Genomic DNA, 68,537 nt, shown 5'->3' with positions numbered 1-68,537 from the left:
ATCTCGTGTTTAGGGTGCAGGCTTTCTACTGGGAGGTGGCAGCTCGTGTGGTAACATCTGAACCGGAGTTCAGTGCCCTTCGCCGTTTGGCGGACGAGTGCCCCTGCTGCCTGGGTGTCCCCCCGGAAGCCCAGGGCAGAGGGCCCGGGCGGCCTGGACGCACAGCCGCCAGCGGCCTGGTCCTTGTCTGACGCCGGGGCTGGTGCCGGCGAAGAGGAGGCCCTCGAGACCGGGCACGGTTGCCGTTTCGGGGGCCGGTGGCCAAGCGCCCAGCCCCAGGGCTGCCGGGGCCTTGCGCTTTGTGACCCCTGCCCTCACCTCAGGCAGCGCGGGTGGCTGTCCCCGGACCTGCCCGTCCATACAGCCCCTGCCTCCCGGAGAGCCTCTGGTGTCCGGCGTGGCATGGGGTGCGGCGTCCGGCTCTGGTCGATGCCCTGCCACCGCGTGAGGCGGTCGTCAGCCCGCCCGGGGACAGCAGCGTCCCCGGCCTCAGACCAGGAGAGCGCAGAGGGCGGCCACAGGTGCGCGCGCGAAGCGTCCTGAGGCCGTCACTGCGGGGAAGGGAGGAGGCAGCGCTGGGACACGCCGCGCCAGAGGCTGAGGGTGTTCTGCCTGCTGTGCCCCCAAGACGGTGCCACCGGCCAGCAGGGAGGGCCCAGGTGGGCGCGGACGGCCAGCGGGCCCGTCCGAGCTGGTCCGTGGGGGACTCGTGTGCGCTGGTGGTGGCAGCGTCCCCGTGTCTGGGGGGAGGACAGCTGTGCTTGGACGGGGCGGCGGGCACCGTCAGGGCCCCCTGGGTTCGGGGAGCTCCGAGCACGCTCCGTGCGGGGCCCGCGGGGCAGCCCCAGCCGCGGGCAGGCACTGTGCTGGGACAGGGGACCCGGCAGGGATGCTGTGCACAGGGCCCAGGGGCCGATGGCTCCGGTGACGGGACCTTAGGAAGCTGGCGTGCGTGGGGACATGGGTGTGTGTGGGGACGGGGCACGGTGCTCCCCTCCCTCTGTGGCATGTCTCTGCGCCAGTGGGTTTGGGGTTAGAATGGGCACATGCATGTGCACGTGGGCACACGCCCAGCCGCCCGTCTCTGGAATCTCGGGGATGAGCAAATGCGCCACCGGGCCGCTTACCCCCCGCCCGTGGTTCTGAGGGTCGCGGTTTGGGGCACCTCAGAGTGAGGGACCGCAGTGGGGCTGTGCAGGACAGCTGTCCTGGCTTCCGTCAGTCACCTGTCCTGGCTTCCGTCAGTCACCTGTCCTGGCTGTTGAGACTGTCGTAGCAGCTCATCCGGGGATGGAGAGGGAGACTTCCTCTGGAGCCGCTGTGTTTGCCTTCCCAGGACCTGGTGAATTCGGGCAGGGGCGGGGGGTGACGCTGCCACCCGTGACGGGCTCTTCTGTCCCCTGCCGATGTCTGCGCTCACGGGGGCCCGTCTAGCATGTCATCGGGGGGTCAGGAAGCGGGGTCTTCGTGGGACAGGCTTGCGTTGAGGTGTGCCGTGTGGGCTGCACGGTGTGTTCACGAGAAAGGGGTCCTTCCCCCAAAGAGGCATTCACGCCGTCCTATCCAGGGGCCTCTACTCGAGTTGCGTTCTTGGACCCGATGGTCCCTGCCCGTGGCTGTCACGGCCCCAGAGGACCCGGGAGCAGGCCTCCCAGGCTGCTGACCTGCCGGCCCTGCCTGCTGAGGTGAGCGCAGGACCCCGGGCCCAAACAGGTGCCCCAGGAGCAGTTGCCGGAGCCTGCCCGTGGTCCCTGGTCCTAGGAAGCCGTTCGCAGCGACGGGGCGACTGCAGCCTCCGCTCTGTGGCCCTGGGACAGGGCTGTGCTCACTCAGGCACACACTCTGCCCCCACACGGTCCCGGCGGGGAGGACGGTGTCAGAGTTCAAGGGGAAAACGTGCCTCCTTGTGTTTCATGTTTACTTTTTACCAGAAGCTGTTGCTGGGGGAGATGCTTCTGTGAAGAGGGGAAAAAAAAATCCTTCTTTATTTCTGCAAGATCATTTTGGGTATGGCGTTTTTCTTACCTTCCGTGGCTGAATAACACAAAAACTTGATCGTGGGGAGTTAAAGTGGAATTTTGCTTGCTGGTCCCCTTTTGTCCCTTTCAAGGAAAGCAGAGAATGGCCTTTCATCTTCGAAAGTCAGGACTTGCAGCGTGTGTCATTCAGGGCACCGGAAAATGTATTTTTAGAGAACAGGCTGGACAAATCCCATGGCATGTGACATCATGTTTGTGTTGAGAGCCGCTCTTTGTAAACACGCCCCGATAGAGCCCTGCCTTGAAGAGGCTGGACGGCCAGCCCCTTGCGAAGGCGCCGCCTGCTCTGCAGATGAACTAGGTCACGTCACTGTGGTCACCGGCCGTCATGGGCGGGGGAGTGTAAACTGGCTAAAGGGTGCGCACGCTGTACAGGGAAACATTTGGGGAAGGTTTGTATCCTCTTAGCCTTTGATCCTTTTAAAATCTTGCTGGGCGTTTGGACAGCGGCACACAGAACCTTCCACACCATCTCGCGTGGGGTGCCTTGCAGCTGTTCCGTGAAAATAGACGCAGTTCGGGGCGTCTTTACAGAAAGTGCGTGTCAGCGGTTGGTTGGAACTCAGCGAAAGCGCTGACGTGTTCGTGTCCCCGTGTGCCCTCTTGATGCGGGGGCTGGGGCCGAGTTCCGCGCTGAACATGGCGCCCGGGAAGGAGGTGTTGAACCGGACGCTGTCCGCCGCTCCGCCGCGATTACCTCCCTGTGTTCTCGCTTTCCTGTGGTGGCGGGGGCTCCTGGGCTCTTTCAGGAGAGGCAGAGAAGAGGGGATAAGGTTAGATAGGTGTTAATCGCAGGCGGTTTTCTCACACTGGGAGAGATGGGTTGGTTTTGCATCGGAGGCTGGGGGAGGGGTTGGCGTGTGCGCCGGGCGGGGGGCAACACTGCCTTTCGCTGGCAGTTTACGTGGAGTGACAGACAGCTCCCTCACAGAAACAGGTATCAGTGACAGTATGCTTTGCAGTCAAATAGTGGACGTTTCATGAGAGTTTGTCCTGTAATCAAGGAGTTTCACATGGCAAGAAAATGTAGTGGGTTTCTCCGGATACGGTTGATTATTTTCGCTGCTGCTGATTTGAAACTTTAAAAAAAAATTTACTAGATACCGAATGGGTGGTCGTTTCTGAACTCTGGGTTCCGGGTCAGTAACAAAACCTATAAGCCACTTTCCAATGGGATTTTTTTCCCCTTCATAGTTTATCTGAGCCTTCTGGTCTTTCATGGCTGTTTTAAAAAATAGAAATTTACGAGTCTTCGTTTTCTCTGGTGTCCCCTACTTGTTCGGCGTTTCTGAGTTACTGAGAAAGGCTTCCGTCATCCTGGGGTGGAATGTGGAAGAGTCCCAACCAGGGACTCACAGCCTGGGTGGCGCGTGCGCCGAGCGTGGTGACCTGTTCTGTGGTCGGTGTGCAAGCTGGGCAGCCCCTCGGGGTTGTTGTTCGGCTGTTTTTTCTTTTCTGGTTTTGTGAGGTTTACTTTTTTTAAGGACAACTAGATTGGTAAAGTTACTAGTTAGCGTAAGACTTGGGAAACAGTAGGAAGAAAGGTAACGCGAAGGCATTACTTTTGGAGAGCCGAAGAAAAACAAAAGGACGCTTCTCTTGGTAGAAAAATTCTCTCCTTATTTCCCCATGGACGTCTCTTTATTAAAGCCTCTCTCTTTCCATAACTTTGGGTTTTTCAGGACGTTATTAATGACGGGGGAGGCACGTCCCCACATCCTGGGCTGTCTGGACGCGATCGGCGGTGGGCTGTGCCCCCATCGGCTCTTTTTGTCTCCCTGGAAGCTCCGGTGTGACTGCCCAACTTCGCATTTTGATAGAAGGGCATGGGGACGGCTGCTCTGTTCCTGTTGATTTATTAGCTCGTATTTTCCTTTGGACGTCCATCGGTCTGCCTGCCCCGCTGTCCGCAAACGTCCGCCCTCCCGTACCTGCTCTCTGGGGGTGGAGACGGGGCCGCTCTTTACCTGACCCAGACATTTCTTTGGGTTCTTGACAGGTTGTCAACAGCTCCATCCGAGGTCACCTGCTTGCCGGACACCTCAGGTGGCCCGGGTGCTCGTGCCGGCGGCGAGCGCCGAGGCAGGGCGGCCGTCACGGGGGCGCAGAGCCCGAGCCCGCTCGCCAGGAGATCGGGGAGTTTGTCGGTCACGCCTGATGAGGGGCAGCAGTCACACAGCTGTGGGTGGGGGCTCAGGCGCCCCGCCCCCTGCCCCGGCCGACGGTTCACGTGAGACTCACATGTAAGATGTTTTCGGCAGAAACGCGGGGGCTGCGGGGGAGGGGCCGTCAGAGGGAGTGGGTTTGTGTCCTTTTCTCCTGGGTGGGGGAGGAGGGGGCCTCTTGCGCAGGCCGCCGGCTCTGGCCGCCCAGATTCATTTCGCCTGGTCGGAGTGGAAATGCAGTGGCTCGTAATGGATTATTGATCGGCTTGGGCGCGGCGGCCGCGGGGCCTTGTCATCAGGACCCTGGCTCTCGGAGCGGTGAAAGCGTCACTTCATGGAGCCACGGGACCGGCCTGGGGACTGTAAGCCTGGAATTGTTAATCTGGGGCAGAGCGGCCTGCGGGGAGAGGAACTCCTTATTGTTGCTCTGGAATTCTCCCCATTTGTTCCAAGAATGGGCTTTTTGTCTCCACAGTTGATTAGCTTGGGCAGGATGTTAATGATGTATTTCAATGCGGGGCTCATAATACTACAGTGTAACCAGCAAAGCCTGGCTCGTTGTCTGCAGGGGACAGACGCCCAGTATGCCCGGCACACTGGGCCCCGCAGCCACTGGGCGGCCCCAGCCACGGCCCCTCCGAAAGGCGCCGCCCCCAGCCGGAGACCTCGCTGTCTTTCTCTGCGACCAGCTTTTTGGAGCCGTAGGCCCCGTGGCCTGTCCTCTGCGGGCGGTGGCGCACCTGCTGCCTCCCAGGTCCTCCTCTCACCAGCGCTCGCAGGGAGGCGGCCCGTGGACCGCAGGCCGCCGCCCAGGCTCGGACCCTGCTCCCTCTGCCCACGGTCCCCGGACGGTGACCCGCGCGGGCCTCGAGGGAACCAAAGCGATCCCTTAGTGCCTTGCGCTGGTTACCTGATGAGCCGGATCTAAGGAAGATGGCAGCCGGAGTGTTTGAAAACAGCCTGCGCCTCAGGTTTTGGTTTCCTAAGCTGCAGAGCGTGAGCCGGAGGCGGGACGGGCCCCGGACCGGCCCCGGACCTGCCCCGGACGTGCCCGCGGCCCCTCCCAGCCTCCCCCGCGCCTGCGAGTGCACCAGCGTCGCTTTCAAAACCCCTGCAGAGTTGCTGAGTTATGGAAACCACTCTAAATGTTAGAGGGTATTTGAAAATCAGCTTCCTGATTCCCTTTTCAGGGTAACATTTTTTACAGTATATTTTACTGATTATGCCATTACAGTTGTCCCAGTTTTTCCTCCCCTTTATGCCCGCCCCCCCAGCAGTCCCTCCCCTAGTTCATGCCCATGGGTCATGCATGTAAGTCCTTTGGCTTCTCCATTTCCTCGACTATTCTTAACCTCCCCCTGCCTATTTTGTACCGACCGATGATGCTGCCTATTCCCGGCGCCTTCCCCCGTTTCCCCCCTCCGCCTCCCTGCTGATAACGCCCATGTGACCTCCATTTCTGTGATTCTGTTCCCGCCCTAGTTGTTGGCTTAGTTTGTTTTCTGCTTTTTAGGTTCAGCTGTTGACAGCGGTGAGTTTGTCATCATTTCACCCCTCACAGTTTGTGGTCTTCGTTTGATGGAGGTGGCTTTGATCGCTTCGGGGGGGTCGGTACACAGCCGGCTGCCTTCTGCTGTGTGGGTTTCATTCCCAGAGCAGAAGGCGGCAGCATTTTCTGTGGGTTCAGAAGTCCACTCACTGTTTACAAATGTAGAATATTTTACCTTTTCCTCGACAACACCGTATTCACTGGTCGGGAAATGGTGGTTTTTAAAATACAGAAGAAACTCCCAAGAGCAGGACGGCTTTTTGCCGTTGCAATCGACGGGAGGGACCTTCGGCCCGGGCTCGCAGGGCTGGGCTGGTGATGGTCACACGCGCCCACACAGCTGCATGGCGCGCGGCGGCCTCCTCGGCGTCCTGGGCGAGCGGGGAGACATCAGCGCTGTCCCCTAAGATCTGCGTTTCCTTTCAACAGCCCACAGCGTTCAGATGCTTTCCTGTCCTTGAGTTTGGCACATCAGCATTAAGGACGGGAACCTTCCCAGCTGCATCGCTTGGAGACCCTGAGCTTCTTGGGGGTCTGGGGAGGGGAGGGGAGGGGAGGGGGGAGAGAGGGAGGGGAGGGGGAGGGGGAGGGGAGGAGGAGGGGGCCTGCCTGCCTGCCTGCCTCCCTCCCTCCCCCCAGAGTAGCTCTGTTTTTGTTTCCAGGGTTGCAAGTGGAAGGCATTTTTCCTTTTTTTCACTTTTTGTGTGTGTGTGAAAAACTTTTAAAAAACCCTAAAAATAGAAAGAGTAACTGATAACACCCCCCCCCCCCCCCCCCGCCCCAGCATGCAGGTCCAGCAGCTTCCTCTTCTCTTTTTGCGAACCCCCCCTGGAGCGCTGCATCCGGGCCCTGTCCCCGCGAGGCCGCCCCCCGGGCTTGGCAGCCCGACAGACAGAGGCGCAGGACCCCCGGCGCTGCGTGCTGCCCACGGCCCGGGGAGCGCGTTCCCGCGCAGGCCTAGAGCTCGGCCGCGCTGGGCATCGGCGCCGGAGCGCAGCTGCCGGGAGCCTTGGCCGTGCGTGCGCGGCCCCGTGAGCACGCGCGCGATGCGGCGCAGTGCGTCCCGGCTCAGGTTCCCAAGCTTCTGCGAGCGGGTCCTTGCGCCTTTATCAAGCCAAGTATGGTCATAGCCCGTGACGAGGTCTCTTTGGGCGCTGGCTGCACTGACAGTTCACTCATTTATTCTGCGATTATTAGGTAGAGCAACTCGCCTGGCCCGTTGGCTGTGTGCCGGACACTCTGCCTGGCTTGCCTTAGTTTAAGCCTCACGACACACTGTAGCGTTGGTGACATCATCGTTGTTGTCATTTTACACAGGAAGGAATGGTCTGCGGAACAGGGAGGGGAGCTATGGTTCTGGCTACACGGCGGACCCAGTCGGGGCTCGGAGTCAGGTCATCTGACCCAGGGGCTCAAGGCCCAGGCGCCCCGCCCCCCGCGACACTCCGTGTGATGGGCCCGGGGTCCCGTCGGCCCGCGGGGAGAAGGTTGGATATGGTGTGAGCCGGCCCACACAGAACATGTCGTCCCACACACGAGTGTGCGGCAGAGCCAAGAGGCGGTGATGGCGGTGTGCCCAGGCGTGTGTTGGGACGTGCCAGCCAGGAGAGCACCGGGCGGAGCGCCGGGGCCGCACGCAGTCTCGCCGCGCTCACGGCTGCGCTGCGGGGTGGCCGGGAGGGAACTGCGGGCGTGTGCCCTGCTGGGGCATGAGCCGGCCCCACAGCCACGATCCCGGACGGAGGGGCAGGGGACATGCGTCCTGGGTGCCGCGTGCGGCCCTTACACGCCCAGGCAGGGAGCCCAGGCCTCCTCGGAAGGCCGTGAAGACCTGCGCGGGCTGAGGGGCCAGGCTGCCCAGAGGGGCGCTCTGGGACCGTGGTTTTGGCTTGAGGTGGGGGTGGGGTGGAGTGTGGATTCCGGACGGCACTGGGGGCACCGCCTGCAGGGGGCGGCGACGGCTGGGCGCCTGTGGTGAAAGAGGTCAGATCTGGACGAGCCCGCGGTGCTTGGGGTTGGGTCCGCGGGCCCAGGGAGGCCCTCTCTCCGGTCGGGTTTGGCCCAGAGCACCTGCTGTTTCCCAGGTGAACCTGGCTCCCCCCGGGAGGATCTAGCCAGGCCTCGCCAACGCAGGTCCGCCCTGCCTTCCCTGTCCTTCCAGAAACTTCCACCCGCCCCGCTGGGGCACGGCCAGTATGCTTTTTCCCCTGTGGGTTTACATGGCGCTTCCCTTGCTGACCCCTGGTTCCTCGAAGCCAAGCCTGCTTCTCAGTCGCCCTCGGTCACTTGGCTCCCAGACACGGCCGGGCGCCCAGCAGGCCCTCGGGGCTGTGCTGAGGTCAAGTCGCGGTGAGGCTGCGTCCTCGTGGGGCGGGCGTGCGGAGAGACGGTAGCCTCCCTGCAGGTTCTCCGTAGGCCCTTGGGCTGCGTTCAAGTGCTCCCCCTCTGGGGCGCGTCTGGGACCTCGGCTCTGCAGGACTGGCGGTCAGAGGCGCCCCGGGGGCAGGTGGCATGAGCCCCCTCTCTGCGCTGCGGGCCCCCGGCGCTGCAGGGGCGGCCTCTCCGCACTGTGTCAGGCCCAGGACGCTGTCCCCAGGGTCCTTGTGTCGGGAGGTGAGTTTTAGCTGAAACGTTCACGCACAGATTACCTTCATGCCGCGTTCCGTGCGCATCCGCAGGCTCGGGGAAGTCGCCGTGCCTCCCTGGGCGCTGCGGTCAGGGAGGAAGCGTCCCTGAGGCCTGGCTGCAGCCTCACCGGGGCGTCCGGGCCTCCTGCCGCCCTTACCTCTGCCTCACGTGCCCGGCTCTTCAAGCCTCGTGTTTTATTTCCACAGCTTTCGCGTCCCCTCGAGCGGCGACCCCCGAGTCCACTAGGGTGTATTCTTCTGCTACGAATACACATTTTTATTTCCTTCAGTAAATGCATTAATTCTTCATTTTTATAAGCATTAAATTTCCTCTTTCAAAATAAAATTCATTTCGAAAATTACCTGAGGCGTTTTTGAAAAGCAGCTTCAAACTCTTTATTCCTCTCCCAAGAGTCATGCGTGCACAGACGTGCACACGCACACAGCGCGACAGCCACGGGAAGTCTGTTTTCAAACCCTGCCCAGCGAGCTGTTTTTGTGCCTAAACAATTAGATTACAGTCTTGTCTGGCAGGTCCCCAATGCCAGCCTTGGAGAACGTTCGCAATACAATAACAACATAACTGCGATTCCCTGTGGGCGACACACGTGTTCCGGGGGCTGGGCTTTACGGAGGTCTGCGTGACGTGTTGTCACGTGGCAGGTCTCCGCCCTGCCCCCTCACCGTGGTGTCACTGGAAGGCTTCCTTTAGTGCCTCGCTTTGGGCGAAGAGCTAGCGTTCGGGTCTGTGCGCGCTTTACCAGGCTGTCTGGCTTCAGGCCGGGGCGCTGTCGGGAGAGTTGGGGCCCGGCCCTGTGAGGAAGCTCGGGACTGACACCAGGTGCTGGGACCCAGAAGCGTGGCCCTGTCACACGGTGGTGGCACCCGGGAGACCCGCTGCCCCCAGGGGCCACAGTTAATGGGGAGCCACCGTCTGAGACCCTCCTGGCCTCCAGAGACTGGGGGGCTTTTTAAAGGAAGGCCTGTTGAGCGGGGGGTAGGTGGGGGCCCGAGAATGACCTCCCCTCGCCCTGCCACCGGTGGCCGCCCAGGGTGTATTTTTAAGTTGCAAGTCCGAGGACAGCACTCCTGGTCTTTTTTGGAGAAGGAGGGATGGCTGTGTCTCAAAGAGCAGTTGTTGCCAGCAGCCAAGAGGGACGGTCACAGAGGTCTGTTGATTCGGCCGCGGAACGCAGCCTGTGGCGGAGAACCGCGTTCCCGACCGTGTCTCTCAGGGTTTGCGGGAGCTCCCCCCAGGGACCGTGGGCGACCAAGTTTTGTTGCTGCTGTGACTTCCGGGCGATCACGGCGTCTGGGGCTGGCGCAGCTCCTACCGTTGGAGTGTTTTCCCATTTCCGCGTTTACGTACTTTCCCCTCCAGGGTGTCCTCCAGTCGGGGAAGTCCTGCGCCGCGCCGCGCTCCTGGCCATGGGGCCCGGGGCTCAGGTCTGGGAGCGGGTTGGGGGGGGCGGCCTGCCAGCCTCATGCCCTCCCTCCAGGGTGTCCCCGTAAACGAGGGCCTGCTGGCCTGGGCACGGCCCCGAGCGGGGTTTGAGGACGCTGGAGAGGAAGCGGAAGCTGTATTCTCTGGTCTGCGTTCTCTGTCTAGGCTCAGCTGGGGCCGGGGTGACTTTCTTGGGGAGCCAGCGGGGCAGCGCAAAGCCTTTTCAAACATGCAGGAGGTGCTGAGCCCCCGGATAGAAGCGGACGGTGGCCACATCGCGCGCTGTGGGACCATTGGCCCGGATGCTGGGGACGCCAGGGACGCCTGCGGTGCCCGGCGGTGCTCCCTTCTGACCTGCCCCCTCGCCCCGGCTTCGGCCCCGTGGGGCAGGGCGCTGCCTGGTCCCAGACGGGACGGCCTGGCGGGCAGGTGCCGGGCTGTTGGTGTATAGCTCCGTCTGCACTGGGGCGGGGTCTGCGAGGGGCTCAGAGGAGGTGCTGCAGGGGGCTTTGGTGACACACGGCTGCCTCGACTCATGGCACCCTCTCAGCACCTGACACATGTGGAGGCACCTTTGGGGTGTGAGGGACACCCCCTGAGAGCCACATGGCCTCTCGGTGCTGGCTGGGACCCGTCACACCCGGACGGCGCAGAGGCGGCGTCTGCAGGCTCACCGGAGGTGCCGCCCGGCTCCGACCGGTCCCCGAGTGGCCGAACGCCCGGCTCTCCATTTCACAGCCGCCATGAACCGACAGGGAGGTTGGGCGGAGCCTAACATGATCTCAGCGTTGCCAGTTTCCGTGTTTCTGCTGGTTTTTCCTTCTCTAAACTCATTTCTGTACGTTCCTTGAACTCCGAGGACTTTTATACCCAGATGAGGTCACTAAGTTAAATATAAACAGTGTGTTTCACTCATACTTTTGTATATTACATCAGAGTCAATATTTTGGGGGTGAAACGGGCCCTGGGATAGAAGGGGATACGTGCAAGTCATCTGCCTTATCAAATCATCGCAAATGGTACACAGCCACCCACAACTGGTGCCAAGACCAAAACTGCTTGGAAAAACAGATTAGCTCCAAATGTCGTTAAGAAGCGTCCCAGTTGGCCTCATTTGCTTACCCCATTTTAGGGGGAGTGTTTGTTGACTCACAGGGCGGAGCCGCTGACCCGGACCCCTGGCCCAGCAGGCGGGCCGAGCGCACCCGCCGCTGGACGGTTGACCACGGAGCCCCGCCCCTTCCCGGACTTGCTGCTCAGGCTGCCTCGGTTCCTTTCGTGCCTGGGCACCTTGCGGGCGTGGAGCTTTCTTGAAAGATGCTTTAGAAAACTAGTTCCAGCCGAGGTTTCTGCCCGTGTGCGGGTCTGGGAGGCGGCGTGCACGGCCTCGGGGCGTGGAGAGGCGGAGCTGTGCCCGGAGTCCCCCGATCCTGCCACCGGCGTTCCCTCCGTGCCTGCCCTCCTGGCAGGGGGCGGGACGGGAGTCTCGGCCCAGGCTCCCTCGGGAGCCACCTTGCATCACCCGACTCGCAGGTGCCTCTGAGCACCATCTGCCTCCTCAGCGCCAGGCGCACGTGGGCCGCCCACGTTTGGTCCGTCTCTAAACGCAAGGCCTGAGTGTGCGTATGGTGGTGAGTTTGTAAAAACATGGCATCCTTCCTACACGTTACAGCTTTTTAGAGAAAACCTGCCTGCCTGGGCGCCTCTCCGTGTAAGCGTGGACCCCTCTGGGGAACCCCAAGAAGCCACTCTGAGACCTCTGTTTACAGAGGAGGACAAACAGCTGTGTCCCGGGGGGCGTGGGGGCCCTCGCTCCCTGCCCCGAGAGACACCGTCTCGCTCACGCGTGTTCTGACCGGCTCATGGTTGGTTTACATTCTCCGGGTCACAAGTCAGATGGAAATCCCTGTTTTCACTGCACATGGTAGTTTTTCGGTGCTACTGTCTCGGGCCCGTTGAGGGTGACAGGCGTTTGGTGGGCTCCCCACGGGGTAGAGGCGGGCCCGCGGCCGGCGGGTGCAGCCCTGGGCGCCCCTCGCCGGTGTCTCCCAGGCCCGCGCCCGGGGTGCTGGGTGCACCCAGGTGCCTGGGGGAGCGGCTCAGACCAGAGGTGACACGGTGGGACACGCGCGGTCGCCGGGGAGGGGAGCCCGGCCTCGCCGGGAGGGCGCTGGGGGATCTGACCTGGGCAGGAGCTGGGAGGCCGCCCGCGTCCTGGGTCCGCAGGGCTTTGTGCACTGGGGACTCAGCCTTGCAGCCAGGGTTTCGGTTGCCCGCTGGGGACTCGGCGGAAGCAGGGCGCAGGAGCAATGGGACAGGACCGGGACCGGGCGGCGTTGTGAGGCAGAGGCCAGAGCTTGGGCTGTATCCAGCAGGGGCGGGGCCCGGGCCGGCTCCCCAGACGGCCTGGTGGCCACGCACCCCCAGGGTGGTGTCGGAGGAGCCGCCGGCCCTGGGGCAGCGGGTTCTGGGCACAGGTCCTGAGGCAGCGGAGGGTTCCCTTCTGCACCTCGTTGCCTCCCCTTAACTAGGCCATGCACATCCCTCACGGAGGGCTGGTCCCCTTGCCCTCTGCTCGCTGTGTGAGTGCCACTCACGCCTGCCCGCCTGCCACTCAGTTGCCCGCAGCGGGAGCCCTGCCCCCATTTTTGCCCCCATCGGACGCCCCTCCCCTGCCCCTCATTCCCACGCCCTCCCCCTCAGGCCCCCGTGTCTCACGCCAGCCACTCTCGCCCGTCCTTCCTTGGAGATTTTACATCCTTGTGATGAAAGTGTGTTAGTGCAGAAGCATTTACATGGGTTTATTTTAATTCAGCATGATCATTATGAAAGATTAATTGCTTGGGTATTGATCTTTGAAAGGGTATTTTTGTACGTCGCTGGGTTTTTGCCGGTGCCTCGTTTCTTTAATTAGCGCCGGGGCGGGCCGCGGGTGGTGGGTGTCCCCAGCACGCCTCCCCCTAAGCTTCCTCCTGTGCTTTCTGTTGCAGGTGCCCGCCGCCCTGCGCCATGCTCCGCAGGTAGGACATGCTCGTGGCAGCGGCAGGCGCGTCTCCGCAGCGGGGCGGCAGGAGGCCCCTCTGAGCATGGAGAGATAAGGCCCCGGCCGGCCGGCCTGCCTGACCCACAGCCGCGCCCGCCCCGGCTGGGCGAGCCCGCGTCCCGAGATGGAGCGCAGCCGGGAAGCCGAGATGGAGCTGCGGAGGGGCCCCGAGGGGGGCGGCGACAAGGCCGTGAGCCACAGCTGTTGCATCTGCGGCAAAAGCTTCCCCTTCCAGAGCTCCCTGTCGCAGCACATGCGCAAGCACACGGGCGAGAAGCCCTACAAGTGCCCCTACTGCGACCACAGGGCTTCCCAGAAGGGCAACCTCAAGATCCACATCCGCAGCCACCGCACGGGGACGCTGATCCAAGGCCACGAGCCCGAGGCCGGCGAGGCGCGCGTGTCCGAGGGCCTGGACGGCTGTACCAGCCCCACCAAGAGCACCTCGGCCTGCAACAGGATCCTGAATGGCGCCAGCCAGCTGGACGGCAGCAAGATCCTGCTGCGGAGCAGCCGGAAGGATGCCGAGGGGGCCCCGTGCGCCGCGGAGGACGGCCGCGCCCCCGCGCAGTGCTCCTTCTGCAAAAGCAAGTTCGGGCGCAAGAAGGAGCTGCAGCGGCACGTGCATCGGGCGCATAAGCCCTTCAAGTGCCGGCTGTGCAGCTACGTGACGCTCCGCGAGGAGTCGCTGCTGAGCCACATTGAGAAGGACCATATCACGGCGCAGGTGCCCCGCGGTGAGGCCTGCGTGGAGAACGGCAAACCGGAACTCCCGCCGGGGGAGTTCCCGTGCGAGGTGTGCGGCCAGGCCTTCAGCCAGACCTGGTTCCTGAAGGCGCACATGAAGAAGCACAGGGGCTCCTTCGACCACGGCTGCCACATCTGCGGCCGAAGATTCAAAGAGCCGTGGTTCCTGAAAAACCACATGAAGGCGCACGGCCCCAGGGCAGCGAGCAAGAACAGGCCCCGGAGCGAGCTGGACCCCATCGCCACCATCAACAACGTGGTGCAGGAGGAGGCGATCGTGGCCGGCCTGGCCCTCTACGAAGTCTGCACCAAGTGCGGGAACCTGTTTACAAACCTGGACAGCTTGAACGCCCACAACGCCGTCCACCGCCGGGTGGAGGCGGGCCGGACGCGGGCCCTGGCCGGTGAGGGTGCGCTCGGCCCCGTGGACTCCCAGCAGCTCTTCCTCCAGTGCCTGAACCTGCGCCCCGCTGGGACTGAGGCGCCCGCCCACGCACAGGCCGGGCGGCGGGTGGCCGAGCTGGACCCGGTCAACAGCTACCAGGCCTGGCAGCTGGCCACCAGGGGCAAGGTGGTAGAGCCGGCCGAGTACCTCAAGTACGGGGCGTGGGACGAGGCGCTGGCCGGGGACGTGGCCTTTGACAAGGAGCGGCGCGAGTATGTCCTGGTAAGCCAGGAGAAGCGGAAGCGCGAGCTGGAGCCGGGCGCGCAGGGCCCCCCGCGCAAGAGGACGGGAGCACCTGGGGACTTGGTGCCCGGACCCCTGGACCCCCGCTCCGCCGCTGCGCGCCCCAGCCGCCGCGCTGCCACCCCGGCGGGCCACGGCAAGTCCTCCGAGTGTTTCGAGTGCGGCAAGATCTTCCGCACCTACCACCAGATGGTGCTGCACTCCCGGGTGCACCGCCGCGCGCGCCGCGACCAGGACGGCCCCGGGGATCGTGCGCCCCGAGCCCGCTCTGGCTCCTTCAGTGAGGGCGACTCAGCCTCGCAGCCCAGCAGCCCCGGCTCGGCCTGCGGCGCTGCCACCGACTCTCCAGGCTCTGGCCTAGCCGAGGAGGCCGCGGACGAGAGCGGAGAGGAAGGCGTGGCCGACCCTGTACCAGGTGAGTGTGTGCGCCTTTGCTTCCCGGTAGCTGGTGGTTGGCACCCAGGCGGCTTGTGCCCAGGTATCCCATGCCCGAGCAGTCTGGGCTCAGGCAGCCCTGCACCCTCTCAGGTGGCCTAGGCCCAGGTATTCCCAGCTGCGGTAACCCCGTCCCTAGGCGGCTCTGCACCAAGGTGGCCCCTTGCCCGGGTAGCCCTTGGCCGGATACCCCATGCCCAGGTGGCTCCATGCCCGGATCCCCCCGAGCCTGGGTGTGCCTGGCTCCGTGTTTTGTGTCGGATAGGCCTGGGCCCCCGCGGTCCCTCCCAGGATATTTCTGAGCCCAGGAGGCCTGGGCCTAGTGGCCCTGCACCCAGGTGGCTCCCAGGCCCAGCAGCCCCATAGCCGGATGGCTCAGTGTCCTGCACGACAGAACCCTTGCCTAGGTCATCCGGGCTCAGTAGGCCTGCGCTTGGGTGGCTCTGAACTCGGGCTGGCGGTGCAGACGCAGGTGCCTGTTGTTCCCCTTGAGGCTCCTTTCTGCTCCTTGCCCAGACGTGTTTGCGTAAATGAACACCTTTGACCCTCTGAGTCGATGGACCCTGCGGCGCCGGGCGTTTGATGGGTCACAGGTGAGGGACCACCCACGGGGCGTGCCCTGCCCTTTGTCGTCTGGGACTTAGCGCCTGACCCGCAGTGCGCATGCGCCCTGCGCTCCTCCGCACCTGCCTGCGCCCGCCCGGTTATAATTAGTCTCCGTGGACCCAGGACCCTGCGGGCTCAGGCAGCTCATCGGCGGGGATCGCTCTCCAAAGAGCCGCTCTGTAAACATTTCAGGGTGCTTGGCCAGCTTTGTTTTCATCGCTTTCCTACTTGGTGTACATTTTAAACGACTTGGTACTTTCTCCATTGTTTTGTGTTTGGGGGAAACCTTGCAAGTTACAGAACTTGAAGCTTCCGCCGTGTAGTCGGGAAGGGTTTTTTCCACCTTTTCTCTGAAAGCTGGGTAATGGATGTTGCTTTTTCCTGAAAGGCGGGGGGCGACGGGGACCCAGCCACTTTGGCAGGGCTGCTGCCGTTTCGCGGGGAGGAGAGCACCACGTGTAGCTGCGTTTCCACGGCGGGGAATGGGAATCCGCCCCACGTGGACCCGATGCGCTGCGCGTTGCTCAGTCCCGGAGGCGGGAGGGAACAGGAGAGTTCGTTGTCTACGAACATGCAGCGCTTTTCCCCCGAACTCTTCTTAGTTTATTTTATTTTTTACCAGTTTGTCATGCAAAACCCCGTCAGCCTAGATGCCACCCATGGGTGGCACTTTTAATTTTTGGTCTTCCCCTGCTTTACCTTTTGACAACTAGCGATTTCACTTGGTCACATTCCAGTAACACTGTGGCTCCTGAGTGGGGCGGGGATAACCCATTAGGTCGGTCCTAAGTCTCGTTTATTTTTCACTTTGGAGATGAACGTGTTTAAGACCTGGAAGAGCTCTTGGCCCCTCCCCCGCCGGGCGTGACGGTGGCCAGAAATGACCAGCCCTGAGCCAGCTCCGTAGGGCTTTTAAAGGCATGATGCTGAGGAGATCAGGCTATTTTCACTACTAAGTAGAAATTACTCTTTTTCTGAAGGTCACTAAGTTTTAAAGATTATCATTTGTTTCTTAATAAGATCATCTATAGGTTCTCTCTGTGTCACCTACTTAAAATGCTGAGTCGCTGACGCCCCTTCCGGGGTGGGGTGCGCGTTTGTGGATTTAAGGCTTAGCAAACTCGTCCCCGCAGCTGCCTTGGGAAAGGAGTGGGTGTTTCAGGTCCTCTCTCAGGCGCCTTTCCACACGTGCCTTCGCAAGTTCTGTCCAGGGCTGTGGCTGGGAGAGGGCTTCGATTTTTAAACATCGAAATGACCAAGTTCTCGAAGGATTTGGATGGCATGACTGGTTAAAACTGTCGGAGCGAACGCGTAGCCAGGGAGGGGCGGGAGGTCACAGCAGTCCTCGGGACAGCGTACCCGGCCAGTCAGCCGCAGGCTTGACCACGTGGTGCAGGGCTCTGTGACCTGCCCATCCATCTGCCCGGGCCCCGCTTCACCCAGGGGTTGTAGGGTGGTGGTATTTTTTTCGCCACCCAGGAACAGATGTGGATGTTGCTTCCGCATCTAGAGAGGGTTTGCCCCGTTAGAGCCTCGGGGAGACGTGGCGTGTTCTTCCCCTGGCGAGGGCTGGGGCCCACCCCTTCCGCGGGCGCGACCGTCCCGTCGCTGCTGTGTCCGCAGAGGATGGGCGCTGGCAGCTCTTGTCCCTGAGCGTTAACAAGAAGCGCGAAGCTGGGAATCAAGTTCAGTTGTTGAACACGCGCCACGGAGCTGGGTCTAAGTCCTCTGCTGAGGAAGCGGCCAGATCCGAGTCGAGAGTCCCCAACGGTTCGTTCTGCTGGTCAGGACACAGGGGCCCTAGGAGGGCCTGTCCCCGAGGTTTACAAAAGTCGGCATCTCCAAACCAGGAGCAGAGGCTGGGCACCGCGGACTCACCCCGGGACGGGGCGGTGGCTTCTGGCCCTGAGGCCCGGGCGGCATCTGCAGAGACCCCGGGGACGGCTTGGGGACGGCCGGAGGCCACCGATGCACCGAGAAGGACCCGCCTCTTGTGGTGCCTGTGTCCTCAGAGTTGGTGCCTCCGTGAGGAGCCCCGTCGGATGGCCCTGCCGGGTGCTGGGGGCTGTCACGCGTGGGACCCGCCCGATGCAGAGCTCCCAGGAGCTTGTCTCTGCGATTTGTCAGCGCATCGTTTCTGCTAAAGTTCACGGGGCTCCCCCAGGTTTGGAGCGTTTGTTATTACTCTGACTTGTCCCATCAAACCCACAGCCCCCCACGCTCCCCTCTTTGTTTACCTTCAGGGAATCACCGCAACCTGATGCCAGTAAAGCCCCAGGTGCTCGATGGCATCGCGTGAAGTTGCAAGTGTGCAACTGTTTTTGACCAAATAAGATGGCAAACCAGGTGGCTCCACCTCGTGGGCAGAGCTGAGAGCGGGTCACAGCACCCGATGCAGCCGGGGGCGCGGGGGTGGGGGGCGCGTTTCAGAAGGAGACAGCAAGGTCCGGGGAGGGAGGGGGGCGGGAGGGAGAGACGCGGCAGCGACTGCAGCAAGCCCCTGTCCCCGTCCCCCGCCGGCCGCCCCCCAGGCGACGTTCTGCGCCGTCACAGTCGATGGGAGGTCCCCAGCCGTTGGCGTGACACACTCGCTGGGCACACGCTTTGCGCCTGGACGCTCGCCCCCGCTGCATGCTGGCCGCCGGGGAAGGCCCGGCCGGGCCCCGCGGCCGGTACCGAGGTTGAGCAGCCACTGTGGTTTCTTTGCAGTGGAGTATGGAACAGCCACGGGGACACCTTAGGGGACATGTCTCTGTATGTCCACCCGCTGTCACCGGGGTAGGGCAGATCTAGCTGAAGAAGCGAGGACGTGGGGCGTGGGGTGGGCTGGGGACGAGGGCGCTCGGGGCCGGGGGGCCGAGGAGGGCGAAGGGCAGCATGTGGCAGGTCACAGAGGGGTGTCCACAAAACGCTCCCGGATTAAGCAGACCCCGAGGGGTGACAGCGGTCTTCACTGCTCCACGCCGCCCCGAGGCCTGAGGGGCTGGGCGCATGGGAGGAGGGGAAGCAGGCGTAGAAGACCCTCGTGTTTAATTCTCATGCGTTATAAACGCAGCGGACTCGCTTAAGGAAAACCCTGGGTGCGCTGGACCGAGCAGTGCAGAACGCCCGGGGGTGCAGGCGGCGTCCTAGCAACCAGAAACGGCTCTCGGCCAGCGCTGGACACCGGCGGGCTGGTGATGGCGGCTTGCGTGACGCTGCTGGGCCACGTCGGCTCTGAACTACCTGAGGAATATTGAGTCACGACGGGCACAGTGTGTTTCCCTGTATTCTGCCCCCCAGACATCGCTCTCTTGTGCGTGGTGGGCGTGCTGGCATTGGCTGGAACAGAACACCACGTTCCCTGCCCCGCCAGCAGGAATTTATTATCCTGGGAAAGATGTCAGATCCTGGAGAAGGTGCTTTGGGCTTCTCTCCCTGTCGCCGAGAGGCACATACGAGCTCCGTGGACTGAGTGTTGGGAAACACACACCACGCACAGGTTTTGGTTTGCTAGCAAAATCCCAACACTTGATTTTTTCCTCTTTCTCTTTAAATTTTTTTGTTGATCTACAGTAGAAGCATAGAATTTCGAGCTGGGAGCTGCGAGCTCAGAGATGTTTATTTTGCCCTCCACCCCTCCGTTCGTCAGTGAGGAAACTAAGGCACAGGAAACCTTACAATTTGTCCAAAGCCAGATGGTGTGTGTGCTTATTCCCCAAGGACAGCGTGGCTGGTCAAAGGCACGTGAGCCAGGATGCCTAGATTGTATTTTTATTTTATTTTTACTTTTTTTGCACTGAGGAGCAATGTGTCTTTAGTAAGTTCTTCAGTCCGGTTTCCATGGTGACAGTGTCGGGCTGTGATGCCCGCGGAAGGGTTGGGTTAATGTGTTGCCACATGTGCCTGGCGTCCTGGGCGTTCTGTACACGCGGCACTTTCTGACGCTACAGTTAGCACCCGAGCTGGGGACCGCAGTCCCGTTCCCAGCCGCGGGCAGGGCTCCTGGCCCGGCATGTCCCTCGAGGTGCGTGGCCGCGGGCTGGCTCAGGCGCGTCCAGCGCCTGCTTGCTTTGCTGGCATCTCACCGTCGCCGCGGGCCGGGTGGGATGGAGGCGCCTGCACCCACTCTGCCGGAGCCGGTCTCTGGTGGTGGGTGCTGATGTCACCTGGTCGTCGCAAGAGGCCGCTTGCGGGAGACACCCAGTGGCGGTTCTCGAATGGCAGCATTCATGGGGTTTTGCCAGGTTCCAGTAAACACACGTGTGCTGTGTTTACAGAGCCGTGTTTGATGTGACGGCGGCCCCGCCCTCGCCTGGCCCCCTCTGCCCCGCCCTCTGTGCCCACCGGGCTCAGCCTCCACGGCCGTGGCCTGGGCGATGCTGGCTGTGATCGCCAGCCCCTTCCCCGGGGTGGAAGGTCACCGTTGCTGTTCTGTCACGAAGCAGAGCCCTTGGCCTTCGCCGGTTCAGGCCCGAACTTGTGACGTGAAACGCCAGGCTCTCCTTTGTGCGTTTTATCCGTCAGCAGTGAGCAGCAGCCGCTGAATGAGGGTCCTTCGCCCAGTCCCGTGGGGAGCGACCTTACATGTGAAGGGGTGGGTGGCGCCGGGTCGAGGAGCGTCTCTCTCCGGGCGAGTCGCTCTGAACCATGGGCGGCCGGCAGCGGGGGCGCGGGCCAGGCGCGGAGGGTCGGGCCCCGGGGGTCCCCCGCAGCGGGAGTGGGCTCGTGCCTGGTGGACCGGGGCCCGCTCCTCCAGGTGTGCCGGCCCGAAGCGGGGCCCGGTCTCAGGGCTGCCCTGGACACACGCCAGTCACCCGCGGTTCCACTACTGCCCCCGTCGGTCCCCTGGCTGGTCCTCTGTACCTGGGGTGTGGCACATGGTGGCACCCGCTCCTTCAGGTCAGTGCCAGTGCTGCGGACGCCCAGACGCTGTCAGGTGGCAAGAGGCAGCGTTCCGGCCCCTGACGCGGCCTCCTGGGACCACGGTCGGGGCCGCGGCCTGCCGCCGAGCTCCCCCGCCGCCTCTTGCCGTGCTGCCTGGAGGGTCCCCTTGCCCTCCGTGGGTCCGCGTGTCCTGCCCCAGACGTGCACACACTGGACCCCCTTCGCTTCCCGCTTGGCCGGGCCCTTCCTCTGCCCGGGCGCCCGGAGCCTGTGCCTGTGGTTCCGGCGGCGACCTGCTCTGTTCCTGAAACGCGCGCACCTGTTCTGTGTCCGGGCCCCGTCTGTGCCAGGCGCTGTGAGGACCCCACTGTGGAACTGTGACCTGGTCGAGGGCCGGGGTCGGCCCGACGTGTCCGGCGGCCCCGTGGTGTCCACGGCAGGAATAGCGGCCCCGCTGAGCAGCGCGAGGTTCACCCCCGAAGTTCGCAGGGAGCTGTGCCGAGAGGCGTCCCCTCGGGAGGGGCGGCTTTGCATAGGCGTTTCCTCTGCTGCCGCTCTGGAGGCCGCGTCACCCGTGACCCAGTGAAGCCCAGTCGGTGACCGCAGCGACGCCTCGTTAGCGCAGCGAAGCGATGCCTCGTCGGTCAGAGCAGCGGTGCCTGGTCGCGGTAACAGCGGCTCCGTTCAGAGCATTTAACGCAAGCCCTCGTGCAGGTACAAGTGTCCCGTGAGCGTGAACCTGTGTCCAGGCCACTTGGGACAGACAGGACTTTGTTGCATTTTCAGCCACTTCTGTTGCGGTGTCAGACTTGGGGTTGGGGAAGGTGCCAAGGTGCCTTTCTCGTGGCTTCCGACCCCTGGTGTCCTCGCAGGTGCCCGACCGGGAGTCACTCCGAGGCGTCCTCTGGAGCTGTCGGTCCTGCGGACAGACAGCGGGAAGGGGGCACTGGACTTTGCGGTGCCCACCGGACCCCGCTGAGCGCGGGGCCGCAGCGTACCGCCCGGGTGCCCGGCTGTGGTCCTCGGCAGCGGGGGCAGCTGGCGGCGGCGTCACGTGGGTGCGCCAGGACCAGCACCCGTGGTGGGCGTGGGGTGTCCCGGGGCCCGTGAGGGCTGCTGGGGCACCACCAGGAGCCTGTCCGCTGTCCCTTCCAGGGGCACGCCTTCCTGAGCGGGGGCGAAGCCGCAGGGGCCCTGCCGTGCCCCCCGCGGCCCACCCGGCATCCTCAGGCTGCCCGGAGGCGCCGGCCCTCCTGCCCCCGCCTGGGTTGGGCCCATTGCAGGTGCTGGGGAGCTGCAGTCACCCCGCGTCCCCCATCCCCCACGCTGCTGCCGCTGCAGCTGCAGGAGCCTCGCAGGAGCCTCGCAGGAGCCCGGGCCCCCGCGCAGTGCAGGCCGGGCCTGGCGGTCAGAGGCTCTCCGCTCAGTGGGCAGCTCGTCCCCTTGCATCCGCCCGGGCCTGTGGGTTCCTGGGGCGCCTTGAATTATTTAGTGAGCTGAGCCTCTGGTCAAGCACTTAGGTTTTTTAGCAAAGTGTTTTTGCTGTGTGTGCATCTCAGGCATGTTTTTAATTTTTCGTGTGTGACTTCAGGTTTGTTTCCCTTTTTGATTCTTGATGGCCTGTGTGCTGGACCTAATGGGAAGCCCTTTTTTTTCCGTGGACCCTCTGTAGGCTGCGTGCAGGAGCCGGTATTTGCATAACATTTGCATGATCATTTGCATAGTGACTTGGATTGTGGTTCGGACTCAGGTTTTACTAGCATTAGAAAGGCCAGGGGAATCCTCCAGGTCAAAGGTTGGACGCTTTCCTTTCACAGCTGCCTGATTCTGCAGGGCCGGCGGGCCGGTGTCCCTTTAAAGGACGCCTGCCTCCTGGCCCTGTCACGCAGGCCACCGCTGGCTTGAGGGAGGAATTTTCACAGCTGAGTAAGACATTTGGGCCGCTAGCTGCCAAATATGTTCTCGTAAAAATGTGCCAGATCAGAGGATCACTCTCATTCTTCCTCCCGACTGCAGAGCAGCGACGTTGGGCACGGCGAGTAAACTGCGTCCCAGCCTGCGGCGGTCACCGTTTCCGTCTCGCAACACGGGTTGATCATTGAACTGTGTCGTTAGAAATGATAACTTGGCGGAGGCCCCGATGACGTGGCCGCCTTCCGGAAGATTCCCTGGGTGCCTGACTCTAATACCTGAAACCTGGAAAACGGCGGTTTCCCTCGAAACCGTGACCTAGTCCAGCGAGCGATGCCGATATTAGTGTTTTGGGGACAGTTAATTAATTGAACTACGCTGTTGGAGAACGTCATTTTTGATACTGAAGTGATGGTCAAGTTTCCAATATGATGTCTCGTTACTATAGTTCCTTTGATTTAGAACTCGCCTGTAAATATTACCGGTTAAAAAAATGATTCCTAGCTGACTCATGAGACATGACTTACGCAAGCAGGTTATTTTGGTATTCGACTAGAAACTGGTAGTGGTGGGGTCGATTGAAAATTTTGATTTTTTTAAGAAATGTTCCTGGTTCTCGTTCTTTCAAAAGAGGTGAGGTTTGGTAGGGCAGAGCCGTGGAGGTTGAAAACCAGGCCCAAGCCCTGAAAACCACGACCGATAGAGGAGGTCAGCTGTCAGCCTCAAAGACACAGTTGCATGTGTCACCCCCCAATGACGCACAGGGCCCTGAATGTCGGGGTGAGCCCAGCAGCCGCAAAGGCCTGACTCGGGAATTCTGCAGACCGAACAGGAAGCTCCTGGACAGCCTGTGCTCTGCCGTGGAGCAAGAGTCCCTGCAGTTGCCACGGCGACAGCCCACACACCACTTAGAATCCAATTCCTGAGACCGTGCGGGAGCCCCGGCGACAAAGGCCCCGGGCTCGAGGGTTGGTAGCGAGGGAGGGAATCGAGCGGCAGGGCCGCCTTCTCTGCTCCGGGCAGAGTGCCGCAGTCCCTTCCTTTCTTAAGTCAAAGCTCTTTTTCTTTAAATTTAAAGGGCTGACATTCGGTGGGGAGGTCGCCGTAGGTGTTTGGGGAAGCTTTCGGAGCCGCGCCACCCCTGTGAGCCTTCTGGGCACATCCGGAGTGGGGGGAGAACCGGGTGGTCTCCTCCTTCCTGCCACCGGGCCACTGGACCCAGGAGCCCCGGGGGGACTGCCCGGAACCCGCCATCATCGTCCTCACGGCCGTCTGCCTGGTCCCCGGGCGAGCCCGCCCCTTCTCAGCCCCTGTGTTTGAAGTCCCCCGTTCAGAGCACACGTTTGTGTCAGGTGAGAGCCACGAGAGTTGCCAGATGTAGCAAGTACAGCTGCACAGTCCCCGCCGGTGAGGCACGTCCCGGGAGCGACTCTTGCCCGTCCTCTGGGGCGTGTCCCCTCTAATATCTGAGACCTACTTAGGCCAGAACTTCCTGGCCGTGCAGCAGAAGTACAGATGACCCAGCCGCCCCGCGCTTTCTGTGGCACGTGTCTCAGCCGGCGGGTTACGTCTCGTCACTTCGTGCGCTGGAGGGCCCAGTCTCGCTGCCGGGCCTGCGTCGGCTGCGTAGAGCCGGCGGGGCGGCCCTTTGCACGTGCACGGAGTCCAGGGTGGAGGTTGCGCTGGACTCCGTGCGTGCGTTGGTCTTCACTGGGTTCCGCTGCTGACCACGGCCCTGGGCTCTTTCTCCTCTTCTGCTGATCTGCTTGGTGACCACCAAAACCCAAGATTGGTCAAGCAAACCCGCGTTTGGTCCGTTACCAGCAGCTGCCAGGCGCGCGGCCGTCCAGTGACCTGTGGCGACGTGGCAGGCTGGGTGCCTGTTGGTGACAGTTCTGAGTTTGTGAGAAAACGTATTCTCGTATTATTTATTAATCACTGCATTGCTTCCCATCTGAACGCCTGCGAAGCCACTTTTGCCCCACCCTGCATTTTAAAGCGATTGTTTCCCTGTGGGCTCACACTGCATTTCAGGTTTCCGCTGGGAAAATGGAGGCCAGTTACATCAAGAGACGGCGTGACTGCTTCAGGAGTTTGTTTCTGCTCTAGCGGTTTTGCCACATATAGGGCCCATCTAAGAAACCGTCGTCTTTACCCTTTTTTAAAAAAAAATCATCTCGGGCCGGTCACCTCAGGCGGCGATTGGGTGGGCGAGTCGCCGTCAGCGAGAGACGCGGTCCCCAGCGGTGACAGAACACCCAGGGCGCCCCGAAGGCGTCGGGAGGGGGAGAGTCCAAAACACTGCGTGTTAGTGGTACTGATTTTACCAACAAGCTGCTTGTCATTGGATTTTAAAAATTCCCCGTTGTGTTTGACCTCCAGGCAGAGAAGCCTTTGCCACTGGGTCACTAGCAACACCGGGGGATTTCACACTTGATAGGCGAGCACTCTAATTTTCTTTGAACAGCATTTTCTTCCGTGGTCAAGATGGCGTAATAACTGTAGATGTAGGAATTTCAGGAAGCTCTCCAGAACCTCAAATGACAGTAGTAATTCCATAAAAAGAACTATGTATTTTTGTTTCTAGGGATAGTAAAATCTTCAGTGCGGTATTTTCTCTAATTAAAAGCTACCAAGTTAAAGTAATTATGTTATAAAAGGGAGAAAAAAACCGTTTCCAGTTTTACTACGTCTTGGCTTTAAGTAGCAAAGCTTGATCAGCGATTCTGAGACAGGTTTTTATGGGGGATGACGATGTGACAGGTTAAAGGAATAAAACACCGTCCTTGGATCATGCACCTCTTTGACCAAATGGTTGAGCAAAGCCAGCGTGCGAGAGACGGATGCGTCGCTTGCAAACACCATTCATCGAGACAGAAAGTCACGCGTGTCTTCCAGTTGGGCGAAGGCAGAGTGCTTCCAAATTTTCGAAGTTTCCCAGGGTTCCCGGGGTCGTCCTTTGGGCCTCGGTTTCCGTGTTTCCACGGGTGAATAAACTGGGGAGGCTGAGCAGGGCCCCGGCCCCCTGCCGTGCCGGGGCGGGCGCGCCTGCCCTTTGAAGTCGGGACAGACCGGACGAACCAGCAGTGGTTGCTGGGAGCGGGAGCCTCCACGGTCAGAGCCGGTCCCGGTGCCCTGCCAAGCTCCATCTCGGAGCCCGCGGTGGCCGTGCCATGGTCGCAAGCTGGGAAGCGCCCTGGAACCCGTGTGTGTGGCCTGCCTTCTGCAAGTGACCGGCCGAGGTGTGCCGGGCTCCGTGTGCCAGGCATGACAAGGGCTCGAGGTTCCTGCCTTCCTCAGGGCCTTGCGGTTTGATTAGTAACAACAGCTGTAATTTGGGCTGAACGCAGGCCCCCATCCCCAACACCGCCACCCTGCGCTTTGGAGGAAGAGAGTGGAAAAAGGAGGGAGTGTGTGTTCTTTCGTCTAGAATCAGCCCGGGGAGGAGGCGGGGCTTAAGAAGCAGGGAACCGTCTGCTTCCAAAGCAGAGCGTCTTGTGCTGTGCACAATGCACGCCCACGTTTTTGACCCCAACGCTCAGGGGAAAGAAAAAGATTTGTTTTAGTTTATTTATTCAATTACTTATGTATTTATATTTAGACACTTGTTATTTTGTATTATAAAGGAATTTTAGCATTTACTTTTGATTATATGGAGATGGTTATTGCTGTCTGGAGTTGCACTTTTAATGCATAAGCATAAATAAAAGAATTTATTTACACAGCTATGGAGTTAGTACTTCCCATGTATAACGCGCACCTTTATTTTTCCCTCAAAAATTCAGGCAAAAAAGAAAAGTGCACGTTATACATGGCAAACTACGGGGGGCGGGGGTTTGGCCGACGCCGCAGACTCAGGGTGCTGCCTCTTGGCCTCGGGGGCTGCCAGGGTCGGGTGAGTGGCTTGTGCCTACGGCGGACGGTCTCGCACCTGCCGTTCTGGGGCATCGCAGGCGGAGCCGCAGCGGCAGGGACCCGGATCCGCTTCTTGCACCTAACGGGGGCATGCAATGGCGGCGTGGCCTGTGGGCTCGGATCAACGTTGAGGGCTCGAAGCTGCATTAAACACCTGATGAAAAACCAAGAAGCCCCAAGCAGCACGTTGGGCTCACGTGCGGCTCTGGTCTCCGGGTCATCGGTGAGGAGGTTCACGGCGGCCGACGCCGTGTGAAGCACAGTCGACGCCCCTCCCACCCCCGCAGCTGTGCCCGAGGACACGCCGCGACCTGGAAATGGATTTGGGGAACACGTCCAGCTTCGCTAATGAGAGAGGGCCCCCAGTTCTTTTGCCGACTGTGACAAGAAGGGACCACGCTTCGTGTGGGGCGGCCCCGCCAGGACCGGGGTGTGCTTTGCCGCCCCGAAGCTTTTATTACTTTATAAACCTGCTGTGCAGTGGTTTCCTCCCTACGTTAACGTCCGTCTTTTCTGAGAGTCTCTCCCTCCTTTGCCGTAAGATTTAGTGATCCATGTGCAGGGCTAGAATTTGACCTTTTGTTCCAAATAACCATGCATTTTGTATGGAAGGACGTGTCATCCGAAGCAACGGACTGTGAGTCTAAGCGGGTGAATTTCGGTTCCAGTTATTGAAGACGGTGGCTGCCAGGGTGGTGGCTTGTTTGCAAACTGCGCTGCTTGGTCGTTGGAGCTGAAGTGACTGTGAAATGAAGTTGTGCGTCTTGGACGGGGTGGGTGGGACGGGGGAGGGGTCCGCCTGCATCACGCTGCGTAGCGTGGAGTGTGGGTCCGCGCCCGAGGCGGAGACTCCGACGTGAGCTTGATCTCGGGACGGGGGACGTGCACGTCTGGAGCGTTTCCTGACGGGCATCTCCGTGCGGCAGAATGACCGGCGATTTCCAGGAAGCCTGACCGCAGCGTTCTTTCCGGGCAGCAGGGGACCCGGCAGACTGGCCCTTGCACAGCGACGTGGCCTGGGAGCCTGAGCCCCAGCTCTGCTTCAGAAACCCACAGGCCTGGCGCTGGGGACCCGCGCCATGGACCGGACGGACCTCTGCTTCCCCCGGACCTCGGCCACCTCGCTCTGCAGCCGCCCATGAGGAAACCAGCGGACCGGCAGTCTGGGATGACGTTGTGGGGAAGGGGGCGCGGCGGTGGGACATGGGCCTGCAGGGGGGTCGCTAGGGGCCCACGCTGGCCGAGCTGGGGCTCCGTCGCCGCGTCAGAGTCGGGGACCGGTGCGTGGAGACGTGGGCTTAGGTAGCCACCTCGACCCTCGCCACCCTATGAAGGTCCCGCTTGGCTTCGCTGTGTCGGAGGCTCGGTCCCCCCGCTGGCGACCTGGTGCCCTGCAGAGCGGACCGGCCGCCATCGCTGCCCAGGGCCGGCTCCGTGGGGGTGCTGGGGCCCTCGGCCGGAGCGCGCTAGGCGGGCCGGGCCAGCGCGGAGCCGGGTGGGAGGTGTCTGCTGCTGCAGAGCCGCCCGTCCCCATCGGCCGCCTCCGCGGGGCACTGTGGTTTTGAAGACATTGTGACTATGGCGTGTGACTAATACAATTTTTCCCAGATTCTAAAAATAATAACCATTTCATTTCTTGCAGCTCCGCGTTGTGGGTTTGGGGTGTGTGTGTTGCGTAATCACAAAGGCGCTCGCCGCTCGCGGACACGGGAGAGGGTGGGGCCTGTGTTTCCGCAGCGTCCTGCCTGCTCGCTCCGCAGATCTGGCACTGGCGAGTCTTCAGTGGTGTGGACGGATGCTCTCAGCTTCTAAAAATAGCTTTTTCTCACACCCGTTTTCCCCTTTTAAAGAACGGGGTATTCCTTTGGGTCGAGCCCTGGGCCTTGCGCCGGCCTGGCTGTGGGAAAGGGAGCCAGTTCTCAGGACTCGGGGTCCTGTGTGTCGTTATGTGGCCGGGTAGCGCTGCCCCAGCGGCCCGCCCAGCCCACACCCTGCCGTCGCCTTGTGGGGAACCTGTGTGCCTGTGTGACGGCACGCAAGTCCCCGTGTGCGCTGTGTGCGTGCATGTGGCTCTCCATGCGTGACTGCGGTGAGTCAGCACACGTGGGACCGCATTGTGCACACGTGTCTAAGTGCGAGGAGAAGCAGGCGCAGACAGGAGTGAACGGGATGAGCTGGCACCGCCTGGCGCAGACGGCGCGTGGCCTGTGTTTCCATGTGGGGACGTGGCTGCACTGAGGCCCTTGACGCCCACATTTTCAGGCGTTCGTGGCTCTTGCTCCTGCAGCTGCCACTTGGCCGGCGCAGCCAGGGGACCTGTCTCAGTTCCATGTACGACTGTCAGCCGCCGGCGTCCTGGGAGAGACTGGGGTTCTCAGTTAAGGTGCAGGGATGCGGCCGCCTGACCAAGGGGTTTTGGGTCAGAGGGAAGAAATGAAGATGTCAACCTCGCTGAGTGGCTGCTGCCGTGAAAACTAGTTCAGGGAGCAGCTCAGTGGCAGCTTTTCTGGTCACTCCCTGTTTCGCAATCCTGCGTTCTTGCGTGTCGCACGGGGACCTCACCGCGTGCTGGGGAGGAGCACCTCTGCCCCCCGGACACCGCTCTGCACCTGGGTGCTCAGGGAGAGTGCAGGCCACACAGGTCCCTGGGAGCAGGAGAGGCGTCCTGGACGGGGACCACAGGCCGGGCTGGGCCGCACGGAGGGACCTTCTGGTAGGCGCTGGGCCTGCGACCTTCACCTCTCTGAGGTCACGTTTGCTCGTGATTATTTGATAAGTCCCCGTCTCCCGCTGTGAGGACAGCGATGTGTGTGCTTTGCTCACTATGGAAACCAGCAGGAGAAGGTACAGTGACTTGAAAGGTTTTATTTAAAGAGCAAATCATTTACCGACCAAGATGGCAGCCCCTTAAGCAGGAGGAAGGCACGGGGCCAAGAGGTGGCTTATGACCTCAGAATATGGGGCGGGGCAAAAAGTCTGTTCAATTCTTCTGTGACATCGAAGACATTTTTCATTTTCACCGATAACCTTACTAATTTGGATATTGTGTGCGTACGTTGGCTCCTCTCCCTCCATGATCCGCGTCGAATCTCTGTGGTGGCTCTCAGGTAAGGCCCTGATTTGATCTCTGTCCCCTTCAGCTGGTCTCCCCGGCCGTGGGGCAGCGTCCAGCAAGGAATTCCCAGCACGAACCTTCCCGAGCCACTTCTGACACATCCAAACCGTCACACCCCCTTCTCCATACACTGCACAAGTCTTTTTTTGCTTTGCAGTTGCGTTTTTACTTTTCTTGAAATAATAAAGCATATAACAAGCCGAACATGTTGCATGTTTTCTTCCATCTTCCATATTAAAATGGCTGCACAAAAATGCACCAATTCTGATTTTTAAGTGCACGCCGATATGACAATTGTCACTATACAGTCTAACAAAATTGTTTCGAATGACGTTAAAGACAGGTAAGCGCTGCTGGAGCCACCGTATGGAACAGAACTGAACGCACATTTTGGCCAGCCCCGTGTGCCCTCCGAGAGCCGTCCCCACCTCCTGGGACAGCCGCCCGCCGCCGCCTCCCACGCGCGCCCAGGCACACCATGTCCTCGCTGTCTAGAAATCGCCACGGTGTCCGCACTCAGAAAGGCTGGTTTTTCAGGTCCCGTGTCTGAGCCGGTCCTGTTCCTAAACGGGGAGAAAGGCTGCAAATAGCCCGGTGACCTGTCGTTTCCTGGTGTGTGCTCCTCACCTTTGCCCCAGATACCTCCTGACCCTGGTTATTCTGGGGCTGGGTGGCCGCGGGGCCGCCTTAGCCTGGGGTGGGAGGCCAGGCCGGGGAGGCAGAGGGAGCGGCCGAGGGCGCTTGCTCGGAGGGCAGCTCCTGGGGTCCCATGGCAAGCCCTTCCCTCGGCTTCGGAACCTCTAATCCAGGGAGTCAAGGCCCCTGCTTCGCCAAGGGCTCCTGGAAACCAGTCACAGAAACAGGATTTTGCAACTGCTTCCCAAAATAGAACTATGACTCAGGGATTGAGAAAACGCCCGTTACCAAGCGGGGCCTTCCAGGGGGGCCGGGGGCGGCCTCTCTCCTGGGGCCGCAGCCGCCCGTCAGGACTTTCCAAAGTCTGCGCGGACAGAGGTGAGCTGTCAGTCGGGAGCAAGACCCAGGATCACAACAACGGGGGCTACGTCGGTTTCCTCTCCAGATACAACGGAGAGGAACCCTAACTCGGATGAGGACGTTCACAAAAGAGAATGTATATATGCCTTTGTTTTCTTTCTTGCATTTAAAGAACATTGTAACTGCAGTCCTGTTTCCGCTTAGCCTGAGGCTTAGCCAGGCTGAGATTACGAAAGTATTTAGGGGTGGGGCTTGGGAGGAGTTGCTTAGGGGGCTGAGCTAGACTCTTTCTGCTAGAGTCTCTGGTGGCGTGGGGCTTTGGGGATACAATATTTGCGTGATAATTGGACCTTGTCTTGTGGGAGAGAGAGAAAGCCCACGTATTTTATGCTCATTTACACGTTGACGCCCGTACAAGGCTGGGAGGTCCCTGGGCTCTGTGCTCTGGAGTGGACGAGAGACGGGGATGGCCAGCCCGGGGCCCAGCGCCCGCGGGTGCCCCTCTGCTGGCGGCATTGACGGCTTTGTGACCCCCGCGCGCCTCGGGGCCGGGTCAGGACCACCCGGCCTGCCCCGCCCCCGGCAGCCCAAGAGAGGGGCTGGGTGAGGCAAGGCGGGGCGTTCCTTGGATCTAGTTATTTAGCTTCGTGAACTAATGACGTTTTAACGTTGTGGGCAGGGAGTTAGCAAGGCCCGGCGCGCGCCCAGGAGCGGCTGTGCCCAGCCCGTTCAGGCCTCCTGATGGAAGACGCTCGTGACGACACTCAAGCAGCGAACATAACCTCTGTCTTGACAAAGTGCTGTTTGTGACGGGACACGGACCATCACGCATGCCCTGTGAAGAGCTCCTGTCTCTGTCCTTGTTCCTGTGGAGGCTAGAGGGACGAGCTCACCGTAGGAATGGCTTCCGCCTGCCTCCCGGCTCCTTACACGCAGTCTCAGTGACACTGCGGGAGGGCCCGTAACAGGCATCGCGTGTGCGTGGGCTGAAGGGGCGGGGGGTGGGGGGAGGCCCCCGCTGGGATAGACGGGAGGAGGCCTTTCCACGTCAGACGTGGTAGCAGCGGTGGCCCTGGGCCTCCGCACAGTGGCCGCCTTCCTAGACCGGAGGGTGCGGGCCCGCACCCCCCGAGCATTCCTGTGTTTTAACTTTGAGAGGGACGCCTTTGAAGCCACCGTAAAAAATGCCTCCTGGAACACATTGTCAAGTCAGTTGCTAAACTGCTGCACTATTTTCAGGCAGTTGCTAGATGAGTAAATGGAATACGCTTTCAAAAAGTTGGACGTTTGAAGGCACGGCAGCACCGGCCCCCAGAGCCTAATGCATACAGACGTATTGTTTCATCTGCACTGGTTTTTGCCAAGTACGCCCTGGATATCGTTAATTGAAAGCTCTTAAAATAACGATGAGGGAGCAGGAACCAAAGGGAAGACCCCGGTAAGACCCTTGGTGATCTGCCGTCCAGATGATGCGTGGCCTGAGGCTGTTGTAAAAGAAATCGCAGGATTGTAGCACCCCGTTGTAAAGCAAGTTCTTGGTGCGGGGCTCTCGCTAATAACTACCTGCTGTTTACAAGGCGATGCCTCTTGCCTCCCATTCTGGAATCCGGGGACCACCCACGTAGCGCCGCGCACAGCGGCCATGGCTTGGGCGCGGGCGCCACCTGGCGGCGGAGCGCGGGCATGGCGCCGGCACCTTCTGCTCGCGCCGGGGGCACCGGCAGGCCCTTCTGAAATGGCCTTTGTTCTGCAAGTCAGACACGTGCCTGACTTCACCTTGGAAGTCTCTCCTGCTAAAGCATTTTGGTGTTCTGGGTTTTTTTTGTTTTTTTTTTTTAAAAGATCACTATAATTTCCATGTAACTACACCGAATCTGTGTTTTGTATTTTTGGATAATGAAGCAGCAGAAAAAGTTGGGGTCAGTAGCTGGAGAGTTACTGTGTTGCTTCTCTTGCAAAGTCTCTCGCTGGGAGCGCTGGCCGGTCAGGGAGGCACAGGTGCTTTGAGTCAAGGGCTTGTTGGGTCCTGCGTGAGGATTCCCGACGCCCACCGCGCCAGGAGGGCGCAGAGCCGGGCCGCGGCGCAGCAGGTGCCTGCTTGCCAGCACTGTGTGGGCTGCTGCGTGCAGGGTCCACTAAGCCCCTTCTTTCCTGCGTAAAGCGGGGACGCTCGCTGATAAGGTTTGTGAAGTTTCTTTTTTATGACTTTTTATTTTTACATGTCTGTGCACTTTTTCCCGAAGGGACTTCCTGTTAGATTTTGGGGGTGAAGGGGGTTGTATACTATGCCCAGTGACCTTGAACATAGACTTGCATCCCTTCACTTCCACATGGGCTAGATTTTAAAGGCAGCTGCACCAGCTGGAGTGACCCATCTGGAGGGCCCAGGCCACGAGGAAGCGATGAGAGCCCTGGGCGTCCAGAGCGGGGCTGTGTTTTAGGGCAGAGACGCTGGAAGCTGGGGGGCGGGAGGGGGGTATTGGGTGTTTGACTCACCTTTAAAATGTTGATTTTGCGGTCACCAAACAGGAAAGCTTTTGAGAAAATTCCTTCCCAAATTTGACGCTTTAGATTTTCTTGTGTAACATGGTTTCTTCATTCGGTCAGAAATTCGGTATTTAATTTGTAACTTTTTTTTTTCTTTGAGAAATCAAAATAGGCCTTCCAGAGTGCTGAGAGACATCTGTTTCTATTCACGTAAATAAGTTAGCTTTTCTGCAAGTTACGTTAGTAGGTTGATTATTTATGGTGGACACGTGGGTGCCGCTTCTAGTCCTACCGGAAGCAGCCGCAGGAACCCCTGAGGGAACACACAGTGCGCTCGTTTACTCGGGGCGCTTAGTTTCACGGCGCCCTGGGGCCGTGGCCGCCCCTACACCTGCAGCTCTGCTGCTCCTGTCCTGGGCAGTCCCGGGGCCGGTCCTGGGCCGTGTGTAGGTGCCAGCCCTGCGCCAGAGCTTGACCGGCTCGCTCGTCATGAGACCTTGCTCTCATTAGCTTTGTAGGTAAGTAGGGGCCTCAATGCACTTCTCGAAGGGAACTTTTCTGACGGGGGCTGACCTGCCCTTGACGGATTCGGGGAGCTTTTTCCCTGTTCGCCATGGAAACCAGAGCCCTTTTCTGAGAAGCAGAGGAGACCGCGCGATGAGGTTAGTTTCACTTCGGTGGCAGTAGGCCTGGCCCCAGGGTCCTCGGGACGCCCTTTGTCTGCTGGAACCCCGAGGCCCCCGCAGCCCCTGAACAGGGTCCCAAGGGAACGAGGCCCCGCCCTTTTCCAGGAGGGGGACGTCCGGAGGAGGCCAGCCACCCTGTGCCCTTGGCACGTCCTCGTTTCCCTCGCCCGGGGAGCTGCCCTGGCGTTTGCTCCCTGAGAAGCCCCGTGGTTGTTGCCCCAACGCTTTTTCTTGAGTGTTTCCTACTTTGTATCCACAACGTCCTCTGAGAGCCGCGGCTGCCCCTCGTTTTCAGCAGAGGGGTGGCGCGTCGTCCCCTTTTGCCGGGGACTAGGGTTCCCGTTTCTGAGCTGTTTCCCCAGACACGAGGCCGCTTCTCCTGATTCCGTGCCCTTCTGTTGCTGTAGTAACTCCCAAGTGTGAACTGAATCTCGATGCCTGTTCTCGTTTCTTGCAAAACATCAGATCTTTCTTCTCCGGTGTTTTCTGGCTACCAGGTGTCTGCTCGTTAAGGCAGGTAGAAAATAATAAAGGCGGACTCTTCTGAAAACATTGTTTAAAACTAATGTTCTTGTTTTGGGAACAGGCCATATTTGATACAGAAGGGGCTAGAAATTGACAAATACCAAATTAACTGCCGACACCTGAGGATTCTCTTGAACGCCGAGGGGTTTCAGGTGAGGGGTGCCGTGCGCGCCACGTGGGGCTCGGGCTGCTAGTGTAAGTGGGATTCAGGCTGTGTTTATCTCATCTTCCCCCCACACACACCTGTGTGGGATTTAGTTGTTGGCTCTTTCTTGAATGTTCGGTCGGACGGGCAGGACGGTGTCCCAGTTACAGCTGCTCGGGCTGGGCCAGGAACCTGAACGGCAGACGCCGTGGGCGCCGAGCCCGCTGCCACGCAGGGCGTCCCTGCGAAAGCGCCGTCGGGGTGGGAGTGGGGAGGGGAGGCCGCCCTGGAAGCCGCCCTTCGGGGAGCCAGGGCTCGCCGGCGGGGGCGGGGCAAGGGGTGGCGGTGGGGAGCGTGGCTTGCTGCTCCCTCTGCCGCCCCGCCCGCCTCCACGGCCACACGCAGGTCGGCGGCCGTGGCAGGAGGAGCTGGCCAGCAGCCAGGCCCCGTCCTGGAGACGTCTCGGGCCGCCCCAGCGGCTGCAGCGTGGCTGGGGGCCGGTCATTGGGAAGCGCTCCCCAGTGTGGAGTGTCCCCCCCCCCCCCACTACCTGCAGTGCTTCTGCAGGCGGCCCGGTGCCGCTTCCTTGCGGCCCTGGCGCACCCCCCGCCCACGCGCGCCCCTGCTCTGCAGACGGCCCTCTTCCCTCACCCCAGGGCCTCAGACCCCACGGTCACTGCCGTGACACACCTTTTGGTCACACTGTTGTCGTCTCCTCTGGAACCAGAGTCCTTTGTCCTTCCATCCCTCTGTCTCCCTTGTCCTTTCCTTTCGTTTTCAGAGGACTGAGGACAAGAATTACCCTCACCTTCGCTCCACTGCCTCTGCAAATGCTGCTTCCCTCCGTGTCGCTGCGGAGGGCGGGGGTGGGGTGGGGGGAGGCCGTGCGGGCCGGTGCCGCAGCTGCAGCCGGGACAGCACGCGGGGTCACGGCTCCGCGCCGGGTCCTGGGCCCCGCGCCTCTCGCAGGAGAGCAGCACCCGGCTGGCCTTCCGGTTGTGCCTCTTCCACTCAGGAGGGAAGGAGAAGAGGCACCGAGAACCGGTGGGTTTACCGGTGGGTTTACCAGCGGGTCTCGGAGCGACCACAGGCCGGCACGGCGAAGCCAGGCCTGCCACACAGCGAAGGGGAGCCCTGACCGGGGTTGAGTCGGTTATTTTTTTACGTTTGTTCCACTACAATAAAAACTTGTTAAAAGAGTGTGTGAGCGGGGAATGCGTTTTCTTCCGTCCGGCTCCTGTAATCACTGGATCAGCGTTTCGGGGGCGGCGGCGGCGTGCTGGTGCGTGTGAGCTGCCGCCACGGGGCAGGGGGCCGCACGTGGCGGCCCCCAGCTCTCGCCCCTGGACATCCGGGGCTGGCGGGCTCCTAAGGATAGGCGTGTGTGCGCAAGGTGCGCCTGGCGCTCCAGCGCTGGGATGCACGTCTGGTTAGGGCTGCGGTTTTAAAGCCACATCCAGGAAGGTCCTCTTTAGGGAGAGATGAGGGGATGTCAAGCGTGTGGGGTCGCGTGTACGACCGTGGGCCGAGCAGAGCGCACGCTGCCTGGGAGGAGGACCGTCTGCGTGCACGTGGGCGCACGTGTGGGTCACACATGCTGCATGCGTTCCGCGGCCTGGCGCGCGCCTCAGCACCGGGACAGCACCCCGATGTCCGTGAAGGCGGCAGCGGCTCACGGGTCTTTCTGAGCCCCTGTTCTCAGGGCGTCAGCCTTACCCTCCTGGTCGTGGTCGAGTATGATCATGCACCCTCAGCACATAACTGCTCGGAGCTCCTCGCTGTCCTTCCTGCGCATGTCTGATGACGAGTTCGTGGCGTGCGCTCCTAAGGCAGCTCTGTGTGCGTGGGACCTGGGGACTTGCAAGAATGCGGCCGGGCAGCGGTTAGGGGCTGGGGGGCCGTGCTGGGGGGGACGTCCCTGTGCGGGCTGGTGGTTGGGGAGGGTGCTGGCCAGGCTCGCTTCTCGATGCCGGGAGTGGGGGGGGGGTTGCACGTACTTCCTTGGGGGGTCCATCCACCTGGCAGGCGAAACACCCTCATGAATAAAGTCAGCAGTGGCACCAAAGGACCCGTAACAGGCTCCGGGTCCTGCCCCCTTGGGGCCAGCAGGGAAGCAGCTCATCTCGGCCGTGACCTGCCGGCACGTCGCCTCCACCTGGGCCAGGACGCGGCCCACGTGCACCCAGGCAGGACCCTCGGGCGCAGAGAGCTGGGGCCGTGTCCAGGGTGTCTCCCCGGAAGGGTGCAGATGAGTGGCGTGCCTCTGCAGGAGACTTCTGATGTTGAGGTTTTGGACTTGATCTTGGAGCTACGAGACAGAGTCCAAGGGACCGTTTCGGGGTCAGGCCAGGCTGACGTGGCATGGTTTCCGAGGCAGCCGGGGTCCCCGGGGCAGCCGGCGTGGCCGGGGGGCGCGTCTCGGTCTCCCCACACCCCTCACCGCGAACGGTGGGCGCAACAGTGCGGCTCTCCCAGGCCCCCCATGGTGCCTGCCTTCCGGGGTTCTGTTTGAGCCGGGGGGGCCCTCACGCTGTTTGAAAGAAGTGTTCCTCCTGGTGTTTGCTGAGACCTGTCCTCCGTTAACTAGCGCCTGTGTGGTTACAGCCAAGTAGGTAGACAGCTGTGTGATTTCCTCGGTGGTCTCCTGAGTCCTTTAAACCCGCTGAGAAAAGAAGCCCCGCCCAGGTATCGCCACTGCCCCGGGGTCTGGCCGGCCCCGCCCAGGGGCTCCGGGCAGCTGTGGGCCAGGCCTGGGTGCTTCTCGCCCTTGTTCTGTTCTGATGAGAGATGGTAACTTCCCGTTTCACATTTGATCCTCAGGGGCAAAGCCACACGGCCACTGCTTTCCCGAAGACGCGGCTTCTCCCGTGTTCTCCAACAGTCACCGCCTCAGAGACACCCCGTTGGAGCGAGACCCCGGCAGGCCCTGCGCGGAAGCCGCAGCCTCTGTGTCCGCCCGTGAGGACCACGGCAGAGCGCCGGCCCGGAGGCCGGAGCCCCCGCGGTTTTCTGTGGACTTGAAGATGCCGGCGTGTCACCTCACGCAGGAGGCCGCCGGCTCCAGGGACAGCGCAGATGGCTCTTCCCACGCGGATCAGACTTGCGCGGAAGGGGCCCCCTGGCGGCGCTCGTCCGAGAGCCCGGCCGGCCGCCCGAGGGAGAAGCCATGCGGTTTGCACAGTAAGGAGCGTGCGGGGCGGGGCGCGAGGGCGCTGGCCCCCGACCTGGCCCCGCTGGACCTCAGCGAGCGGTCGACCCGGGACGACCGCAGCCACAAGGAGCTGGCGGCCTCGCTGCAGGCCGCGCTGGCCGTCCACCCCTGTCCTTACTGCAGCCACAAGTCCTACTACCCTGAGGTCCTGTGGATGCACAAGCGCATCTGGCACCGTGTCAGCTGCAGCGCCGTGGCCCCGCAGTGGACGCAGCCCAATGGGCACAGAAGCATCAGGAACAACTTGGTTTTCCTTGTCCGCAGCGGGCGCACGGGCCCCCCGCCCGCCCTGGGGGGCAAAGAGTGCCAGCCTCTGCCCATCGCCCGGTTCACGCGCACCCAGGTGCCGGGTGGGGCGCCCGGGGCCAAAGGCAGCGCCCTGCCGCTGGGCGGGACTGCGAAGGCCGCCGGCGCGTCCAAGAGCCGGGAGGGCCATCCCGGGGGCCCCTGTGCGCCCTGGGCGGCCGGCTCCGAGGGGCCTCGGCAGACCAAGCCCGGCCACGGCCCCGAGCCGCACGGGGCCCCGGCCCAGCCGCCCCCGCCGAGGCCGAAGCGGGAGGCCAGCCCCAGACCGGCGCCCGGGGCCGGTGGCGGCCTCAGCAGGAGCACCACCCCCACGCCCACTGTCATCGCCCGGGCCGGCTCCCAGCCGCCGGCCACCAGCAGGCTGGGGGACAAGTATGTCGTCCCCCCAGGGGGGGCCGGCCTGGGCCCCCCCAGCAAGCACAGCGCCCCGGACCCAGTGAAAGCCAAATCGAGCCCTCAGGCTCAGGGCCCGCCGCACGGGAAAGGCGACGGGGGCCCCCCTCTACCTCCCCGAGAGCCCCCCTCCAAGGCCGGCCCGGGCCCCAGGGGCAACACGGCCCCGCCGGCCCCACCCGCCGCCAAGCAGGAGCCGGCCTGCGAGGGCCCCGAGAAGCGCCTGGACATCCTCAGCATCTTTAGGACCTACATTCCAAAGGACCTCGCCAGCCTCTGCCAGGGCTGGGGCGCCGCCGGCCCCGCGCTGGGCCACCGAGGTAAGCCGCCGCCCGCCCGCAGTGCTCACGTGGAAACCCGCGCGGACGCCGGTGGGAGCAGGCACCTCGATGGCCCTTTCCTTCTTGGTCATCGTAGGCAGAGTTTCCATAGATGTTCACTGTCCCTTGTTTTATTTTGTACATTTAGATTAAAAAAGTCCGTATCAGTACGTCCTCCTGCATTTGTAGCAAAGCCTCCTAGACTGGGGACATACCACGTGAGGTTTGGGGAACCGGCTCTGGCTAGTTCTTGAAAAGACCCACCTCGCGTGGTGGTTTCCATCCCTGCCAGAGCTGCGGCCTCGACGCCTGGCTGTTACCGGGGAGGAGACAGCCGGCCCCCATGCGGTCCGTGGGGCGCGCTGCCCAGGCGCCCAGCAGAACCCGAGTGGTCCCGATGAGTGGCCAGACCCCCGGAGCCGTGCCTCTGAGTTCGCGCCGGGCCCGCCCCTGGCACCGCCCTTTCTTAAAGCAGGTCCCCGTTGGCTGCGGCCTCCAAACTCAGTTCCTCACCGTTCAGAAGCTGGAAGCACTTTTGGGGGGACATGCTTCAGGGTTGGGGGCGGGTGTGTCGGCAGGGAGGTGCCCTGAACCCACCGTGTGAGGGGACCGGGCGGGCAGGTGCGGAGCTCGGGTCTTGCTTCTCTCCTGGGACCTCGGAACCGGCCCGGGCCCCCGGGCCGGCCTGGCCGGATGGGCAGTGCCATGAGTGCAGGTTTTCCTTGGAGAAAATCTCAGGGGCTCCGTGGCTGGGAGGAAGCTCGGGTGTCGCGCAGGCTTAGAGACTGCGCGGGGGCCCTCCTTCCAGGCTGGTCTCGGCTCCTGTTCTGATGAGTGCTGAGCCCGTGGGTCTTGCTCATAGTGAGCACTTTTGAGAACTTTCTGGAAGGAAGTGGAGGGCCTGGACGCCCAGGGATGTCGAGAGCCAGTGGGACCCGGGGTCCTTCTCCAGGCAGAGCGCTCTGGGCACAGTGTGGCTCTGGGCACAGTGTGGCCCAGTGGGGTATCACAGCTGCCGCAGCTTCCTTCTGTTGCGGCGGCCGCTACATTGTATCAGCTGTGGTTTCCAATCCTGCAGGTGCTTTGCTATAGGACAGAGTGAGGGGCTATGTTGGTTGGCCTTCTGTGGTCAGCGCTGGCCTCGTTCTGTAGCCGTGGGTCGTCTTGGACTCGAAAGTGAGAAGTTTTAGACGGGGGCAGATCAGGGCAGGGCTGGGGGGGGCCTCCCCGCGCCTGCTCCCTCCTGGCGAGGGCGCCACGCTTGCGCCATGTTTCAGTGACCGGCCCTGTGAATATTGTGCTTCACACCTCGTGAGCATCATGCCCACTTGTTGCGGTCACGTCTCCTCAGCAGCCCTGTGGCCAGCTTGTTGCTTTCTTTGTCTTCCCCCCAAAAAGAAGCGAGTGTGAAGTGAAGGGTTGAGAATTTCAGACGGCAGAGATGGAACTGCGCGGTAGCCTGGCGTGTTTTCCTTTTCCTGAAAATGTAAAAAAGTTAATGGGTTTTAAGGCTTTTGTTTTTGTTTTTGTTTTGGAGAGGCTAAATGTTTACTTTTTAAATGGGAAAATAGCTCCGCTGTCCCTGCAGCGTTGAGACTCAGCCAGAGGGTGGCATTTCCGCCAGCTCTGTTGGGGGCGTGTGGATGGAATCACAGCGTCCGGGGCTCAGGGAGGGGCCCAGATCAGCTTGGCTAAATCCCACATCCTCGGCCGGCCGCACTGTGAGGGTTTCCACCCAGTGGTGGGTGGGGGCCTCCGCCCCGGGCGGCCCTTCCCTCGGCCGGGCTCCGGGCTCCGTGTGGGTCCTGGGTCTGATCCAGTGGGGCCGACAGACCCTGTGGAGCCCTCCCTGCGACAGGGAGTCGCCCTCTGCCACGGCCGTCACAGTTGCTGGGGTCCCAGTCCCTGATCCGTACAGGTTCCCGCTGGCCCCCCAGGCCATCGCTGGCTGCTTTCTCCTCGTCTGAAAGTTTGCTTGGTTCGGAGGTGCCCAGGCCTTGTGGCCGGAAGCAGCTGCAGCCTGGGGGGGGCCTGGCTGTTGGAGAGGTGCCCAGGGTAGGAAAGTCCTTGTTACAGAGACCCCGCTGCTGTCCCTGCAGCTCAGGCAGCAGGCGCACCGCCGGGGACGGTCACTGTGCGCACGGCCACACCCTTGCCCCGGTGTGCCCCCCCCGCCCCCGCTGGCATGTACCTGCCCCTGCTGGGCCTGTGCGCGGCTGGCCTTTGCAGCACGAACCTAGACCCTTATCTGACTCACCGCGCGTCCCTGTCCCCTCGTGGGCTTTCCGCTCCGAGCCTGTCTGCGCTCTTTGTATCTAATTCTGTCCTCCGACACATTCTCTCTGTCTCCGTGCGGCGTAAGGCCGCCCCTTTGCGTGCCAGACGTCGGGTAACTGTGTGGCGTCGTCTTGCGGTCGGGGCAGGGGACGTACGCGGGAGGGAATCCTCCGGAGGGGGAGGAGCAATGTGCCTGCTGCGTCCCCGTCCCCGAGGGGTGCGGTGGGGTGCGGTGCCGCGAGCGGGATTCTGCGCCGCCCTCAGGGCCGTCCCCCGGGAAACGGGACTCTGCTCTCAGGCCGAGTCTGTCTCAGAGGCGTGACGTTTTACCTGAGACGTTACGACAGTTCTCGGAGACTTTTGCTTATTACACGTGTTTCCACTGAATGGTGTTTGTGTCGGAGTCTACGGCCTGGAAGTTCTGCCAAAAGAGGATGGAGTTACATGAAGATGAACCCTTTAAGAATGGGGGAGAAAAAGATTTTCTATAATCATTCCACCATGTGGCTGCCAAGTCTGGAAACATAGGAATATGACATAAATGGTGTGTTGATAGAGTAGGAATAAAATTACAGATGATCTGTGCTTCCAGACTTGGGGCTAAGCTGGAGCACATGATACTGGGGATTTTAGAGTAAAACATTAAAGATAACAGAATGGAATAATACTTTCTTATGGGGACATAGAAGTAACCGTTACATCGGGGCGCATCAGCGGGAAAGAGTGCACGTCCTTTGTCCAAGCCTCTGCAGGCCCTTCGCAGAGCCTTCTCCCGGAGGGGGGCCGGGCCGTCCGCGCCGCCGCCGCGCCGCGCCGCCTCGCCTCGCCTCGCCTCACCTGAGTCCGCCTGTCTCAGGCTGGGCTGCCGAGCGGCCGCTGACCAGGTCGTCTTCTACTCAGATGAAGTTTATAACCTTTGTGACCGACTCGGAAGTCGGCAGTAGCGCAGGTGTTGTATTGTTGACCACGCAGGGCAGGTGTGCTTTCTTTAAGCAGCTAAGAGGTGGAACACATGGGCCGTGGGCGCGCGCGCAGGCCGGTGCACGCAGGCCGGTGCACGCCTACAGAAGGGCACTGGGGCGCGGAGGCGAGGGGGCGGCGGCCTAGGAACTCACCGGCGAGAGGACTGCCTCAGAGAGCCAGCGTGGCCGCGGCTTAGTGTTCAGAAGGGACTTTGAGACTGGGCGCCATGTTGTCCGTCGCGGTCACGCGGGAGGCGCAGGCGGTGCATTCAGTGCAGCCCGTCTGGCCCTGGGAAGGCAGCGCCGCCGCCGTCGTCTGGCAGCCTCCATGGGAGCACCCCCGGGTGGGGAACGGAGCGGGGGGCACGGTGCTTTGGGACTGAGATCTTCCGGGACCCAACCGGGGAAGGGAAGTGGTCCTGGCAGACACGCTCTGTTAGCTGGTGACAGAGCCCTGGGACGCGTGTACTCAGGCGGGGTGGGGCCTGGAGGGTGCTGGGGAGCCCGCGAGCCACTGCGGGGCCCGGGATGCCCTTGGCGGGCCAGCCCGCTGAGCTCTCCCTCCACTGACGTGCTCGGTGAAAGCTTGCAAAGAGGAGGCCGTGGCCGGCGCCGACGTTGCCCAGCCGGCGAAGGGACCCCTCGGCGCCGTGAGGGAGTGGCCATGCCGGGCTCCAGGGCCGGCGGGAGGCGTCGCGCTCTTCCTGTGTTCCCAACCGAGAACCCGCGGGCAGGCTCTCCTGTGCCCCCGGGCGGGTGGTCACGAGGTCACATCAGAAACCAGACCGGGTCCTGGCAGTTGGCGTGTTTCTTTGCCGATCGTCTCCGTAAACACGTCTGTTGTGTGCACGCGCTCTTCCGTTGCTGCTGTTGGCGGAGGCCGGCTGGATCCGGAGAGCACGGCCAGTCCCCGCTGGCGTGGCTGAGGCCCCCTGCCGTCGCCGGTCAGCCTCCAGTCCACAGACCCGCGGCTCGCGGAGCACCGCTTAACCGCGCGGTGCCGCAGGGCAGCTCTTCCTGGTTCGTGTTTTGGGTCTCGTTTTCCCGTCGAGTTACCGTCGAGCCTGGGGAGGTCTCTGTGGAGCTGCCATTCCATGAAAATCGGCCTTTTCTTTGGAGAGATGCCGTGGCAGGAAAGGCCACCTCCTTTTTCTAACCAAAGCTGAGCATCCGATGGAGTCAAAGCGGATGTGAGGCCAGGCCTCGTTCCCAGTGTCCCCTGTGGGCGGAGTGTGGGTGGCCGGGCCCCGGGCATGTGGCCCACACAGCGACAGGGGACAGGGACCCGGGCCTGCTGCCCCCAGTCCCCGCGCCCGGCCTGGCCGGGCAGCGTGGCTCCGATCAGCCACTGACAGAGCCGCACCCTGCTGGGCGCGCATCCAGCGGCCCGGAGCCCCGCACCCCGGCGGCCGCCTGCGCGGGCCGCCCCGGGAGCGCGTTGTGGCTCCCCTAGTTCACGCCCGCCCGCAGCCTCGCGTGTGCCTGGCTGTCAGCGCAGCCCGGAGGAAGGCTGGCGGCTGTCACCAGGGCCTGGGGTGTCTCCTCTCAGGGCGCATCAGGTGGACTAATGATGGTTTCCTCTCCCCCGCCCCCGCCCCCGCCCCGGCCATGCCACCCAGGGACGCTCCGGACACAGGCCCGCCCAGGAGACTTCGTCTGCGCCGAGTGCGGGAAGTGCTTCCACCAGCCCAGCCACCTGCGGGCGCACATGCGGGCTCACTCAGGTACGCTGGCCCCGCCCCCCGCCCCCCCCCCGTCCCCCCCAGGGCCTGGCATGGCCTCCGCTCGCAGCCTGCAACCCACTGACGCCTTGGCCCCTGTGGGGTGCGGTGACGCGGCCCCTTCTCGGATGACACGCCAGATCCTCCCAGGCAGCACCTGAAACGGTTTCTTCTTTGCCTGCAGCTGCCGTGTGGTTTACTTTGAGATGAGCCTGTTTGCAGATGTTCCATTTTAATTAGAGCATAGACTCCTCCAAAATGAATATGCTAATGAGCTTGGCTGCCACCGGCACACGGGGACATCAAAGCCGCGTTCAGTGTGACGCGCGCAGGGTGCCCCCTCGCCCCCTCGCCCCCTCGCCCCTGCAGGGCGGCCGGGCCGCGGGGAGCCGTGCGTGGGGGCTGCGGACCCAGCCTCTCCGGCACACGCCGCCCTGATACCGTGGCGGGTGCAGAGCCCCCGTGTCCCTGACCCGGCCCGGGGGGGCCGGAGGGTCCGTGCTCAGACGCGTGGAAGGTCACACGCGAGCCAGTCTGATGTGAAATGACAGGGGCCAGATGCTAAGTGATGCGGGTGGAGGGTCCCTTCCACACGCGGGTAATTAACGTCGGCGCGGGCCCCTCCGGCCCAGCCTCCGCGAAGGGGCCGGAGGCCGGGCAGCCTCTCAGGCCCTCCCAGCGAGTGCGCCCGCAAGTCCGTGGTTTCCGGCCGCAGGCCCAGCGCTGCTGTCCTGCTGTCCTGTCTTTTACGTTTTGTCTTCTTCCTCTTTTTTTCTTTTTTTTTTGGTGGAAGTGCTCAACCCATACAGGCCCTGGCCCCGGGGGTGTCGGCCAGGCCCATGCCCGCCCGCTAACGCACCCCTTGTCCCCACAGTGGCGTTCGAGTCCAGCGGCTCCGAGGTGCTGAAGTGCACGCCGCCTCCGCGGACGCCCCCAAACAAGTAGGTCTCCTGACGGCAGCGCCCGCAGGTTTGGGTGGCAGTGGGGTCGCGGGGGTGCGAGCCACGGTGCTCACCCTGGGGCGGCCGTTCTCCCACCGGACTGACGTGCGGACGCCCCTGTGGACTTGAATGTGCAACCCAGACCTTCAGGACAGCCCCGCCTGGGGACCCAAAAACGCAGAGGCCCATTCCAGCTGCTTCCGGGCTGGTGGGGGCTGCGGGACCCGGGAGAATCTGGTGGGGACCGGAGACCCCAGACCCTCATACATTCGCAGCCCAGGTGTTTTTGCCTCCAAGTTTGCTCTAGAAGAAACGACGCTCGGTCTCGTCAGTCTCGTGTTTTTGTAGTGCTCTGTCAGAAACGTCCGCTGAGTTTGGGGTTCTGTCTGTGTCCCCCATGGCACGCACTGCGCCTCACACCCTGGTGCGTTGGAACACCCGTGTGCGCGCACATGTGTGGCCGTGCGTGTGTGGCCTGAGCCGGGCTGGCGAGCGTCCCCGCGAGGGCTGTGTTTGCAGGGACAGCTCTGATGGTACTTCCTGTCCACCGTGACCTGTGGCTTTTGCTGGTTAGTCACGGGAGGTTCTGGTTCTCTAAGGGAGTTCCGTTTTCCTTAACACGCAGGGAGACGTGTCTGCCAGGGTGACCGCACCCCGTGCTCTCCCGGTTCCTGCCGTCGGGGTTGCTGCGTGGCGTGTGGGAGCCGCTGTAGATTCGAGAGCAGCTCAGCTGCTGCTTGCGGCCAGGACAGGACTTGTGCTGACCGGCCAGGTGGTTTTCGTATGCTTCACTCACGTTAACGAACGGCTGTTGAAGTCAAGTTCTTTTCCTGTGGCCTTGAGGAGCTGTGCCTCGTGGATTTTTGGTTTTTTTGTCTTTTTTTGAAATTATACAACGCTCCTGGCTGGTGTGGCTCAGTGGGTTGATGGATGGCCTGCAAACAGAAAGGTCACTGGTTCGATTCCCGGTCAGGGCACAGGCCTGGGTTGTGGGCCAGGCCCCCAGCAGGGGGCGCGCGAGAGGTGCCAGTCAGTGTTTCTCTTGCACGTCGACGTTTCTCTCCCTCCCTTCCCCCCTCCCAAAGTCAGTAAACGGAACCGTGAAAAAATTCATAGAGCACATGTATTCACGCAGGAGTCATCTGCTGACTCCCGAAGCCGATGGACTGTTACAGATGTACGTGCTAGTGCTGAGTTATGTAATTGAGACGATATTTGGGAATTGAGTTTTCCAATAATCCTTTATTCACTCAGTAGCATTTCTTGAGTACCTGCGACACGCCAGGCTCTGTCCTATGGGGAGACAAGGTAGATCGTTCTCTGGCTTTTACGGTTTTTAGCGTCCGTGGGCAGTTCAGACAAGGAAATGGCCACACTAAGCCGCGGCGAGGGTCCAGGAGCCTGGGCTCCGGAAGGCCGTGCAGGGGCCTGGGGGGCTCCGGAGCCGGGGCCTGGGCTGAAGGTGTGGGTGTCCCCGGGTGGGCACTGGGGAGCCCTGAGCCGGCGGTGACGTCCCCAGGGGAGGGTTTTGAGGCAGAGCCACGCTGGACTCTGGAAATGGACGGGGGTGGGTCCGACGGCCGACGGGGCACCGCTTTGGAGGCGCCGGGGGTCCCAGTGAGGGGCCGCGGCGGCCCCCGGGCTGGGGTGGGGCCAGGAAGACCGGGTGTGTGTGGAAACGCCTGGCAGGCGGCAGGGCTTGGCGGGGGGAGGACATCGCGGGTGGGACGCCCCGTGGGGGTCCGAGGAGGCAGGTTAGGCGACGGGTCTGAGGCGGGGAAGCGTCGCCCCGGGGGCAGTGCGCCGGTTTTCAGCGGCTCTCAGCGCGTGAACCCACTGAAGGCCCGCCCCTCGCCTCCGGCAGAGCTGAACGTCCGTGGCTGAGGGAGCGGGTCGTTGCACAGCCGGCTCTGCCTTTGACCTCGTGCCCGTTAACTCCACCTGCGTCCCCGTCTGTCAAACACAGACGAGAGCGGCCGTAGCTGTCTTCTCGCCGTGAAAATCAAGCGGCGAGGGCGCGCCGCGCCTGGTGCGCGTCAGGTGTTGGCAGTTGGCGGTGATTCTGGAAACGGACGACCGTCCTTCATCGCCGGAGGAGGCCCGAGGGCAGGGCGAGTCCTCGTGCGCGGTGCGCGGCGGTGACCATGCAGACGCCCGCATCGCCCTGGGCATGTGTGCCCGTCACAGCCGCCCCGGGGCCGTCTCAGGGTGCCTTGTCCTCACGTGGTGTCTTCGCCGCCTCGGAAGCTGGCCCTGGGCTGCGGCTGCTCTTGTTGGGCCTTGTTCTGTTTTTCAGGCTGTTTGCCCGTCGCTTCTTACAGGAGGGACATGGAGAAATCCTAGTTTGGGAACCATGTTGTCAGCTTGGCAGCCATGGCTGTGGGCGCCGCTCACGGTCAGAAACCTCGCGTGCGTGGGCGGACGTTCTGTTGACGCGGACACCCCGCTGACCCCTGCCCTGGCTTCGCCGTACTCTCATTTGAGTCGCCGTGTTGGGTAATTGTCGCTGGCCATCCACACCGTGCGCCTTGGCGAAATGGTTCGCGGGCTTGCCGCCCAGGCAGGTGTGTGGAGTCCGACTCCGACCTGGCTGGCCTGAGCCTGCGCCCCCCGGGGAGAGGAAATGGCCCCCTTGGGTGTGTCCGGGGTTGTCGTGCGTGCTCTGGCCGAGCCCGTCTGCCGTGGGGTTTCTCCACGGCGCCCCCCTGTGACGGGGGCGTGGGCGGGGCACCGAGCACACGCGCTGGCCGTAGGTTGGGCAGCAGGGTTTCTGGCGGGAGCTGTGGTCGTGTGGCCTCCGCCCGGGCGTCTCTCCCGTGCGTTCCTGCGGAAGGGCCGGGGCCGGAGGGAGGAGCGGCCTTAGTGCCGCGCGCCTGTCGCGGTGGGGGTGGCTCTGCCGTCCCTGGGCAGAGAGTGCGTGCGGGCAGCAATGCCGATCATAAACGTAGCCGAGGGTCCAAGTGAGGCTCTTCAGTGTGAGGAGCAGTTTGTGTCTGTCGTCTCATGAGAAATTAAAAGCTCAAATTCAGGAAAAACTCATCCTCTTCCCCCCTCCCCTGGTTTGGGGATTTAAAACACCAGGCCAACTTCCCCCGAAATCCGAACACTGGAGTGTTGATGTGTGTAGATTCCTTGCCGGCATTTAAAGACTGTGATTAATAGTTTATTTCTTACTATTCTAAGTGCTATTTTACAACAGTTAAGCTGGAGCAGTGATTCCATTAGCCAAAGTAACAGGAAATGAGAAAACCAGGGCACCCTGGTTTGTCCCGCGTGCGGCCGCAATGTTACGGTCGGGCGACGGGAACTCCCGCGGGGGAGGCGGTGTTAGGTGCTCAGCTCCCAGATCATATTGCAGAATTCAGCTCATTCGCCTCAGCCATCCTCCTCTTCATAGAGCTGAACAAGAGCAGTTCACTTGACTTTGGAGGGAGGCCCCTTCCGTTCTTCCGACCTGGCGGGGAGTGGTGACGGACATCGGGGTGCGTCGCTGGCGTTTTGTTGGATTGGGTGGGAGCTGAACGTCACTCTCTTCAGCCCCCAAACTCAGCCTTGCTCTGGGGTGGCCGCCCGCGGGCAGATCCGCTCTGTACTGCAGAAGTCGGCTCTCCGGAATCCGCCCCCGCCCCCGCGAGCCTTTTCTCCAGCGCTGGCTCAGACACTGGCCGTTCTCCTGCGTGGACCCGTGGCCGCGGCCTGTCGCCCCCTGATTCACAGGAGTGACCGGCTCAGCCGCTTCCGGGGGTGGGGGGGCCGGGAAGGCGCCTTTAAACCACGCCCCGCTGGGGGCTGCGAGCCCCACGGAAGCCGGGCGCCTCTGCTGAGCGGGCCGGGCTGCGCCGTGGTGGCGGCGGCCATGGTCTGTGTTCCTGGGCGTCGTTTGGGAGTCAGTGAGAACGTTGACAGGCAACGCGCAGGTAGAAACCGGAAGGCAGAACTGAGATGTTCTCTTGTCTCCTTTTCTCACGCAGGCGAGAGACCCTTCTGACCCAGACGCCGTCCAGACCGTGCCTCTTGGAAAGGGAACCTAAGGACGCGCTCCCAGCGGACCCCGGCCCTGCGACAGCCATTAGCAGCCCCCTCCTGGATGTCCCAACAGCCTCCCAGCAGTGACCCTGAGCCCCGCCTGAGGAAGGGGGTGGAGCCCGGCCCACCGGCCGCCTCGCCTGGAAGCCGCGCAGGCGTGGAGGCGGCCGGCGCGGCGCTCCCGGCCGGACGCTGAGCAGCCAGTGAGGACGCTGCCCTCCGGGAGGCCACGTCGACGCCCCGTCCGCCTGCCTGTGCCCGCCGCCCTCCGTCCCACGTTTCCTTCGCCGGGCGGTGGCAGCGACGGCGCAGGCTTCTGCGTGACACACGTTGGAGACACTGGAAAAGAGCTTCTTGTGTGTGGGGGACCGAGTGACACCGGGTGGGCAGGACCGCCAGGCGGAGCGGTGAGGGGCAGGGTCGAGCCTGACACAGTGTCACCGCCGGGGCCTCTCCTGCCTCCATGGGAATGAGAGTCGGGTGTGAGTCAGGGAGAGGGCGGCGTGCGGGTGCTGTGCGAGGTGGGGTTCGGCGGGGCCCTGGCCGCTCCCAGCCCAGGGGCCCTTTGCATTCCCATTGCGCGTCCCAGCGCCCCGTGCCCGTGCGTGGCACCTGGGCCGCGGGGACACAGCCCCGGGGGTCCCCGCTGCGCCTCGGAGACAGAGCTAGTTGAACACTAAGAAAAGCAGGCTTCTTTGTTTATTCTCAGGACCTTTTGTAACAGGGCTACATTCTGCAAACTGCTCCCAAAGGAAGGCTGCCCGGCTTAGCGTGTGCTCTGGCCCCCGCGCCTCCCAGGCTGGCCCGCCGAGGCCCGCGGGGGAGCCCCGGGCAGATGGGGGGCCTGCTCGCCGGGGCACTGGTGCTCTGGGGCCCCTCCCCGCGCTCCCCCTCCCCCAGCCCCACCTTGCGCGTCGGTGTGTGTTCCTGGCAGGCCCGGCACCCTCCCCAGGTCGGGCACCCGCCGCAGGTGGAGGTCCCAGGCCCCGTACGGGGGCCGTGTGGCTCTATATACCTCTTCCTCAGTCATGCAAATGCGAGTCGTGGTGGTGGGGAGAAGGCCAGAGCAGAGGATCGTAGACCTTGCAGCGTCCGCAGTGAGAATTCTATTCCGCAGGTAGAAATACTTGCTTTTCCTGGGACCGCAACCCTCTGTATGATGGTAATGTTTCTGAGAGTCTCAGATTTTTGCACATGGGATTTTATGCATTATCAAAAGTTACTGCTGCCTTGAATGGAAATGTTCTGTGAAATTTTTTGCAAAAGCTTTACTAGTTTTTTTTTTTTAATTGTGAAATTTTGTAAAGGCAGGAAATGGATTAAAACGGGCATGCTAAATATATTTTTCAAAAAAGCAATAATTTTACATGTACAGAAATTATCCTTAACCTTTAATGCTGGTGAGAGAGTTTACTTTGTACCGCAGTGGATTAGCGCAGTTTTTGTAGAAAATGGGCTTCTGATACAAAGACTTGTTTGAACACATACACACGTACACACCCCCCTAAAGTGTGGTTTTCTTGTTCTAATGATTTGTTGAATTATTATTATTGTTATTGTTATTAGTTAGTGTTTGGTTCTGGATTCTACTTGTTACTGAACTTAAATTACTTGACGGTTCAGGTTACTTTGCAACACTTGGAAACGATGCAATGTAACTGGCTAGCTTACATATATATCCATATATGCATACATGCACACACGGACACACGTGTGTGGGTATCTAATTTTTTACTTGTTTTCCCTGAGAGTCTTACACCGGGTATGTACCAGAATGACCTGTCTTGTTGGTGTCATTAGGGATGTCCTCGCAAAACTGTTCTGCAAAGTCTTTTTGGAGCAAAGTCGCAGATACATTCCTCTGCTCACCTTCGAAATCACAATGCCTTTCCGCGGACGTCCGCGCGGTCCTCGCGCAAGCGCCCCCGAAGCGATCGTCCCGCCTTTCCTGGCTTTTCCTTCCTCGGCCGCGAGCGGAGGTGGCAGCGGAGGAGCGCGCAGGGGGTTGCGGTTCCGTGCCGTCTGTTTCTCTGTGCGTCAGTTCCTAAAGGAAGTTCCGCGCCCAGAGTGACCGGCGGTGTCCTGCCCGTCCCGCCCCAGAGCGGCTCGCAGGAGCCCCGCGGGCCTTCGGGGCGGACCCATCTTCCCGGAGAGGCCGTCGGGGAGCCTGGCGGGCGGAGGCCTGGCTCCCCGGCCGCGGGAAGAGTGCGCCGCTCGAGCCAGCGCCGACTGCTGGGAGCTGCGTGGAGGGCGGGTGCCGGGCTCTCGCTTAACTATGCAGACGGTGCCCCCACCCCCGCGACCGCCACCCCCCGAACGCGCTGTTCCCGGGCCTGCCTGCGCTTCCTCCTTCGCTGATCATCAGTATTGTATTGGTTGTGAATGCCTTTCTGTCAGTTCTGCCCTCGTATTTAATATGATTTGTGTTTTCTTATTTATTTAGCCGATGTGTTTGATTTGCTTTTTCCGAATGACGACTTCCGTGTGATCTCTCCTGTAAGTCACCTTCCGACCGCTCCAGGCTTCCTACTACCTCTACCGATCTGCTGTTTCCTTCTGCTTCCCAGGAGTTTTACAGTGTTGGCGTCTCATGTAACTTAGACAATAAAGGGTTTGGTTGTCCACCCGCAGCTTCTCCGTGTGTGTCCCGGCCCCGCCGGCCGCCCCTGGCGAGGCCCTGGCGAGGCCCTGCCGCGGCCCCGCTCGCCGCCGCTTCACCGCGAAGGCCGCATCACCACCCCGGGACGCGCTCCCGGCGGGCTCTCGGTTCCCCACCCCGCCCCTCATCGGAAGAAGGAACGCCTGCATTCTCCGAAGAGCCGGCTGCGCGGCAGCGTCTCTGGGAAGCGGTCCCCTGCCCTGTCCCTTCTCTGGTTGCCGGGGGCGGGGCGGGGGAGGGGCGACGGGCCGTTAGAGGTGGAGAGAGTTCACCTTGCTCAAAACACGACAAATTTTCAAGCCAAATGGGTTTTGCCCTTTTGGTTTTGAAAAGTATTAAATGCTTTAAGGCCCCCCCGCCCCCCATAGTTATTTATTTCTTACACGCGGGGGCACACCGGCTCCTGAGGGAAGGGAGGTGGGCTCTGCACAGCTCGGCCACGCGGCTGGGGTCTCGACGTTCCGCAGGCGGCTGCGCACGGCCCTCGCACGCCGGGCCCGGTGACCCAGCCCCTGCGCGGGCGGGGCGGCAGGGGGCGGCAGGGAGCGGGGTTGCCTCCGCAGGGCGCCGGCTGCAGAGCGCAGCTCAGGGGACGAGTGTCTTGTGCGTCACAGCGAGTGCGCTCCCAGCATCGCGTGGCCGCCAGGCGGGTTCTCGACCCCCATTCCTTCTTGAAGAACAAGCCTCCGCCCCCGCCCTAGAGGCTGCAGGGACCCACGCAGAGGGGCGGCGCCTTCGCTCCACCTCTCGCTCCGAAGCGGCCGCCTGCCGGGCGCGCTGCAGGCCGGTGAGCTCTGCTGCGTCTGTCCTGGGCGCTCAGGTCGCTGGGCCGGGGCGGGGCGGGGCGGGGCGGGGGTCCCGGGCAGGCGGAGCCCGCGGGCCCTGTGACAGGGAGGACGCGCATTCTTCACCAGTTTTGTCAATTCTACTCTGAGGCAGGAAAATGCAAAAACCATAGAATTTGTATTTCTTTTTTTAAGATACAATTTATAACATTATATTTTGTACTCTTTATATTAGAATTTGTAACTAGATTGATGTATTTAACTCTATTTCTGAAAAAGAATTCAATGTTTCAGTTGTGTGATAAAATATTTAGATAAAGCATATTCATTCTATTGGAATTTGGAATCAATAAAAACATCTTGGAGTTCCTGAGATGCGTAAGACCTTCTTCCGCGTGTCAGGAGCGGCTCGCGCCCTTCGACGGCCTTTCGCGCTCCGGGGTTGAATGCCGCGCTGGCCGACCGCGGGGCGGGCGGGATGGGTCGCGGTCGGTCTGTATTTAAGCCGAAGTGCGTTCAGGATGGCTCACGAGAGAGCGCACCGAGAAAGGTGCCACAGGGGCCAAAACGCTTCTTGAAAGTCTGTCTGGGCTGCAGGACAGACACACGCTTGGAAAACTCCTCGGGAGGGCGGCTCTGTTTCCCATTTCGCCCAGCCCACCCTGTGCGCCCGCACCCCGACCCCGCTGAAAAAGCCGCAGCAAAACTGCGGGGACGCAGAGGGGAGCGCGCTGTCGTTGCCGCTGTCTGCTGATCGGAGAGCGGGCAGAAACGAACTACCGATTTCAGTTTAAATAAATAGAATGTATTGAGAAGTTAAATGTGATGGCTATGTCTCCGCTGGCAGAAGAAAGCAGGGGCAAGGTAAGTCCTTGGACGTGGCTTCCCGGTGGTTCCGGGGAGGAGGGGGGGTCTGGGCGCGCGGCTCGTGCGCTCAGGGGCTGGCGGGGGCGCCGGGGGGGGCGGGGGCCGCGCTCCCAGGCAGAGGCGGTGTCCGACGGCCTGGTGCTGCGTGGACCTCGGAACCGGACGTCCTCGGCGGGATGCTGCGGCTCAGGGCATCGAGAACCTCGGCCTGGGGCGCTGCCGACCCTGAGGAGGAAGTGGCGACGCCAGGCCCTGCAGCGGAAGTGCTGGTAGCTCCTGTGGGGTGAGGAGCCCCCGGCCCAGGTCTCCGTGGGTCACCTGGCAGGGGTTCCTGTGATGGTCACGTGTTCAGGCCCCGGACAGACCCCTTCCCAGTTCCGGGGGTCCTACGAGGAACTGCACACCCCCCAGGAAAGCCCGACCCACCCCGTGTGCCCACGGGTCCCCTTGGTGGGCTCCGAAGCTCCTGCCGGGCTCCGAGGACCCCTTGGCTGCGGGGGATTGGGAGGGAGGCGGCGACCAGATGTCACCATGCCTGTGGCTTGTGGCGCTGGGTGCAAGAGCGGGGCGTGGTCGTGGGCGGCCACACGCAAACCGCACGGGCAGCCTCCTCCTCACTGTCCTGCTGGTGGAAGCCAGCGGCGGCATTTCCCGCCAGATTTCACGTGCGCTGTTCGCATCTCCCTTCTTACCTTCCAAACGGGGAGCGATCATCCAGGAGGTGAGCAGAGCTAGTGAGGGACAACGTGACGTGCCCTGGTCTCTGCCCGGGTGACAGAGATGTGACTGTCTCATTTCCTCACAGCCCATGGGCGCCCAAGCCGGAGCGAGGCCCGCAGGCGGGGCAACCCCTGCAGGGTCCGCCGGGGAAGAGAAGACAGTGAAGTGCCGTTGGCGGCGGAGGGCCCTGGGCTCCCCCGTTTCTCACAGGAGGCGATGCTGCGGGGAGAGTGTTCCGCATCGCAGGGTCGGCCGAGGGGGGGTGTCGGCCAGACCCAGCGCGGGTGGGTGCCGGCGGTTCCGGCTTCCACGGGAAGAGAGACCTTGAGGTTTGGCACCGTTGTCGACGTTGAGGTCACCACGAGCATCCCCGCTTGACATGCCTCCCCCTCCCCCTGCCATGTTCCCGTGGGTCCTGGGACCACATTTAAAGAGTGGCAAGGACATGCTAGAGTGTCTCCAGGACAGGGTCCCGGGAGTGGGGGGTGCGGTTAACAGACGCTCGTTTCTCAGGAAATCAATGTCCAGGTCTTTGCACATGGAGGTCTCATCTGATCGGAGATTTCAGGTTTCTCTGAAATTGTAGAAATGTACAGAAATTTTTTTTTAAAGATTTGTCTTTAGAGAGAGGGGAAGGGAGGGAGACAGGGACACATCCACTGTCTCAAGTGCCCCCTGCTGGGGACCTGGCCCGCACCCCAGGCTCGCACCCCAACTGGGAATCAAACTGGTGACCCTTTGGATCGCAAGCAGGTGCTCCGTCCACTGAGCCATGCCAGCCGGGGCTGCACAAAGTTTTTGACACAATAAATTCATTCCGCAAACTCGAGGTGCCCGTCACGGCTCAGAATGGTCCCCGGTGCTGGGGCAGGGAGGGGACCCCCTGGAACCGGTCCGTGCCCCGCGCGCTCGTGGCGGGAAAGGCATCAGAGCCGGTTCTGATTTGGAGGGACGTGGCGGGGAAGGGGAGCCTCCACGGGGGGCAGGGAGAGTCAGGGATCTAATCACAGCACCCTGGTTCCCCCTTGTCACCAAGACCAGGCGCCACTGCCTGAAACTTCCGAAACAATTTCATTTTATAAAACGATTTGGGCAATGACTTGGACTTCAGAGAAAGTTGGCACCTGACATCAAGCCGTGGCCGACGTGGACCCCCTGTAAGGAGATCGTGGTTGGGGGGCAGGAGCCCGAGGCCATGCGCTTTGGGAAATCGCCACCATGCGCTTGGGATGCATGTCGAGTCGTCAGACCTGACTGAGGAAACGGACTGGAGTGGTTGTCAATTATTCCTCGATGATGTTAACACCGAGCAGGGGAGAGGAGCCACAACGCCACAACAAACCCCCGGCAGCCGGTGGCTCCCTCGTGGAGACGGGCTGCCCCTTCCCGAGCCACAGGAGCCTCTCTCCCCCGTTAGAGAACTAGAGACAAGGCGGAGGGGACAGTGCAGGGCACACCTGGTAGTGAGACACTGACAGGGAGACTTCGGTTGAGGCAGGCCAAGGCCAGGAGGGACGGGGCAGACAGGACCTGTCCAGGGAGGTGGCTCTGCCCGGATCCAGGTGACGCAGCGCTGGGGCTTGAGAGGTGAGTCCCGAACCGAGCCCCGCTCAGCAGCCCTCTCCGGAGGGGCTGGGGACGCGTGCGCAGGGGTTGGCGCGGACACCACTGCATCAGAACGAGACGATTTGGGTCCTCAAGCTCCTGTTTCTTAGGGACCCAAGTTGCTCCCGGTGGCCGCCTCTGAGCTAAGAACTAACATCTGTGGAAACAAAATGCGGTGGGACCCTGAGCACCTGGTGTGAGCTCCCAGCGCGAGCTCCCAGCGCATCACAAGCCGAGCGCATGGGCCTTGTAGTCGGTTTCTCCAGATTCAGTCTTTTTTCCTCTCAACTGGTTCTCTCACCCTCGGGACATCTTCCTCCCAAAACACGGCCTGTGCAAGCCTTCCGTGGGTCCCCCCCGCCAGCGTGTGCCCCATCCTGTGTCTTCACGCTAATCTTTTTAAAGAGCCTGGCCTCCACCGCTTTCCCGTCCCGGCCTGGCTCTGGGGGCCGCCCCTACTTCACCGAAGTGCCTCACGTTAAGGGCAGCGGACCTTCTAGTTGAGCGTCATTGTTATTTTTTCCTTTTGCTCTGCGTTTCACTATGACTTTTCTTCCTATGGAAAGTCGCACGTGCGCGCGCGCGCACACACCCTTTACCATCCGGGTTCAACAGTGACAACATTTTGCCACATTGGTTGCTACCTTCACCTTGTTGTTACGTGGTTTTGAGCTGGAACATTTTAAACACGTCACACTGCATCTCCGAGTGCGGCAGAAGCCCAGACACACTCACAGGAATGTCGCCTGCCTTCCGTTCCCTGGGCCTCTGCTCCTCCCCGCCCGTCCACCGAGGGCCGGACTGGGGCCGTTGGCGTTGCAGGAGTGTGAGCGCCGCGCCCTGCAAGCCTGACCCTCCCTCCGCTCTGCCTGGCGCTCCGGACGGAGCCCCTCAGCCGTGGCCCAGCCTCCGCGTCCGCGCTGGGCCCCCCGCTACAGAGGGACAGGGCGGCCGCAGGTCCGGTGTCTTTACGAGGTCCGCCCGCAGGCATCCCAGCTGCCCCTCGGGCTTGCCCCTCGGGCGGCTGTGCCGTTGCCGGCGCACGCCCTCTTCACCCCCTGCCCCCATCTCCCACTCTTCACTTTCTCAGTTCCCCTGCCCTTCCCCCGTGAGCGCTGTGTTTCCTAGGGAAATGGGGGCTCAGCGATCTGGACTCTTCGGTTAAAGCTCACGCACGGGTCTGGGCGCCGACAGAGTCAGCCAGGTCCTGGGACCGCCCTGCGCAGCGTGCACGTGACCGGGGGTGCGCACTGCCCTAGGAGTCCCGCGGAAACCTCGCCTTCACACGTCACGCCGCGAGTCCCTTTCCTGTGCGCCCACCCTTTGCCCAATAATGGGCCACATGGCGGCGGCACCCTCAGAACTCCCACGGCAGGACGCGACCGCCGTGGAGGGGACCGAGGCACTGGTGTGCTTGTCCCTGTCCCTGGCTCCTCCTGGAGGCGGCTCCCCCTGAACTTGCCCTCTCCCACCACTAGGTGGTGGATGGCGGTCAGACATGCAGGCAGAGTGCGGCCGATTTTGAGTTCATTCACTTCCGTCGTTACCTCGGTCGGCAGACACGCATGGAGCACCCACTGTGTGCTGGGTCGTGCAGGCTGGCTGCGTGCCAGGGGCTACCGCGGTGAAGACGCGTGGGGCGTGCGGGGCGCGCAGTCCCGGGCGCGGGGCGGGCCACGCATTCCCCTCCCTCGATGCGAGGGCCTGCTGTGTGTCCCCTCGGCTCCAGGCACCCAGATGCCGGGTTCCTCAGACACTGAGCTCCCCTGTCTCAGGGTGTTATACACCCCCCCGCCGGGGGCGCACAGGGTGCCCAGGTGAACAAACACGTGCAGAAACCTCCGGGCGAGGTAAGGGCAGTGAACGAGAGAGACCAAGAGGCGTGAAGAAGAGAACCTCCTCTCGCGGTCGGTCATGGCCTTGGAGTGACGTTTCCCCAGACCAGGAGGCTGATGTCAGAGAGCCAGGGGGGCGGGGGGAGGTCCCGGGGTTGGGGGGGACCCCTGCGTGCACAGCCAAGGAGGCCAGCGGCCCGGCACAGCGGCAGGGAGCCGGGTTGGTGGGCTCAGGCCCGGGGCCCTACCTCCAAACACAGTCACGTTGGGGGTTACAGCTTCAAGCTGCTGACTGGGGGGACGCGGCCCAGTGTGAAATGGCATCTCCCCGAGAGGAGGCTGGGGAGCGGGGGTGGCGGACGTGAGGGCACAGAGGCAGGCGCGGGCACTGCCTGCCCTTGGCCCGGGTCCGCTCTTGGAGGCCCCGCTCTGCCCAAAGCAGGGCCCAGTGTCCAGCTGGGAGACCGCCCTGCAGGCCTCGCCGGCCCCGGACCCCAGGGACCACCTGCAGGGAGTCAGGCAAACGTGCCCTCGACTGAGGGCAGAGTGGATGTTGGCTTGGCAGCGGCCGGGCGCTAGGGGCTCCTCCTGCCCTGCGTCCTGCTCGCTCTTGGCGTGGCGCACGGAGAGCACGGGACGCATGAACCCCGCCCCTTCCTGCTGGCCCTGCCCCTCAGCTCTGGCCCGCGACCTGCGACCACGGCAGCGCAGACCGGGTGAGCGGTGACCGGCCCCTCAGGACTCAGCTCGGGCAAGGCAGCCAGGACAGCTGATGTCCCAGGACCCCACCCCAGGACACAGCCCCTGCCCCGAATCAGCCCATTTGTCCTGAGTGAGGCCAGGCAGCCGGGGGGGGGGGGGGGGGGTCTTCTCCGCTGTGTTACATAATAAAATAATGGGAAGATTCCGGAAAACGACTCTCCAAGAACAAGCCAATTGTAGGTAATGAAACTGTAAGGGCTTCTTAAATTTTCACATTTAAGTATTTTTCTAGATAAAAGCCTGAGCGTGAGTCTATTACACATACAACTAATTTCGCTAATGCTGGAAATAGCTTTGGTTTGGGGAAGGACTCGGCTCTAAGATGCGTGGCTGTCACTTGAAAACATTGCTGAGGCCCCGCGTAAATCCTGTATCTTTGTTCAATATATTCTGGTCGGCAAATAAGCAGCGTCGCCTGCGTCCCAGGAAGCGGGCATGTGTCGCAGGACGGGGGGAAACGTCCTAGACAAGACGCGGGCGCCTCTCGGCCGCTTCCCCCGGATCCCGCGCGGCCGGTCCCTCGCGTCCCCCAGCTCTGCGCTCGCGGCCCCTGCTCCGAGGGGCCCCCACGCTCTTACCCTCCGGGCACCGCCGCTCGGCCTCTGTCGTGTCTCTCTGCACCGGCCCGCTGTTTTCTTCACCGTCCTGGCCACTGTGTGTCGTGTATGTACATGCACCTATATTTCCACATGCACACGTATGTGTGTATACATGTATGTCGTTGTGGTTCATTTGTCTCCCAGGCCAGGGTGTCTTTATCTTTTTATTTGTCACGGACCTGAGAATGTATTAGGGTAGGTTCGCCCTTCTTTCTCTCGCAATTATCTCCTCTGCGACCGTCTTCTCCAGAGGCCGGCGTTCTGTCCCGGACGAGGGTGAGGCCCTGGTGATATGCCCATTGTCCGCACCATCTCCCCCCCGCCGCCACCCCGGTGGCAAACAATCTGAGGGCAGACGCCTTGTCCTTGGCCCTTTGCTCGCTCGTCCAAAGGGAAACGTTCGCCCAGAGTCTCCTCTGACTGCCAGCCCCCCCCCCCGCCCCCCTCTGTCCCCTGAAGGCCACCTTAGTGCTCTGCAGCGGAGAAGGAAGTGAAGGGAAATACGGGAAGGACTGTAAGCGTCGGTCCCCGTTCCGCCCCCACCGAGAGCCAGGGCCCAGGCCGAACACTCCGCCCGCTCTCTGTCGGGGGGGCTGCTGGGCTTCCAGCGGGTGAAAATTCATTAAGGGGGGGCGACCCCGTCCTCTCCCGTCACGGCGCACGGCGTTCACGGGGACACCGGGAACGGAGCAGCTCATCGGTCGCGGGGTGGCACTCGCTCCACACCCTTTGCCGGGCTCTCGCCTGCTTTGTCGTGCGTCTCTGGGAGGCTTCCCCGCGGGGCGTTTCTGTCTGTTGACAGCTTGGAAATGGGGCCTGTGGGAAGGCTGGGCTTTGCTGACCTAGCGACCTTTGGTGGCCGGGACCGGGGCCGGCGGGTTCCCTCGTCCTCTGCCTCCAAGTTCCTGATCTGATACCGTCTTCAAGCCTCAGACGAGCCGTTTTCCCAGGGCCCGGGGGCGGACTGGTGGGCTCTGCTGGCCTGCAGACTCCGTGAAGAGGGGCCCTGTCCCATGGTGGCCCCAGGCGGAGCCCTGTTGACCCTCGCCCGTGCGCGGCGTCCCCCCAAACGTGTTCCTTCCTTCCCTCCCACAGCAAGCCCCTTCTTTTACATTTTGTTTTTATTGATGACACCACTTACTGTCTATTTGCCCTTCTGGCTTGGGGCCTGTTCTCTCGTCTCTGGTGAAAAACAAGAAGGTGACAGCTTGGGTCCAAGCCAGTCTGTGCATTTGAGTGACCTTGAATGAATCCGGCCCAGTGGCCGAAGAAGTGTCTCCTTTCCTGTCTCTTTGTCACGCTGGGCCCTGGGGCACCGAGGAGCGTGTCGTCCGGCCACCTCCGTCCAGCCCTGCCACCGTCGGCGAGCCTTCCGTGTGTGCTCGTTCACGGCCGGTCGGTCCCGGCCCGGCCCGCTATTTCTCCCCGGGCAGCGAGTGCCGATGGTGCGGGAGGCGTGTGCCTCTTCCCCGGAACTTGTTCAGCTCTCTCGGCAATAGACGCCATTCAGAAAAGGTTGGCTTGTTGCGACAAGCCCACGTGCCACCATCGTGTTGTGCCGCGACAGAACAGGAACAGGCCCTGCCGTTCACGCGGCGGTGCCGTGACTGAGAGATGGCTGCGCTACGACTTTCGACAATTTGAAATTCAGCCACCGTGCGCCCTAGCAACACCCCCATCGATGAGCCGGAGTGTCCCTGGCTCCGGTGGGGGCAGGAGCCAAGGTGGGCGCCCCCCCAGCTCCACCCATCAGGAGCAGCCCCGCGGAGGCCCCCTCGCAGGGCCCGGGCACGGCCGGTCGGCGAGAGGCCGGCGGTTCCGGTGCGGCGCCCGCTGCGCGGCGCTGGCCTTCCGCCTCCTGCCTCTCCCGCGCCTCCGCCCCGACTCGGCCCTCCGGTATATGCTCACTCGCATGCCTAGTAATTTCTTCCAGAACAGTAATTATTTTTCCTATTTCTCGACGATTCTGGTGCCATTCTGGCTTTGGTTGGAATCGGATGTTTCAAATTTTTTTCCTTTTTTTTAAGTGACGGGGTAAAGACAGAGCCTGGGCCATGCCTCCTTCTGTTTTTCCTTCCACTCCCGCAGGCTTTTTGGAGGGCGTTGGTGGTCGCTGACTCTGCAAACATAAACGTGCGCCGGGAAGGCGCAGGACAGCCGCCGAGCTCCTCGTTGGCTCTGAGTCCACAGGAATGGCAGGCTCAGCTGGGCCGCTCGGACGCTCCCTTCGAGCCTGCGTGACTGCTAAGCAAAACCAGAGGCCGCGTTGTGCTCGTGTCTGGCGCTACGTCTCCCTCCCTTAGCGCGCTTTACAACGACGGCATTACTCATCGCGCAGCTGAGTCACAACATCCTTCTGTTCCTCCCTCACCAAGTCCAGGTCTGGCTTTTCCCTCGCTCCCGCCCCCTGCGTTCTGTGGCATTTCAATGAGTTATTTTAGTCTAAACCATACTCTGTGTTCTTTACATACACATCTTATTTGCATCTACACACAGCTTCTCCAGGATGATTTTATCCTTCGCACGTTGGAGAGGTTAAGTCCCCCCCCGCCCCCCCGCTGAGCCTCAGAGAGGCTGACGAACTTGGCCAATGTCAGCCGTCCAAGAAGCGGCAGAACCAGGACTTGAGCGTGGGTCCGTCTGACCGCTTCCCCCCGCACGGCTTTGCCGTTCTAACGCTCTGGGCGCATCGGGCTCTGCGGCTGGGACCGCTGGCGTCTTCTGCAGTGTGGCAGAGCATCCGGGGAGTCACAGGTCAGGTCTCCAACCGGTGACTGTTGCGAACAAGTGAAGTCATTGTCACTCAGCGCAGCCACTGCGGGCCTTGCCCACGTTGCCATTCCTGTGGCTGGCATGTTCCACACACCAGGCACTGTGCCAGGGGCAGGGCGTTGGGCGCGTGTGGGTCGCGGCCCTGTCCCTTCATGAAGAGACTGAGGACGCGAAGCTCCGGGAGCCACGGGGACAGGGAGCACACGTCCTGACGGGGAGCCGGGGGCGGGAGGTCGCCAGCGCCAGCAAGTCTTCCCAGGAAGGGCTGCCAGGGCGGAGACCGGGCGCAAGCCGAGGGGACCATGGCAAAGGGCGCAGGCGGCAGTGCGGCCCTTCCCCGCCACCCTGCGCTGGGAGGGAACCGCGGGCCCGGAGCACCCAGCACTCACCCAGGAGGTGGGTGGGGCCCTGGAGAGTCCGGGTCTGGAAACCGAGCCGGCGCGCAAAGGCCACCTTGTTTCTCTCACCACCGCCCAGGTAGCCGCGTGAGAGCTTCAAACCGTTAAATTTTGAGTTGGTCTGTGCCCCTGAGAGGAAAGGATCCCCCGCAGGCTCTGAGCACAGCTCTGACTTCGAACGCCTTTTCTCCTTCGCTGGGTAGGCTGGCTGGTTTTCTTGAAGAACAGCTGTGAATAAACTCTTCCTCAATTGCAAATGTGTCTCGGTGCTCTGGCCACGTACTGGGCTTAGCCTAGCGGCCCCGGAGCTGGACCTGTGTCATTGCTCTTCCCCATACTGGTGAGGGAGGAGATTCCCTGCCAAGGACATGGGCTAACTCACACGCCCACCCTTCCAGTACTTTCCCAACCCAACTGCTCTGCCTGCACACGATGTGCCGCGATTTTGTCCGCCACGGCGGCCCCACGGCGGCCCCACGGTTCAGAGCCCAGGGAGGCCCAGGCAGCACTGCGCGCGGGACAGATTCAGCCCAGGACTGGCCTCTCCGCTCGGCCGCAGGCAGGACTCCTCTGGTTCTTATTGTAGTTTTGTATTTTTTTTTTTGTATTTAATAAACAGGAATTTGACAAAGTGCTACAGTATAATCACCTAATATCCATTTCACCCCATAAAATTATTACACCCAGTCTTAAAATGTTATATGTGTCACTATTAGAAGAGAGGAGCATAAAACTCAGTTTATGATATTAAACCTCACAACGTGACACAACACAATCGGTCACGTTCCCTGGCAATATTCAGCTTTCCTCGTCTTTAATTTTGCGTGTTCAGTGCAAGGAAAGGTGCTTGACGCAGCAGGCTTCTGCTCACCCCATCCCGGCAGCGAGCGGCAGAGCAGTTACCCAGAGAATGGTGGTGACGAACGCATCGCGCAGACCCCGCATGTGCCTCCACGTCTCAAGCGGGTGACTGAGATTTAAGGTCCCACGTGGTGTCAGCCCGGGATCGGCGTGGACGGTCCGGCACGCCCAGGGCCTGTGCCTGAAACCACTTTGGGATCAGTGGAAATGACTGGCAAAAGGCTTGAATTACATGGGAAGAGATGGAGATATTCCTCTCAGAAGTTTCAGTTTCTCGCCGAGGTTTCCGTGACGCCCCTGAGTGCTGAGCTTTAGAGGCAGAGGGCCCTGTGAGGCGGGGACGTATCCGTGAGAGAGCGTGTTCACGCGGCGCGGGATGGCCACCGGCCTCTCTGCCCTCCGCCCCCCACCCCCGAGCCCTGACGCAGCCGCCACAGGTTCCTGGGGTGTCTAATGCTGCTGCGGTGTGCGTACTCATGTTTCCCAGGCAGCGGAACTGTAAGAAGTTGCCTTTTCATTTTACTAATAAAAAGGGCGGTCTTTGGACAATGGCTGAGATGGGTTCCGAATCGAGGACTACTGGAAGATGAAGTCCGTAAGAATGCCCAGTCTAGGTCAGCCAGGCATCCTGGGCCACGGTAGACATCGTGGCTTCGGGCCGAGCGCGGCCATCGCCCAGTTCGCCACGTCAGCCTCGCGTCCCGCCCCGTGAGCCCGGCTGAGCCAGCCTCTGTGTCCCCTGGCACATCCGGGCCACGCCCGCCCCGAACGAGCCAGGGCCAGGACAGTCTTCGCCTGCCTTTCTAGATGCTCAGCCCGGCGTTCAGTGCCTGATCCCAGCTTGTGACAGCGTGCACAGTGGACGCGCCCGCTCTGAGGCACAGCGGGCCCGCGGGTCTCCATGGAACCACGCTGTCCTCGGGGCCCGCGGGGTCCTCCGTCCCTCTCAGTCTGCTCGCGGCCCGGGGAGCTTTCCCGAGCCGCTGGCAGGAGGCTCAGCGGCAGCAACTGTGTGTGGCGAGACCTGGGGAGGGGGGTGCTGAGAACAACGTCCTGCTCGCAGGGTGTTGGTCTGCTTTCTCGGTCAGATGTTTATTGTTCTTCTTGGCATGAAGCTGTGTGACGCCGGCAGAGGCCGCGACGCCCCTGCGGTACTGAAAGTGCGCACTCAGTGGGTGATTCGGGAAGGTGGGCGAAGCCCGAGCCACTGGCGCCTGTTCTGGGAGCGCGTCCGCGTTCACGGGCCAGGAAGACCAAGGAGCAAAGCATGAGCGGGGTGCAGCCAGTTGGCTTCCCAGGCAACAGCGATCAGCTTCCTTGCCGCCGCCCGTCCTCGCTCCGACGCTGGTGATGGGTCCCTCACGCCCGGAGCAGCGCGGACACGGTGGGGTCAGGCTTTCCACGAGCAGGGGTTGATGAGGGGGCGATCGCGGCCCATGCCCTGCCCCTCACCGGAGAGGAGCAGGGCACGGGAGCTGATGGACAGATGGAAACGTCCCGTCGTTAAGGACCCCATGGCCGAGAGCGCTGGCCAGGGTCAGACCCAAGGTCGCAGCCTTTCTTGCGACTGCCAGCCATGAGCTCAGGCACGTTCATTCCCCTCTCTGGCCCCCAGGGTCCCCAGGCGAGGACGGAGCCCCAGGCCCACGGATGGAATAATGTTGAGGATTAGCACGTGGGCAGAGCTTAGCTGGCAGGCGGTATGCGCTTAATAAATGAGAGCTGTTGATTTCATGTTGCAAACCAGCTTCCTGACCGCAACAAATACGTGGCAGTCGGGGGAAAAAAGTCCAAGTGCTCCTTGTGCTCCGGGGAAGACTCCTGTCCGAGAGAACTGCACTGTTTCCACCGCGCTTCTTCTTCCTACCACGTACTTCCAGCTGCCAGGGAGAAAGAACATGTAATTGGTTAGTTAAAAGAATATTTTAACTCCTATTTTTTTGGTGGATTGAAGTGTAATATATTCTTATGTGCTGTCACAGTTGTGTGCTTCCGAGACGTGGCATATGGGATGCCTTTCATCTTTTTCCAGGGTACTGGGTGGACCATTAGAAAAGCGGAAAAAGCAAGGAAGAGAGGACCAGGCTTGGGGCTGGAAGGAGGAGGACCGCAGGCGGAAGCTCGACGCAGGTGGGCGGGGAACAGGCGGAAGGAGGAGGTGGGAGGACCCGGAGGAGGCGTGGCCAGGGCGGGCTGGGCCACACAGGCCACACCCACGGGCGGCGCCTCTTCCCACCTCCTGCCGCTCTGTGCGTCTGCGGGCCCCGCTGCTCTACTCTGGGGTGTGGGGCGGACCTGGGCCCCACGCCCACGACTCGGGGCAGAGGGACCCCTGAACGACATCCCATGAACACAGTGATTTCTTCGCTGAATCCCCCTCTCCAGCCACCATTTCAAATGATGCTCGCAAGTTTCCAACAGGAAGGAGAAAGTGCGGGAGGGAATCCCTTTTGAAACTAGAAGTCAGGCCCAGGGGACGAAGGTGCGGCTCCCCATGGGGGGCCGTCTTCGGAAGAAGACAACAGCAGCGCCTGTCTGTTCAGGACCGCAGGGCCGCCCGAGCCCCGGCTTCAGGGACGTGGCAGACCCGGCCGTCGCGGCGGGTGCCTTTTGTAACTTCAGTGTTACTTTGAAGAAATTCACTCTGCAAACCGGCATCGAGCTGGTAGGCCCGTGGGGCCACCGCTGAATGCTGACTTGCGGCGGCCTGGAACCACTGCCTCCCCCCCCGCCCCCCTCCGCCACCGGCAGAGGCAACAGGCCAAGGGACCCTGCAGTCACCCCAGGAAGTGGAACAACGGGATTCGGCAAATTCAAATTATCAAGAGAGAACAGAGATCCACCCTGCAATGCAAGACAGGGACGCTCCCCTCCCCTGCAGGGGGGATCGCAAAGCCCGTGGCTGCTGGCCTAGAAGGTGAGGATGCAGCGACTCAGCCGTGTCTCTAACCCTTCCGGTACATTCCCACCGCTTCAAGCCCTACTGCAGCCATTGCCTCCAGGCTGATCTGGAAAATGGGATCAGATGGTCGGGGGGTCCGGGGAAGTGACAGCGGTTACTGTTATTGGAAGGACCGCCCTCGACTGGCGTCCCTGGTGCGAGAGCCCATCGGTAAAGGGTTAAGTGGCGTCCCATTAACGGGACAGGACCGTGAGGCGAGGTTATAGTTTAATGCGGGACCCTGCTTTGAATTCAGCGTTCATGCAGCGTCGAGACTGACGGCCTAACAGATGAACCACACTCCATGCCTTGTACAGACCAGCGTCTTTCCTGAAGGATATGTGAACATCGCACTAATCAGAGGTTCTGGATTCCCAACGCCCCGGAAGGTTCGGACTCACAGCCGCGCTGACGCTCGCACCCGGGCGTCGACGGGCTCCTCTTGAACGACAGCGGACATGGTGTGTGTTGCAGGGAAAAGAGCCTCTCAGAAATGACCTCTGCTTGTTTCTTTCGAAACGGGGGCGGTAAGGAGTGGGAAAGGGGGAGGCCCCACCCCGCAGTGCTATTCACACCTGAAACCGACAGAGGTTTCTCTGATGTCAGCTTCCTCTCCGGGGACGGAGAGGAGAGGGTTCATCACAGGAAACACTTTATCTCTTTCATTTTGGGGGGCTTCCCAACAAGGGGCAAGTGAAAGACACAGAGGCGTGTGCACGTGCAGCGCTGTTGCAGCGAGTGTTTCATTTCCTAAGGAATCTGCCCGTTCCGCGGGCGGGGGTGGAACCTTGTGGAATGCTGATAAAACCCTCTTGCTCAGCCCGTGACCTTTCGCCGGTCAGGCCTGTGTCTCTTCAGGGGACGGATGTTTCAGCGGCTTAGAATCCCTGCCAAGAGACTGTGTTTTCCATGCGCAGAGGGTTCTGGTGTTTTCCCAGATTCCAGCTGGATCAAAAGAGGGACATAAATAACAGAGATCTCTCCCTCCTCTCCCCACAACATGCAAGTGTCTTTTCATTTTTTTAAATTTTCATCCGAGGACATTTTTTCATCGCCTCTGGGGGGGGGGAGGGGGGACGGGGAGAGAGAGAGAGAGAGAGAGAGACAGGACTGTGAGAGAGAAATACGAATTGGCTGCCTTCTGTACACACCCAGGCTGGGAATTGAACCCGTGACCTTTTGGTTTATAGGCCAACACTCCAGCCGAGGCACACCAGCCAGGGCGTTTCATATTCCTTTATTTGTTTTTTTAAAAGTCACAGCAGTCTCAACTTGTGTTAGTAAAGGGTCCATCCTACTTGTCTGCTGTTGCTCAGAGCAGTTGACCAGAGCTTGCTTTGGTCTCACACGCCAGATCGAAGGCCCCGACACGCTCTTGGGTCCTGGTCGTTCCTGGAGGTTTCCGACAAAATACCTCATGGTATTTGGCCAGAAGTTCGTTGGTTTTTTGTTTGTTTGTGTTGGTTTTTGTACAAAATCTAAATCAAGCTTGTACTGGTCGTATCCCTTTGAATGCTAGTTCACGAGCCCTCTCCTCATCCAGCGTTTGTGTGGTTGCAGCGTTTCCGTGAGCGTCTGGCTCTGCGTGTCGCTTCCTCCCGCAGTGCCGCGCGTCCTGCATGCCCGGGCGTGCCCTCCCGTGGGCGACGTTCTGCCCACTTTCGCGGACCGGCCTCCTGCCCGCCGGGAGCTGCCTGCGCTTGTCAAGTGTTCCGGAGGTGAAACAGCCCCCTTTCACACAGTGGGAGAAGCAGGGCGTGGTTTCCCGGCCTGGGGCCGTGGGGACGCAGTCACGCCTGGAAGGTGGCTGGTGGTGTGCCCACCTTTCAGAGCAAATTTGGGGGGCTCCTCTCTCTATTTTTCTCAGCAGCTAGGTCCCCCCAAAATGTAAACGAAAATGAACCCTTTTCCCTCTCCATTTATTTGACCTTTAGTGTTTGATTCTGAGGCCCCTGGAAACTGTCCCTGCACGAGCCGGTCAAGCAGGTCAGCGACCGCCAGAACACACACAGCTGCCAGCCGTTGGCGTCTCGGGGCGCACAGGCTAAGCCTCCCTCGCATTGCAGTGGTTAAGTGAGCGGGGCTCCCTTTAAAGCCCCGCGCCTGGCCTCGCTTCGCCCTCTCTGGACCGTGGCCGGAACGCAGGTGAGGAAGGAGAGGGGAGGCGCCGCCTGCGGTCCCCCCAGGAGGGACAGAAGCTTGCTGCTTCCGGGCACAGAGACAGGGCTCTGCCAGCCGTCAGGGGAAAGCGCAGCGACCCGCGTCCCCAGGGAGATGGGATTCCTGAGTGGTCAGCGAGGGGCTGCGGCCCGGCCGCCGGTGGACCGGGCGTCGCAGGGCGGGTGGGAAGGAGTGTCTGGAATCCAGGTCGCTGATCCCTGATACTCTGAGTGAAGAAAAATAGGTAACATCACACTACGAAAATGCTTACGCTTTGAAGTAACCTCAGTCTCTCAGAGTGAATTAATCTTTGGGGTCTATTTGTTCAAATTTTTGTAATTTACTAGCATGTCTTGGTAGAACCTTGTAATACGTAACATTCCAAACTTACATATTGAGGCTTAAAATTTTCAATCGGAGACTGCGTTTTGAGGTACTAAATGACACTCAAGTCTCTCCCGTGCACGTGGGGAAGCTTCCTGTGGACGCTCCCCCGCACAACGAGTCCAGCCCAAGGTTGTGTCTCCCGGCAAATGTCGGGCCTTTGTTTTGGAGAAATATAAGCCAGTTTTGCCCCCAGCTTCACCAAAACTTCATTTCGATGGTAAGTCTGCTACACAGTCAGCACGCCGTCCTCTCAGGACAGAATGTGTGGTGATGCACATTGCCGTTGTCTATGCAAACGGTGCTTCGCTTCCTCCAGGTCTGGAGGACTCTTTCCTGTTTTCTTCTAGGAATTTTATAGATTAGCTTTTATGATGAGGTATATGCTGAGCAATTAATTTTTGTGTGTCATGTAAAGTCGAGGTTGAGGGACCTCATTTTTTCCATACAAATACTCAATTCGTGCAGAACCATTAAAAAAAAAGTCATCTTTTCTCCATTTAATTGCTCTGATGTCTTTTTCAAAAATACCTTGATCACACAAGTGTGGGTCTATTTCTGGAGTCGATAAATTTTTAATGTAACGGCAGGGAGGGCGGCGGAATGGGGTTCCTGCGCGGGACTCACCTCTGGTGTCACAGGGCTGCTTGCGGAGGGTGCCCCGCCCCCGCAGTGGGAGCCCTGTGATGTGGCGGGGGGCGGGGCCGGACCCCGCGGGACGGGGGCTCTTCCTCTTCAGCAGTGAGTCACATTCCTTTCCTCCGGGGAGGCCCATCCGATCCGGGTTTCAGCCGTGCTAGGTTGGGTTAGCCGTGTTTGTCAAGGACTTTGTTCAGTTCATCCAAGTTGTCGATTCATTGGCATAAAGGTTTTCTTTTCTTTGAGGTCTTTTTTAATAGACTATTTGTGCAGCTGCTTTAGGTTCACAGCAGGACTGAATCCGACTTACGTTTAATTTGCTCTTCCTTTTATAGCTTCTTAAGGTGGAAACTCAGGTCATTTATTTTTAAACCTCTCTTCTTGTCTAAGAAAAGCTTTTAAAT

The 68,537-nt window shown here is 61.3% G+C and overlaps 1 protein-coding gene across 1 annotated transcript; it reads left to right on the top strand.

Annotated features, from left to right (window-relative positions):
• Positions 1–12,938: 12,938 nt before the first annotated feature.
• On the top strand, positions 12,939–48,151 carry ZNF516 (zinc finger protein 516). Its single transcript, XM_054583791.1, has 5 exons — positions 12,939–14,717; positions 36,810–38,219; positions 43,078–43,202; positions 44,070–44,120; positions 48,092–48,151. Exons 1-5 carry the CDS (start codon positions 12,992–12,994, stop codon positions 48,149–48,151), a joined length of 3,372 nt encoding a protein of 1,123 aa, XP_054439766.1. The 5' UTR covers positions 12,939–12,991.
• The last annotated feature ends 20,386 nt before the right edge of the window (positions 48,152–68,537 follow it).

Source organism: Pteronotus mesoamericanus, unplaced genomic scaffold (assembly GCF_021234165.1).
Source record: "Pteronotus mesoamericanus isolate MK-2021 breed Mesoamerican mustached bat unplaced genomic scaffold, CSHL_Meso_final contig_74, whole genome shotgun sequence".
Taxonomy (NCBI): domain Eukaryota; kingdom Metazoa; phylum Chordata; class Mammalia; order Chiroptera; family Mormoopidae; genus Pteronotus; species Pteronotus mesoamericanus.
Note: the sequence above shows the minus strand (reverse complement) of the source record. Positions and strands in the feature narration are given on the sequence as shown.

Coding starts and splice junctions, on each gene's coding strand:
- ZNF516 (XM_054583791.1), top strand. CDS start 12,992: ATGGAGCGCAGCCGGGAAGCCGAGATGGAGCTGCGGAGGGGCCCCGAG. Junction 38,220..43,077: donor CCCCGCGCTGGGCCACCGAG/GTAAGCCGCCGC, acceptor CATGCCACCCAG/GGACGCTCCGGACACAGGCC. Junction 44,121..48,091: donor CCGCGGACGCCCCCAAACAA/GTAGGTCTCCTG, acceptor TTTCTCACGCAG/GCGAGAGACCCTTCTGACCC.